Genomic DNA, 71,195 nt, shown 5'->3' with positions numbered 1-71,195 from the left:
AATTATGTAATACAATAATGATAATAATAAATATTTAGTCCGTTGGATTCGAATCGGGTGGCGTGTCGTCGGGTCTGGGTTGGGCTTTAGATATAATAATATTATTATTCCAAAAGCATTAAACATTTCACACAAAAAGGTGAGTTTTTTAAAGAATCTAAAATCCCTCTTTTCTCTCTCTCCTTTCGCTGTTGCCTTTCTCCTCTTCCAATAACCAGCTTTCTCTCTCTATAATATATATATATATATATATACACACAGTAGTTGCAGAAGGAAGAACAAGACGATGATGACGATGGAAAGGGGAAGAAGATGAAGATGAAGATGAAGATGAAGACGATGATGATGATGATGAACAATGGAATTGGTTGAAATTAATTAATCGAATCAATCACCAATTGCTTACGATTTGATTTGATTTGATTTGCTTCATTCAAAATCATGAAACCTAATAATCTACCTCCTCCACTCGTTAATCGTCGTCGCCGTCCCGATCTAACACTACCTTTACCTCTCCGTGATCCATCCTTAGCAGTTCCACTTCCATTACCGCCACCATCCGCACCTTCATTCTCAACAAACTCAAATCATCTCCATCTCATGCCGTCTTCCATGGCTATTCCCGATATGGACAGACTCAACCGGATCGGAAGTGGTAGCGGAGGAACAGTTTACAAAGTGATTCACCGTCCAACAGGAGGAATCTACGCACTCAAAGTTATCTACGGAAATCACGAGGATTCAGTCCGTCGTCAGATCTGCAGAGAAATCGAAATCCTCCGAGATGTAGATTATCAAAACGTAGTGAAATGTTACGATATGTTCGATCACGCCGGAGAGATTCAAGTTCTTTTAGAGTATATGGATGGAGGTTCTCTCGAAGGTTTACATATTCATCGTGAATCTGCCTTAGCTGATCTCGCGAAACAAGTTCTTTCCGGTTTATACTATCTACATCGAAGGAAAATCGTTCATAGAGATATCAAACCGTCTAATCTATTGATTAATTCGAAGAAACAGGTGAAGATAGCTGATTTTGGTGTTTCTAGAATACTAGCGCAGACGATGGATCCTTGCAATTCATCTGTGGGGACTATTGCTTACATGAGTCCAGAAAGAATCAACACAGATCTTAATCACGGGAGGTATGATGGTTACGCCGGCGATATCTGGAGCTTGGGGGTTAGCATTCTTGAATTCTACGTGGGTAGATATCCGTTTTCGGTTTCGAGACAGGGAGATTGGGCTAGCTTAATGTGTGCGATTTGTTTGGCGCCGCCGCCGGAGGCACCGGAGACGGCTTCACGTGAATTTAAGGATTTCATAAGCTGTTGTTTACAGAGGGAACCGACTAAGAGATGGTCGGCGGTTCAGTTGTTACGGCACCCATTTATTTCTCCACCACAACTACAGCCACAACCAAAACCGCAGACCCATCAGCTAATGCCGCCGCCGCCGCCGCCACATTTTTCATCTGCTTAGGAAATGGGTGATTTAGGTTTAGATTTTGAAGGGAGGAAGAAGAAGAAGGGGGAAGTTATTTTTGTTGATGATTATGAATTATTATTGTTGTTGTTTGACTTGATTAATGGATTAATGGGGGAGGAGAAAGGGAAAATCTTTGACTCCTAATTCTTAAATTGAATGTTTTCTTGTTAGAATGTGATATGGTTTTTGATGGGTTGATTTCCCTTTTGCCGGTTTTGATTGAAATTCCGGCCATTCGCCGTCGTGTTCGCCGGCGTTTGTGGTTGGGACAAAAAAGATTCCCTATCAATTCATACGAGGCACTGACCTGGATTACTTTTTTATATTGATCATCAATCCATCATTATCTCTTTCTCTCTCTATTTCTAAATACTCTGGTTTGGATTTGTGTGGCCCATGGTAATGACTTGTTTCATATTTACTTATTTGAACCGTAGATGTCGGGTAAGTTTGATTTAGCTTATTAACAGGTCAATTAGATAGGATTGACTTAATCGTTCTAACTTATTCATTACGTAAAATTATTCTAACTTATTTATTCCGCAGACGCTAAATTATATGCTAAATCATTCTATAGTGATTTATTGTGAGAACAAATTTATAATCAAACTCTTAAAGAATCCAATAATGTTCGGGAGAAGTAGACACATTATATTCGGGGTGAAATATTATATGAAATTTCTTGCAAGTATAATTCACTAGTTGATGTTTAATAATTGGGTAGTGGTTGGAAATTTTGATTTGAGAATGTTATTAATAAAAATTTACATAATTTAAATAACCATTTCAATTATTTTGATGGACTATTTAGTTAAAAAGAAACATAGTCATTTAATGATAATATTAATCGAATGTGTATCCTTTCCAATCTTAATATAACTTTTTTTGCGATGATACGTTTGTGAAAGTTGATTCGTAACACGCCTGATTTTCTGTTTGGGCGACGTGTTTTTTTTTTTAATATTGGTGGACTTAAAAGGAATTATGTAGTTTTTAATTATACATTAAATATATATATTTTTTAAATAATCACATAGTTATGCTAATTTTTGTTTGTGACCCCAAGAGAAAATATTGTGGAGCTTGTTTATTGTATATTAGAAAATCATATTGTTGAATTATCTCTAAACCTTTAGAATTGAATGCTTATGAATAGGTGAGGAATTTGAGTGGCGTTTGTAATGATCTTAAGGATAAATTGAAAAGGTGAGGAATTTGATTGGTGTTTGTAATGATCTTGAAAGGGAAAAGAGAGATGGCAATTTTTCTAGTTGGCCTCTGCTAGATTGGAGCCTCTTGATCTTGTGTTGAGTCCTACCGCTTTTACGAAGTTGGAAGTGTTGTTGCTGCCAACATATAGTGCACGGAATTCTGTTAATATCGGTACACCGACAAGTGAGAATTTATGAATTTTTTCTTGGGCTATAAAGATTATAGGTATTACGGGTAATAAATGAACATATTAATCGAACCGATCCACGAATATTCCTATTAAACTAAAATAGATTTAAAAAAGCGATATTGATACCCGATTTAAATAACAAATTTATATATTTAAAATTTTATCTCGTATGAGAAACTTTTCAGACTATAAATATTGAAATTTACGATACTAAGTTTGTGATCTATATTTAATTATTGGGTACTCATCCAGCTTAAGTTGATACATACCCATTTTAAATTAGTCTTGTCTAATTTCATCTTGTTGATTAACGAGATGTTATCAATATAAGAATTCGAATCGCGGGATCACTTTAAAAAATATTAAGATTAATTTAACTCCTATAAATTTTAAAACAAATTATTCTTCTTCTTTAGTACTAGATATATTTTTCTCAATAATATTATTATTGAATATTAAGCCAGCCTTACTCGTGAGTTTTCATGAAGGTGATTTGAGATATAATTTTTTTTAATTTGTGATTGTAATTAAAGAAAATACTGGTTTTAAGAAAATGGATGTGATTTTGATTTGTTAGTGTGTTTGATTTCTTATTGAATGTTCATAATTTTTTTATTTAGGTGTTTTGACAATAAATTTATAATTTTAGAAAGATATGATTAATTAATATGTTTGTTCTTTCAAATAAAATAAATAAGTAAAATATTATCATAAAAGTATATTTTTATCATTTATTACCTTATTAAAATTCAATAAACTTATCTAAGTGTCTTTGATCAATTTTGACATTTGTCTTATCTCACTTCAACTTATACAATTTTTCTATTGAAAATTGAATGAGAATATTATCTTAGAGATATTTGCATTCTTATTTTGAAAACTTTGAGGTTATTAGAAAATAATATTTCGATTATTATCACAATCAGTTTTAAAATTGGTAATAGTAAAAATTGAATGTTAGTATTTTTGTTTGGTAGTAAAGTTATAACTAAATTTGATGAAATTTTTTTAAATGAAGATTGAACAAAGAAAATGTTTTTTTTAATAATATTTTAAATTAAAATAAAATTTAATCAACTTTTTATAACAAAACTTATTGATTTTAAATTATTTTTTGATAGATACATTACACTCATTAAAGTAGTTTATGGGTAAAATATCATTCGCAATGGAAATTTATTTTATCTTCGGTTAATGTCAAAAATATTATTAAAATTACGAGTTTAATTCTCACTTAAAAACTTTAAATTAAAGTAAAATTTATATCATAATAAATAAATCAAATATATATGAAAACATTATATCATAAATGACATCCTAAGTTGTAGAGGAGACCTACACATTTACTAATATTTTTTTTAGGCTGAAGTTACTTTAATTAAGAACATTCTATCACGAATTTAATCAATTAAATTTGTCATATTTATATAGACAATCATTTTTCACCCCCAATTTTATAGTTTATGCTTTTAATAAATCCGAACTCAAACAAGTTTTTTGAATTCATTCAGGGACTTATTGCACGATTAATTTTAAAGACGATTACTTTTAGAACAATTGAGTTTTTGAAAATAATTAATTTTAGATTCTCAATAAAGTTAATGTAGTAATTAATTACCTTGGATATTTATAAAAAATAAAAAAATATTTATTTTACAAAATATATATTAACGTTTTTATAAAATTTAGTGTTATGTATATTTTATTTTCTTTAAATTAGATTAGCTGTTTTAAAATTATTAGATTAGTTGTTATACTAGTTTTGCGATTTTATTTTTGAATAAGTTAGTTAGCATTATTTTATTTTTTTTAAGAATAAAATAATACTAACTAACTTATTCAAAAATAAAATCGCAAAAACTAGTACAACAACTAATCTAATAATCTTAAAACAACTAATCTAATTTAAAAAAACAAAATATACCTAATAAAATTTTATAAAAGCGTTAATATATATTTTGTAAAATAAATAATTTTTTTTTTATAAATACTCAAGGTAATTAATTAAATAAAACATTGAATATTCTAAGTATAATAACTTCCCTAAGTGTTGCAACATAGACAAATTACTACCTTAACTTTATTAAAAATCCAAAATCAATTATTTTCAAAAACTCAATTGTTCTAAAAGTAATCGTCTTTAAAATAAATCGTGCAATAAGTCCGTGAATGAATTCAAAAAACTTGTGTGGGCTCGGATTTATTAAAAGCATAAACTATAAAATTGGGGGGGTGAAAAATGAGTATCTACAGAATACCCCTCTTGGACAAAATTTGTAGAAAACACTCGGTTTTAGAAAAATGCATGTCCAAGCTTGAAAATAGGCACATCGTTTTGAAAACACCCAACTTATAGTTTATTTCGGATCCTTTGAATGAAAAGAGAACAAACCTGACGAGTCTCTCAGGAGACCCATGTAATTTATCTTTCATTCTTCAAAGTCAGTTTATCATCCACTCATTGACGATTCACCTTTGTTTAGAATATGCATCGCTCCTAGTTTATCGATCGTGTAAATCGAGCCTGGTGGTTTCGACCATATTTCTACACACATCGGCTAGTGTTTGGATTGTACATGAGTACACATCTTGACTCAGTTTGTTGATTGTATTTTTTTATTACTCTTTTCATTGAGAAATATCATAATCATTTTAATCACAACTCTGTTTAGTGATTATGTTTATCTCGCTTTTCACATGGAGCGAAATTTTTTTTTAATGATTATTCTAACCACAACTCTACTTAGTGATTATTATATATTTAAGTATCGCTGATCAGTTTAGCGAAATACTATATAATCACAACTCTGCTTAGTGATTATTATAGATATAAGTTTCGATTGTCAGTTTAGCGAAATATTTATTTAATCACAATTCTATTTAGTGATTATATATATTTAAGTTTCGCTGGTCAGTTTAGCGAAATACTTATTTAATCACAATTCTAATTAGTGATCATATAGATTTAGGTATCACTGGTCAGTTTAGCGAAATATTTTTTAATCACAATTCCGCTTAGTGATTATTATAAATCTAAGTATCGCTGGTCAGTTTAGCGAAATACTATTTAATCACAATTCTACTTAGTGATTATATAGATTTTAAGTGTCGCTAGTCAGTTTAGAGAAATACTGTTTAATCACAATTCTGCTTAGTGATTATATAAATCTAAGTGTCGCTGGTCAGTTTAACACGTTTTTTACATTTTTTACGTTTTTAGCACGTTAATACGTTTTTGACACGTTTAACACGTTTTTCACATTTTTGACACGTTTAATAAGTTTTTCACACGTTTTTCACATTTTAACACGTTTAACATGTTTAACACGTTTAACATGTTTTTGACACGTTTAACATGTTTTTGACATGTTTAACATGTTTAACACGTTTAACACGTTTCTGGTACGTTCAACACATTTTTGGCACGTTTAACACATTTTGACACGTTTATCATGTTTTTGGCATGTTTAACACATTTTAACACGTTTTTTTCACCATTATGACATATTTAACACATTTTAACATATTTTTCATGTTTTTAGCATGTTTAACACGTTTTGACACATTTAACATGTTTTTTACGTTTTTCACATTCTTGACACGTTTAACACGTTCTTAACATATTTAACACATTTTCACACGTTTTTGGCACGTTTAAAACGTTTTCCACGTTTTTTGCACGTTTAACGTGTTTCTCATATTTTTGACATGTTTAATATGTTTTTCACACGTTTAACTTGTCAAACGTTTATGTTAAACGTGTCAAAAACATGTAAATGTGTTAAACATGTCAAAAACGTATTAAAATGCCTAAAACATGTTAAAACTTATCAAAACGTGTTAATGTGCAAAAAAAACATGTTAAACATGTGAAAAATATGTTTAATGTGCAAAAATGTGTTAAACATGTTAAAATTTCAAAAACGTGTTAAACGTGCCAAAACGTGTTAAAATATGAAAAATGTGTTTAATGTACCAAAACGTGTTAAATGTGCTAAATGAGCCAAAAACGTGTTAAAACGTGTTCAACATGTCTAAATCATGAAAACGTGTTAAATATGCCAAAAACGTGTTAACGTGCAAAAAAAACATGTTAAACATGTCAAAAATATGTTTAATGTGCAAAAAACATGTTAAACGTGTTAAAATGTCAAAAACGTGTTAAACATGCCAAAAACATAAAAAACGTGCTAAAACGTGAAAAATGTGTTAAATGTACCAAAACGTGTTAAATGTGCTAAAAATGTGTTAAATGAGCAAAAATGTGTTAAATGTGTTCAACATGTCAAAAACGTGTTAAACGTGCCAAAAATGTGAAAAACGTGTTAACATGTGAAAAACATGTCAAATATGTCAAAAACGTGTTAAGCATGCCATAAACATGAAAAACATGTTAAAGTGTGAAAAACGTGTTAAACATATAAAAAACGTGTTAAAATATCAAAAATGTGTTAAACGTGCCATAGACGTAAAAACTGTGTTAAACTTATCAAAAACGTGTTAACGTGTTAAATATATCAAAAACGTGTTAAATGTGCCAAAAACATGAAAAACGTGTTAAACTTATCAAAAACGTGTTAAACGTATTAAACATGACAAAAACGTGTTAAACGTATTAAACATGACAAAAACGTGTTAAACGTGACAAAAACGTAAAAAACGTGTTATTAATGGGAAAACGTGTTAAACATGTCAAAATCGTGTTAAACGTGTCAAAAACGTGAAAATGTGTTAAACGTGCCAAAACGTGAAAACGTGTTAAATGTGTGAAAAACGTGTTATAAGTGTGAAAACGTGTTAAAAATATTAAAAATGTGTTAAACGTGTAAAAAACATGTTAAGTGTGTGAAAAACGTGTTCGACTTAAAGTTGGAAGATGATTAGTTTATATTTAGATTAATAATAGAGAATTAAATTATATTTATATAATTTGGGTAATTTGGATAACTCTAACCTAACCCAAATTAAATTCAACCCATACTCAACCCAACCCAAATTAATATTTCAGGTTAGGGTTGGGCTTATGCTCACCCTAGTAGAGCATCAACAATTTCTGAATCATTTGGATTGTTATACCAAGCTTTGGATTGTTCCCTAAGAACTTGTTGAAGCTCCACTTGGGTTATATTAAAAATGTAATTATTTATTTTATTTTATTTTAAAATGACTGTTTTGCTCCCTTTCGTGAGAGGAAATATGAGAAACAGAGAATATGTGGGAGGAGATGATCCAATCCCTAAAGCTCTTCTTTAACATGAAAAGATGAGTAAGAAAACTAGAAAAATAACCATTGTTTAAGTAAATAAATAAATAAAAAAAAATCAATTTTGACCACATATATATTACCCTAATTGGCATGACAATCAAGTTAGTTTTTTATTTATTTGGGAAGAAAACATTGATATATTTTTTCAAGTCCCATTATCCCGATCAATATAGATGTACTCCCAAATAACTATCCGAGACATCCGACTTAAAATGCTTATATGTTGAGTTTGAATATCAAATAAATATATTTTCTTTACATAATAAATCTAATTTGTAAAAGGGTCTTATATAAAACTATTATAGTGGGATAAAAATATACTACATATATATGTACATGTTGGTATATGGGTGTACATAGTGCTTACCCTCGTGGCATCCATGATTATAATAATGATGACATATATAATATACTATAAAATTATTTGGGGGAATGATTAATAATAATATAGACAGTTAATTAAAATAATTTGATGATAATCACAATATATTCGGCCGCATACACTTATATATATCATGATGACAAATCTAAGTATAAGAAAATCATGTTAGTGGATTAATTAGGTTAGGTGAAGCACATTCACATATTTTTTTTTTTCATTTTTTAGAATATATATATAAACAAAATTCTTTCATTTTTGTTAAATTAGATGAGTTGAGTGGTTAATTTGTGGATTGACTATTCATAAAATATGAATTGTTTAAATTAAAAAATTGAGATTAAAAGTGATATATATATATACTAGTTTTGAACTTATAATCTAACCATATAATTAAAATACTTTAATTAAACTTAAATAAACTAATAGAGCTCTATATTTTAAATTAATGTAAAATTTGATAAATGCGTGATAATTATTTATATAATTAAAAAATTTGTATTAATTTCTTATAATATATATAAACAACATTTTCAAATTATTATATTATTGCACCACAATGCACAATTCATTTTGTTAGAGTAAATAATTTTGAATGTCAATTTGCAATTTGAAACGGATAAATTTATAAATAAGATGTAATTTTAAACTATATTAATATAAATATTATTATTATTTTAAATGATGCTATACTTTTTATAAATTAATTTTAAATATTTTTTTACATTTATTTTGTATTGTGAAATATAAATCACTAAAATGTGGGCAATTGACTTATAATTAGATTTTTTATTTTTATTTTTATAAAGATAACTATTTTGACATTAATAGTGTTTATTTTTTATTTTTTTTATAATATGAATATGTTGATTACGATAATTAGAGAACTAAGTCGGTGTCGGACACTCGTTGTTATTGATATAATTTTATATATTAAGACACGCAACAGATTTTTTTATATTTGTGTATGTTATATACTAGTTCTTATAATAATGATCATTATTTTAATTGAATTTTTTTTTTTTTTTTTTTTATAAGAATTGAATTTAAGGGTGGGTCAATAGGGTATATTTTATTTTTTTATCCATACCGTATACCTCATCAAAAATTTCAGTATAAAAAAATTCATACATTTATCTTACCTTAATTTCGGTATACCTTAATTTTGGTACGGTATCAGTATTATACTTTTCTTACCTAAAAAACATAATAACTTAAAAAAAAAATTAAATTAAAGATTTACTACATAAAAATCACACAAAATTAAAAATTAAATATATTTATCATAATATAAAATATTTTTTTAAAATCCAACATTTTTAAAACTAACAAATATTAAAAATTAAATTTAGTTACAAATTAAAATCATCAAGAATAAACATAAGTATAGTCTTTAAGTTAGATTAAGTGGATACAAGAGATTTAGAACGTCATTCAATATAGCATTTGTATCTACAATTCTTTTTTATAAATTGATAATACAATTAAGTGATAATAATAATAATAATAATAATAATAATAATAGTTAATTTAGACTTAATTAATAAAATATCTCACTTTTTTTAATTTGTTTATTTTTATTAAACAATTCAAGTTCATCACGATGATCTTTTTCTAAGTTGAATTCATCTTCTTTAAACGAATCATTTGTGCACACTAATGTTTTTAACATTTAAGACTCAAATTGCTCTTAAAAATATCAACTATCCTTTTATCCAAACTAAAAATAGACTCACTAATAACCGTTGAGGATGAAATTTCAAAAATATCCTTGATTGTAATTGAAATGATTGGGACTTAGTTTCACTCATTTTCACCGCTCCAAAAGATTGAAAGTTTGGTTGGATCTTTTTAAATTTTATCGTCAGATAGATGACATATATTGAATAATATTACGATATAATTATATTTTGATTTAATTTTAAAAAATTATGTTTTTATAATTAAATTAATAAAATATATTTATTTTCTTATAATATTATACATATATTAATTTATAAATACTATTTCGATATTTCGGCCTATCTCGATATACCAAAATTTTGAAAATCTCTTACTTTTACCGCACAAATAATTTTGGTATCGGTATTATACCTTACTTTTTTCGGTTTACCTTAAAAATCGATATTTTCGATATATTGTGATACAGTATTTTCGATATACATATAATATCGGTAATTTTGAATCCGATATATTTAATACGTTAGACAAAACTTTTACCCTCTTTAATCTAATGAGCAGTTTCATTTTTTTAAGGGATTAATTAGTATATACTTAGAAATCACTAAAATAATAATAAAAGAAAGTAAGATAAAACAAATGAAGAAAACTAAAGACAGTGGAAAATATATAGTGGACTTCTTCTATTAACTTTACCTAAGAAAACCCTACACTATGCATTTATAGTAAGGCATGACATTAGGCTTAGGCCCATACAACTAAGAAACTAAAAATGACATTAAAACTCATTCTAATCCTAATATTTCATCTCAAATTCACAATGCTACTAGCCAGTATGTAAAATTAAAGATCAATTAGACTTATTGCAGACGATACCAGAAACGTTTAAACTCACAACCAAGGTTGACCCTAGGGGAGGGGAGCAAGACAACCCGCCTAGGCTCCAACCTCCCCGAGCCCCTAGAAGAAAAAAAAACGGTTTATACCAGAGTTGAAATCTCGATCTTCCTAATGTTGCTATAACATTTAACCAACTATACTAGATTATTTTGATAATTTAAATACAAAATTAATATATGTTTTCAATATATTATAAAAGTTAAATAAATTAAAAAATTCCAATTAGCTCTCAAACTCGGGTCGGCCTGCTCACAACAATAGACAAAGGTTCACCAAATTAAAACCAGCAAGCCCAAAAAGGAATGTTTAGGATGAAAAAGAAACATGAAAGAGAAAATGAAGGAAACATTTAAAAAAATTAACAAACAATTAAAAATAAACCAAGTAACCAAAAAAACACCAAACAATTAAAGAGAAGCCATAAATATGTTGGTAAATCTTTTTATGCAAATAAACCCGAGTTTCTTCCTAATAGCAACATCTATTTAATAGATTTCTGAAACATTTAAGATAGTTAGAAATATTGTCTAAATTCATACTAGAATAAATCAAAATAAAGTAAAATAAAATAAATTCACTTAAGTTGAAGATTGACTATTAAAATAATATCAATATCTCTTGTTTGTACTTAAGTTTTTCGAAAATAAATATATCCCATAATAAAATAGATTTATTGGTAATTAGCCATCTAACCACAAATACAACTACAACAAACTTTTATATAATTTGAACAACAATCAATGTACTTGTTTTTTTTTTAAAACAAAGTATAAAAAAGAGAAATAAAAATAAAAATAAAATCCACAGGAGATTTGAGTGATTTCTTAGAAATAGATAACTTTTCCATTTGTGTGTTCAGTGTTGTATTAGTTGAAATTGTTGATCAATTTGGAAACACTATATATATATAAAATGTTATTTGGTGGAATTCTTACCATTATCATTCAAATGAATGAAATGTTTTTATTACATTTGAAAACCACCATCATAATTGTGAATATTTTCTTAATTCACATTCAATTTATCCAATCAACCTTAATACAAATAATCAATCAACTCCAATAAAAAAAATTGACAATTAATTTCGAATTTTTGAAACGATAACTGAATTTTTAGGAAACTAGTATTATCTGGTTTCAACATAAAATATTCTTAGTGAGAAAAACTTAAACAAGTTTTTATTATCTTTTTATCTTTTTATTTTTCATTTTAGTTAAAAAATAATTTTGCAAAAAATAAGTTACTTAACCCTAATAAAAGAGCATTTTGATTACGGGGGAGGATCAACTTTCCCATATATTGTCACCTCTTTGTCCCATTTGAAAAAGTATGCTTAAGACGATGTAGTTTTATAGTTAAATATTTATCTTTATTATATTTTTAACCTTACTTTTTCAAATGGCCCCTTAGATTACATATTTTACACCCTATATGAAGTGTAGTATATATAAGAGCTCATTTTTATGATTTTTTTTAAACAGGGATACATCTATTTTCTTTTGTCAATTTATTAAGTATGAGACAAAAATGTCACTGATTTTATTCTTTCTAAACAAATTCAATTATTTATTTATTTATTTATGAAATCAGCATAATTATTAAAATAATGTCTCAATTAAATTTAAAGCATTTTTAGTATGAATTAATTCAATACATTTTTTATACTCTATTTTCCTTTGCCAATTTATAAGTCATAAACGTCACTTTGACTTTTTTTTTTTAATTCAAATAATTTTTTTAAGTTATAAAGTTAACAAAGTTTTTTAAATTATAAAATTCTAATTCCACCCTAACGTAACATTGAATTACAATTCAATTCATATAATTCATATATATATGTTTAAAAAACTATAAAATTGTAATTTTATTTTATTTTTTATGTTTAAAAAAATATAATAAAACAATTTGAATATATATTATGATAACTAATGTACCAAAAGTTTTTGTCTAAAGGTCAATTCTCATTAAGAAAAAAAATCGACAGATTAACTTACTAAATTAAAAATAATATCGGTTCGACATGTTAACATACAAAAACAAAATTTGACATGTTAACTTTCTAAATTTTTGAAAAAATATATCAGTTCAAAATGTTAACTTACCAAAATTTAAAAAAAAATCGGTTCGACATTTTAACTTCATAAATTAAAAATTTATTGGTTTGTAAAAAATTATCAACTTAACAAGTTAACCTTACCGTAAATGATAAAACAATAAAATGTTTTTGTTTTAAAAATATGTAAAAATTAAATATTTGTAATTATATTTTCGAACTAAAAAGAGTTTGAATTTGGAATTATGAAAATATATTTTTTAAATTCGATTAAATTATAATTATAATTTCAATTCTTAATCTTAAATAATTTACTAAACCTACGAATTAAAATTAAATTCCAATTTCAATTCAAATATAATGGTTACCAAAGAATGAATTATATACTTTATATTTTTATTCATGTCAAACATAATCTATTTCTCCTATATCAAGTTTGTAATTTCATGTTCTTCAATTTTAATATGTTTGGATTATTTTATTTCATTTGCAACATTCCTTTTTATTTCATTTGTAATATTGTATAAAGTTGGTAATTAGCTAATTGTATACTTAATAAAATCCTTATTTTAACAAATAAAAATTTAATATCAAAAGTTAAAGAATAATTTGATTTATTTATTAAAATTAAAATGTATTCTCAATAATATGACTTTTATAATTATGATATTTCACTACAATTTAAGTCAAACCATATTAACATTTTTATCTTTTCTGAAAAAATATCTTTAATGTTTATATCAACTTTAAATTTATGTAAATTATATTCATAAATTCTTTAAATTGTTTTAATCGGTCAAAAAGTAATGAGGTATAGATTTCTAATTCTAAAAATATATATTATTTCCATAATAATTGATGAATTTTCATTTAACATCATTCAAGTTAATTAAGGGGTGGTTATAAAATATCAAACATGACATTAGTTGGGGAGATTTTGTGTATAAGTTTATGGCCAACTCATTTCCCAAAATAAATAAAAAGAAAAATAAGGGATAGAAAAAAATCTAAATTCCGCGTATATATAGGAAACTTGGACAAAAAGAAGATGAATTTTCTTAAATAAATTATATTATTTCGGTGAAATAATTTCAACAATCAACAATAATTTCATTAGTTTTCTTATCAATAAACTATTATCTATTTTTGTGAAGCACTCCTATAAAAAAAAATCTAATTCTTTCAAAATATAAATTAAACTTATTTAAATAATTCATATACGGAATAAGCTTGATCCAAACTTAAGTAAAAGAATTATTTAGTATTTTTTAAATTCACTTCAACTTAAAATATATTTAATAAAAATCGAATTTAAAATATCTCATCTCATAAGTCTGTTTTTATTTGAAGCTACTTTAATAAGTTAATAATTTCAAAAATATTGAAAAAAGAGTTTTCTAGACATATTATATAGTCATACTTAATTGAGATGTTGATGTCTAAAGCTAAATTCACATTAAAACACTTTTAGCTCCATATGCACATCAATATTTAATTGTCAAAGCTTAGAAAACTTTCACTTTCATCTGTCCCTAATTTAACTCAGTATATTATAAAAATATAAATAAAATAAATTTGATAAAAAAATAATAATATTTATTCAATATTTAATTTTTTAATAAATTACGAATAATATATTAAAATAAAAAATATAACGCTCTCATTCCACGTTTTATTCACTTTGGTAAAACAAATTATCTTCTCACATATCTCATCACATATTTTTTCCGAATGAATATCTCATCTCGTGACTTTACACTTTTACTTTGTTCAATCAAATATTTGATTCATATTTTTAATATTTAACTTTATAACTTTACACTTTGGTCAATCAAATATTTTATTCATATTTTTTAATATTTAATTTTGTAATTTTACACTTTGATCAATATTTTTTTAACCGTTTTTAATTGATATCGGCCTATTATCCCTCGGCAAACCATATTCCAATCCCACTTAGTTAAAGGGTTGTACTTGCTTTGTTAGATTGCAAGCTCGAAACATATATATAATATTTTTACTTTTATTTTTAACCGTTTTAAATTTATGGACGGATCAACCCACAATCTGACCCAAGTATCCATTTACTCTCACATATATATCCAAATTAACTACAGCTCTCGACCCGACAATTCGAACACTTTAAAAATTAAACATCATATTATATATATATATAAATTATAATAAATTTTTTTATTATTTAAATCAATTTTAATCATCTATGATAGTTTAAGGACATAAATCTTAAGTGATTAAATGTCTCAAATTCAAATTTTATTAAAAACTTCTTAAGGTAATTCAAGTCAAATAACACTATTTATGAGATTGAAAATCATAACTATGAAGTCGTATTAACTTTCTACTGATATAATAATGATGAGTAAGGTTGATATATAAAGAGAAAATTGCGTTTAAATGTAAGAATAAAATATTAATAATTTGGTATAATTTAATTAAGATTAGAAGAGATGAAGATATTATTATACAGTTTAATTTCAATAGATGTGGGACCCAATACCAGTTGTGGCATCTCACTCCTGCAGCACCACATATATTCTTCTCTCTAGCCTCTCTCTACTGGTATTAATTAATATTTACTAATTAAGAGTTTTATTACAACATATTTAGTTGATTTTTTCTATAATTAAAAAGAAATAAAATCAAAGGCGATACTTCCCGGTTCCTTCTTACATTTCTTCAATCTGCCGTCTCTCCTCCGTCAACCTTCTCTCTCCTCACCGTCAATTACAGTGAACACGATCTATCCTTCTCTCTCTTTGATCTTCTTCTTTGGATTCTCTTCATGGCGAAAACAGCAACACAATAGCTTTGTTTTCTTCCTCATTTGTACTTTCAAACAGTTCAACTTCTGCTGCTGCTGCTGCTGATGCACAGGATTAATCCGGCGGATCAGTTACAACAGAGTATTATCTCAGATCGAACTTCGAAACAACTAGTTTGAGGTACATCTGATCTTACTTTGTATCATAATGAGTACTATTCATGGATGCGGTGACTTAGTTTTGATATAACTTCTTCTATGATTATTTATTTCATTCGCTGAGTAAAGGAATCTTGTCTATGGCTTCGGATTGAATGAGTAACTCACAGACAATCTATTGATTCGAACTTCGTAGCAACTAGTTTTAGGTACATCAATCAGGTCTTATAATGAGTAATATTCATTGATGTGGCTTAGACTATGATTATTTAATTCATTCGCGCTGAGGTTTTACGTTTTGGATTATACTGCTCACTAGATGCTGAGTAAAGGAATCTTGTCTATTGATTCAAATATATTGCGTTTCTGGTTGGTGATGATGTGGAAAGTGAACCGTTCTATCTGGATGCTGTGCTTAAGAAGTAGTATTGCTAGATGACTACCTAGATATGTTGTTTTCTCGCTTAGATGATTCCAATGAGCACTCTGTTTCCAGACGAAGACTTCTTATGCTGGTTGAAGGCCTAATTCTTGGTTAGAAGATTAATATTTAACTGTATGATGTTTATTGAACTTTAATCAAATTCTGGTCATGGGAAGCGACTTCGCTTGACTACACTTTATGAATGTTTTGTAGCACAATTGACTAGGATTGACCTATATTATGGAAGTTTTTAAGCTCTGTAGATTACCAAAAGGAACAATGATGTATTTTTTGGGTTCTAAAGTTGTAAGACTTTTGTCGTTTTGTAAATATATACTTGCGTTAAGATGATTTTAAAGAGTTGACTGACTGCTATAAATACTTGTTTTTATTGCAGGGTGCTATACTGTGTGTCATGGAGTTGTGTAGCTCCTATAGAGAATTGTAAATATACTCTGTTTGAGCTTGTATAACTTATAACTTGGTTCAATTTTTGAGGTTGTTACCCTATGCATATGGGACATATGGACGACACAATAGACCTTGATTCTGATGAGGAGGTACCTTTTAGCTCATCACAAGCTTCAAACAAACCACGATCTTTTGATTTTGAAGCATCTCGTGTTGTGCCACATGCAAAGTTCACTTGGAAGTTTATTAAACAGATAAGGAATGGACCTCTCATGAGTATCTACATTGTCCTAATCAAAGCAAAGATTAATGTGCTACTTCCTTTTGGACCTCTGGCAATATTGATGCACTATCTTACTGGAAAACATGTAAGCATTTTTTGCATTCACCTTTGTCTTTTATTTTTTTCGTTCTTGAGACCAAGCTTTTTCCTTGGAGGATGGAGGCTAACACAACATGTCACTGTAATGAGCTCCCACTTCAATGAAGATGCATTTATGATCAAACCTGAGGCCTCAGCCTTTTAGTTCAATATTCTTACCTGTTTTTGGAATTCATTTATACTTTTTGGACATAAGATAAACAGGATAAACAAGAGTAAAACGCCTAACCAGAAGACACATTAATACAATTAGGAAGTGCATTGTCAACTGATTATTTTGAAAGTTTATACGCCACAAATAGTGTATACTCTTCATAATAAGCAAGCCACAAAGCTTTGCTCAGGGATTTAACTCTTTGTTATTCTTGATTTGTATAGCAGGGATGGGTCTTCTTCTTCAGCTTATTAGGCATCACACCTTTGGCAGAACGCCTGGGTTACGCAACTGAGTCAGTTTTTCTATCACAAACATGTTACACTTTTTGTTAGTAAATATGGCTGTTTTGTTATAATTTTTTTTTCACATTGACTATGATCTGAAAATTTTACATCTGTTTTGTTTGTGAAAAGTCACAATGTTCTAAAAATAATGATCCAAATACTAATCTGATCATGATTGTGAAAAATTCTGGCAAAAGATTATACCACAATTTGAATCATGATCTTAAAATAATTTTTATACCAAAGAAAGCAACAAAAATCACACTATAGATCATGATCCAAACAATATTTTGATAATGATCCGAAAAAATCTTATACCAAATGAAAATAATTACTTTCCATTTTAACTTTTACAATACTAGTTTCCAAATAAGATCATTATGTTCTTTTAAAACACTGATATGGTACCACTTGTTGCAGGCAACTAACGTTTTTTACAGGGCCCACTCGTAAGCTCTCTACTCTTTTGTTTTTTATTTCCTTCTATGAGAATGATTTGTATTATACATAACCTATTGGTTTAACGTGTAGTTGGAGGCCTTCTAAATGCTACATTTGGCAACGCAACGGAAATGATAATATCAATATATGCATTGAGGAAAGGGATGACCAGGGTTGTGAAACAATCTTTACTGGGATCTATCTTGTCTAATATGTTATTAGTGCTTGGATGCGCCTTCCTATCTGGTGGGCTCACAAATCGCGACAAAGTTCAGCGTTTCAATAAGGTTATCAATGGTTCTGATTCGTGTATATAGATTTTACCCTGAAACAACTAACACTAATTGGTGTCTCCTAGGGAAAAGGTTTATATTATACATCCACTAGCACATGAAACTGATGTCTTTTACAACTTTTTTAATCCAGGCAGCTGCTGCTGTGAACTCTGGGTTGTTGCTGATGGCAGTTATGTGTATATTGTTTCCAGCTGTACTTCATTTCACACACACGGAGTTGCATACAGGGGAGTCCGAGTTATATCTTTCTAGGTTTAGTAGTTGCATTATGTTGGTGGCATATGCTAGCTACCTATTCTTTCAGCTTAGGAGTCAAAACACTCATCATCTTGCTGATGAGGTCCCCACAGAAGAGGTGAGCTTGTTGAGCATTTGTTGATGTCTTGGGTATAAAAAGTCTTAGAGCTTGTTTGTTATATGGAAATAATCTCTTTTTTAGCTTGTTTGATATGGGACTATTTCCAAATATACCACCATCTCATCAACCACAATATCGAATTACCCTTACTTTATTCTCTATAACATTTTAATATTCAATATTAAAGATATTTTGGTCGTTTTACCACTTTTTACATCAAACAAGTTTTTCCCCTCAAATATACCAGTTTATTTCCAAATAATCCTACAACAAACAAGCTATTGGATTGTTTTAGTAAAATGACCAAAATATCCTCGGTATTTAATATATTAAAACGTTATAAAGAATAAAGTTGGGGGTAGTTGATGATTTGAATGATGGGATCGATGAAGTCATGTTTAATGGGATTGTGGTTTATTTGGAAATAATTCCAAATAATCATCAAACTAGCTGTCATTTACATGACATAGATTTTGTCTGCACTGTGTGTTACATTATCTTTCTAGTTTTACAAGCACAATCACTGGAATGGAAAACGCATTCCAGGTCAATGGGTCGGCATGTGAAAGATACTATTTCCTTTCAAGTTTTCCTTGATGCAACTCCAAAATATATACTCTTCCTATTTTATGGGAGTCTTATATGTGGTGAGATTTAAGGTGAGGTAGATATTTTGACCAAAATACCCTTGAAAAGATTAAAGATGTTAATTGGTATTGGGATTCATGAAAGTGTCTTTTATTTATTTAAAAGGGTAAGAAGTATATAAGACAGTTGTTTGGGGTTTGTATCTTAAAATATGATTGAACCTAAGTGATCTTACTAATTAGCACATTTATTTGAGGGTAAGGTTCTCATAAAACGGGACGGAGGAAGTGACATGGAAATTCATTAATTAACATATTTTACTCATTATTCCTTGAATTTGAATTAGCAGATGAGGATAAATGAGAATTTAATATCTGAAAGAAAAATCTATTGTCATTTAACTTTTCTGTTATATAACCCAAAAAATATACACTCCTCATTCTGTTTATGGAGCCTCTGTTATTTTAACACTATAACCTTTTTCAAGAGACATCTCATGAGTATAATAATGAAGCATCTCTTCTTTGGGTAGATTGCCTAAGGAAATCCCATATACTAATCATGAAATTACTAGAAGAATGCAACAATTCCTATTGACTTTTCTTCTTCTTTTGATTCCTATTGTAGGAAAGAAACTCTAATGTGGAAAGTTCTGAAGAGGAAGAAGTTCCTGAGATTACTCAATTAGAATCAATGGTGTGGCTTGGAATATTGACTTTGTGGATATCTTTGCTGTCCGGGTATCTAGTTGATGCTATACAGGTATGTCCTATTTATTGTAAGTTGCAACTAAAGAATACATTTTGGATTCAATGTTTCCTAGACCAATGAACACTAGTTTCCTTTTTCTTTTGAAATAAAACACCATCAGAAGAAGCGTAAAAGGATTTTTCAATGATTTGAATAATGTCTTTCAATGTATAAATGGAAAAACTGAGCATAGTGTTCACCAAAGTTAAATTTATTTGTTTATCTCATCAGATAATAATAGAATGAAATCCACACAATATACTTCGAGCCTATCACTACCTAGCATCAAATTCTCAATTGTGACGAGAAATCTTAATATAGGATGAATATGTAGTGTCTGTTTTCTTTGCTGATGAATCTTGTGAATTTTTCCAGTAGAGTCATTTTTTATGATCCTGTTGTTATAATAGTGTTAGGATAATAATAGGAGATGAGTATCTTCTAATTCAAGTCAAGAAAACACCAAAGAACTATGGAATTGGAACTAAAGAACACAAACACAATATTTATAGTGGTTCTCCCAATAATGTCTACATCCACTTTGAAGCACATGAGACTTTTAACTTTTACTTATCAAGAATGTTATAGTAGGAACCCAAATGGGATCTAGTTCTCTATTCTTTAATAAGTATCTTGAATGGGTCCGGTATTCAATGCTTTGTTGTTGTGTTTAAACGGTATCTTTTAATTTAAATAAAACTCGCGACCTATTTTAATTAAGAACTTATCATGAATGTAGGAGTATTACAATGATTCTCTCACAACTAAAGCTCACACACAACTCACAAGAAAACAATGTTTTGGCCTCCAATGTTCATCTCGGTTGCACCTTTATAGAATCCCCAACTAGGTCAATACCCTAGCAACCTTTATAGAAGCCCCAACTAAGTCAACTCCTAGGGTATCAAAAGCGGTAAGAGTCTTGAACTTTGAGGCTGAGGTCTTATGTTTGATTCTCACTGAAAGCACCTTGATTAAAGTCGGGGTCATGGCGGTGGGATGTTGTGCTTGCCTTCTCCATGAATAAAGCGTGGTCTAAAAAAATGAACAATATAAGGCATTTAAGTACATTATTAAGAGATACAATTAAAGAAGGGTAAAAGATTTATGACCTTTGGACCTTTCTGTTGCTGTTTCCTTCTCTTTTTTATCTTCACAATAGTTGTGCAGATAAATAATTCATAATTGCAGGATTCACATAGATGTATGTGTTGATTTCTTCACTTTTATGCTTTGTCTTGTTTAGGGAGCATCAGACTCATGGAACTTGCCTTTATCCTTTATAAGTGTCATCATACTTCCAATAGTAGGGAATGCCGCAGAACATGCAAGTGCCATTATGTTTGCCGTTAAGGACAAGCTTGTAAGTACCCGACATGATGTGAATTCCCCTTCTCAGTTGTTCAACTAATTTATTCATTTATTCTCAACAGGACATCACCCTAGGAGTGGCAATTGGATCATCCACACAGATATCTATGTTTGTTGTAAGTATTATTTTTCTTAAAATACAATGCTTGAGAACTTATTTTTCTAATTTTGGATCTTTTTATCTCATATCATTTCTGTTTTCTTTATTCAAATACAGAAATATGCAACATACTGTATTGGGTTATTACTTGCAAAGAAAACTTGACTAGCTGCTTAAAATTTTGGTTTAATGATGGCTTAATACTTCATTTTTATTATAATGCAGATTCCCTTTTGCGTTGTTGTTGGTTGGTGCATGGGGAAGCCAATGGACTTGAATTTTCAACTTTTTGAGACAGCCTCGCTGTTTATAACGGTGCTAGTCGTGTCGTTTTTGCTACAGGTCAGTGTTTATTCAAATTCCTAACCTTTTATGTTTTTAAAAATGGTCATTAAGGCTCGAACTCACGACCTTGTGGCCATGAGTTTTGCTCTCTACCACTGAGCTAAACAAACCTTCTAGAAGAATCTTTTATTAATTAAGGAAAAAAAATGTTATGAATAAATAAATATAAACTAGTACTAGCTAGTTACACTAAAAACTAAAGTCATGCAAAAAAGCTAGTTAAACAACATTTTTGAAATGTCGATACCAAACCTTTTGTAGAATTATCAACTTTGTGCCAAATTTCATTTGGAGTAATTGCACATTCTTGAATCTACTTCCAAACTACTTCCCCATTTTTAAGTTTTGGTTTAAAAAGAATGAGACCGTTGCATATCTTCTGAGTTCTGGTGAACTCAAAGGCATGCAGGATTTAATCTTTCTTTACTTGTTCGTATTCTTATTTTCAATAATTATATGTAACATGTTAGATATTGAATAGAGATTATAGATAGGAGATAATATCGAGAAACAGGGAGAGGATATAGACTCTTCTTCTACATCATTCTTACCTATAACCTAGGGTTCCATTCTCTTATATAGGACTAGGTGTAATATCTTAACTAAGGATATAATCCTCTACATGCTAGTCCATACATCTTTTTGTACAACCTTTCTATCTACTCATGACATTATACAAGAATTTAATTATATAATTTTCAAGTAATGCAAAATAATAAATATATAATTGTAACTCTTTACAAAACATTAAATATTGACTTAGTTTTTAATAACTCATGAAAACATACCATAAATGAGATAATCACATAACCTATGAAAATTCATATAATTTTACTTATGAATTTGGAAGGAAAAAGCAGTGTATAATTTTATGTTTTAGTCATTATAGTAACAATTTATATATTTTGTTATTTCATTAGGTTGAAATACCAAATCAGGATGTGTAGTATATACCAATTGCCACTTAAATTTTAAGTTGCACAATAAATTATCCTAAACTATAAAAATGTATTTTCATATTGATCTTTAAAGTTTGCTGATATAATCGGATTAGGTTAAAATCAATGGTGACTCCTGATCCTTAAACGCCAAACTGATATAGTGGTTAAGAAATTGTCTCAAGGCATAAAGGTTTATAGAAATATTTAAATTTGAACTTCAAGTTCACTTGTACTAGAAATAAGACAATTTCTGGAAGTACTGAAAATTCTTAAGTTTCATTAGAAAATTCTTTTTGAACTTGAGGTCTGAATTTGAATATCGATATAAATTTGAGGTCTCAATTTGAATTTAAACCTTTCATATTTTCGTAAGAAAAATTAAAGAACAGCGAAGTTAACACTTTTCTTGTCTTATTTTTTTAATGATAAATTACTTGATTTGAACACTTTTAAATTTTATCTGATTTTAAATGTATATGAACTTTAAATTCCGATTTGAATAATAGACAAATCTTGATAGGTGTTTTCACCCAATTCCTTAACTGGGGTTTCTCTAATTATGCATGTTTTTTAAGATTTTCTTGATTCTACATTGTTGGAAAAATAGTTGACAATGGTATGTTATTGGAGAATGTATTGTTGGTTGGTGGCCTTGAGCTTCTTCATAAGGGGTTTGTCATCACCCCAAAGACAACCCCTTTTGGAAACACTTGTATACAAAATAATGTATTTGGATGAGTTTATGTTTGGAAATTAAAGACATTGATACATTTATTGGTTGTTTCTCATACGGAATTGGATACAAAAACAAAAAATATTAAGTGTTACCAAATGAAACAAAAGTTTTGGAGTTGAGCGATTTTTGTTATGAATGGGGTATTTGGTTGACAAGGAAAGATTTTTTTGAGTAAAATATTAAAGACTATAGTTACTTTAGAAAGACATCCTTAATTGTTAGGATTGAATTTCCTTACCCTTATTTGCTCTCAAGCATACTTTTGATATGTTTGAACTCACCTTAAAATATCAATTTCTTTAACTCCCACTAAGAACATTCCGATTTAAGTGGGAGACCATGTTGTGATGGGTTGTGTTAAGTTAACTCCAGGACAAAAACTCTGGTCAGAAAAAAATATATTTTGGAACAGGAGATGGGTTTAGACGAAAAAACGTATACAAATATATTATATAATTAAGTTATATTAGAAAACATCTTCTCATCTAAATCAACATCCCCGAGAAAGTGTTTTCAAACAAGGCATTAAGTCTTAGTGAATGTTCATGTTTTTTGGTATTGCCAACACCTTGGACCCACAAACCATTCTCTCATGTGAGAATCCATAAGTATATTAAGCAAATTAATTCCACCACAACTTAAGTAAAAAAAACTTACCCTATTAGGTAATTATAGGCAAACAATCTCATTATTTTACTATTTTACATAGTTTATTTAATTACAAATTCATAGCTTTCCATCACCACCCTAATAGAGAGTATTACTGTTTGCTTGAACAGGATGGGACATCAAATTATTTCAAAGGGTTAATGCTTATTTTAAGCTATCTCATTGTTGCTGCAAGTTTCTTTGTACATGTTGATACTACGGATGGTAAGTTCAGAGTAAACGGGTCGGGTCATTAACTCGTTGTTTAAATTTCCCTCTAATTATGTCTTTCTTATTGCAGATGATGCTTAAAATGTTTACATATGGAGATTGCATTCAGTTTATGGCCATGAAAGTACGAGAGGAGGTAGTAGTAATAGTAAGACGAATTTCCCCTACCTGAAATTTCCGCGTTTCTTGTGATTTTCATTTTTAATACATAGATCTATATAAGAATGTGCTCATATCATGGCTTGTGTATAAGCAACTAATCAATCAATCAATCCTCTTATCCTAAAGAGAAAAAAAAGAAAAGAAAGAGGGGAAGGGTGTAATCTACATTTGTTCACATGATCGTATATTCTTTGAATTGACTGTTCTTACATAACCTTTTTGTTTTAAGGATGGTAATGAGTAATGTTAAGTGAAGGATATGTGTGTTCTTAGTTTTTATGTCATTTTTATATACTTGGAGAAGTGATTTATTTTGATTAAATCAAACAAAGTCTTTAGTGCAAGATTTAATGTACATTTATACTGTATTATTATTATTTTAAATATTAAATTTTGTATTAATAAAGTTGATATAAGCTACTAAGAGCTTGTTTGTGGAAGGTTTTTCCTTTTTAAGTATAACACCAGTTTGATAAGATATATGGCTTTCAAAGAAAATGATTTTCGGTGCATTTATTTTAATTAAAAAATAAAAAATTGTTTTTGATAATAATTTTTTTTTTTTTTTTTTTTTTTTTTATCTTTATGGGTTATTTAGCAATTTTTTGCGAATGAAAGTTGATTTCTTTCATAGAAAAAAAAGAAAAATAGGTTTATCTGTTATCGTTTTGTTGTTTTGTCCTATAAATTATAGTGAAGAGATTGTTTTTAAAGAAATTTTTAATATTTTAGAATATATATATTATTATTAATTTTGTATAATATGTTGAATTAGATAATGAAATTCAAAAGAAAAAACAAACTCTCATTAGCATCAAACAAAATTTTTTAGAGGCAAACATAAGTGCACCTAACTAATAAAAGGACCTTTTCTTGTCCTTTCTTTGAATGACGGGACCTAACTAATAAAAATGAAATAATTGAAGTTAAAAACTACCCATTAAACAATAATACTAACACGGCAGTATCTATCTTTATTTATGTGCTGAGATCAATGCACAGATCATTCGAAGCTCTTTCATTCCATTTAATAAAATGTTAAGACTGAAACGGAAAAAATGATACCTAAAATGAATATGTTTGTTTTTTCAAGCATTATTGCATTTTTGGAAAGTTTAATTGTTGATACATTATCAAAGAAAAGAACCATGCAGTCATTTTGAGAATATACAAAGTTTGCAAAATTATTTTCATACAGCTGGATTGACAGGCACACGCAACAACAAAAACAAATTTTGCTAGAGTTGTCGTTAGTGTAACTATTGGCTGCTTCTTTGAGGATAGGCTACAAAATAAGAATTTTGCTTCTGTAGTCGATAGTGTAACTCATTTTTCCCAAATAAGAAGACATAATCTGATGCGTTTCTTATAATCACTATCAGTAAAATCAGCACAACCGGGGTTTAGGGTATAGTGAATATCCTTTACATATCTAAGGATTCGTTTAACAACATTCACATGACAAACAATATGTTTTTCTATATATCGACTAACTAGACCAACACCATACATCAAATCTGGTCAGTCACAATCAAGTATTGCAGACAACCAACAATTTGTTTAAACATTGTTGAATCAACTCATCACCCCTTCATCCTTCATTAACCTTGTATCTCATATTCCGACTCCATAGCCTTTATGAATCCAAGTGGCGGAGCCACGCATGGGCTAAGGTGGGTTCCAGCCCCACCTAAATTAAAATCTTAGAATAAAACATTCTATAAATGTGTTTGACATAGGACTCTTAACCCAGTTGGTTAGGTAATTAAACTGCAAATATGAGGTTAGGCGATCAAATCCTGATACATAAATTTTAATTAATATAAATAATATTATTTATTTTAAAATTATATTAATATAAAAATTAAAATAATAATAGTGTTTTATATTTCTTAATTTTAAATTATTTCAAAATTTTATAAGAAAATATAAATTAATATATATAAACAAGTTAAAATAGTTACATTTGTTTGGTTCGGTATTTAAATAAAGAATTTGATATCCCTGCTCAAGAACCTAACAAATCTCCTAGAATTGATGTTGATGTAAGTTCTCTTAAACTTATCCAGCATTACGTATTTTGATATGGAAATATTCTTTTAATCAGAGGGATGAAATTAGACGAGCTTATATCAAGATGGAGTCATATCAACCTATTAAAGATGAGTACCCGCCGACCAAATTTGGAAATCAAAATCGACGGTTCCAAAGTCATTGGTTTAAGAAATTTACTTGGTTAGAATACTCTCATTTGAAAGATGCTGTTTTTTGTTTCCCATGTTTCTTGTTTGAACATAAGCAACCCCCAAAACCTACATTTACAATAGATGGATTCAAATATTGAAAGCGAGTTAATGATGAGAATAAATGCTCTTTTGTTATGCATATAGGATGTAATATTTCACCACATAATAGGGCAGTTGAATATCTTGATAATCTAATGAATATCATTGTCATATTGACAAAGTACTGAATGCACAGTCTTCAGATGAAAAACAAAATAACAGATTACGGCTTACAACAACTATTGAAAGCACTCGGTGACTCACTTTGCAAGCGTGTGCATTGAGAGGGCATGACAAGTCTCAATCTTCTAATAATCGTGGAAATTTTATTGAAAAAAAGCGGAGCATAGAAAGTTAAATCTGAGATGTAAGTTGGAATCAGCCCCAGGTAATTTTTCATCATGGCTCCGCCCATCCAACTACTAAACAATCATCATTACCGGTAATGATTAAATCATCAACATAGAGGGTTGGTTATTTTAAACTAAAAATACCTTTTAGGGTAGAAAAAAAGATGGAAGGAAAAACATAGTGATTTTTCATTAAGCTAAAATTATTTAAATACAAATAAATGACTAGATAATGGAGCTAAAAAAAACAAGGAAATACATGAACATGATATACTAAAAAATCTCCTAGAAGCCACTCACTACAATACAAACTAAAACAGAAATGCTAAAAATAAGGAGAAATAAAAGTAATTCCAAACAAACTCACTCCTCCTTGCTTGAGTTATTGTAGATGCCAAGTTTCTCCCTTAAGAACTCGAACTTGTTCCTCGGTAAGGCCTTGGTGAACATGTCTTCTAATTGAAGTTCAGTATACTTCATCTTAAAATACCCCCTTTTTTGCACTTCCCTAAGAAAGAACAAATTGATGTTGAAATGTTTGGTCTTCCCATGAAAATAAGATTGTTTGAGATAGAAATTGCAGTTTGGTTGTCAACAAACACCTTTGTACAATCTTCTTGTCTCAAGCTCAGATCAATTAGCACTTTTCTCATCCATAAAGCTTGATTTGCAATAACTGTAGCAGTAATGAACATTGCTTCTGCTGTGGATTATGCAATTATCTCCTACTTCTTACAACACCATGAGAACACTCCTAAACCAAAACTAAAACAATAGGCCGAAATACTTCTCATATCATCAATAAATCCAGTCCAATCACTGTCTGAATAACACTACTTGTTGTATCCCACAAAGATTTCAGCTTCAACCTTTTTGTCTAGCTTATCTCTTTTGATTTGTGGTACATAAGAAAAAGTGAAAAACACAAACATCAAAACACATTACGGTTTTTCTCATGGGGTTTGTAACCATAACCTTAATTGGTAGATTGTTGAGTAGAAAGACAATAGTGTTTGCAGCCTCTGCCCAATACTCATTTGGCAAGTCTTTCTCATTAAACTTACATCTTGCCATCTCTATGATAGTGCGATTCTTTCTCTCACTCACTCCATTCTGATGAGGTGTGTATGAGGCTGTCAGTTGGTGTTGAATCCCAACTTCTTCAAAGAATTGATTGGATTGTTCTGAGGTGTACTCTTGCCATTATCAGACCTTAAGGTCTGAATCTTACTGCCACTTTAAGCTTCTATTCACTATTTGAATCTTAAAAACACACCAGTAACTTCAAACTTGAACTTAAGAAAATAGATTAAACACATCCTTGTACAATCATCAATAAAAACTATGTAATACTTACTCCCATTCAGTGAAGGAGTTCTGTGAGGCCCATCAAAATCTGTGTGAATAAATTTAAGCCTCTCAGTTGCTCTCCAGGTTGCTGTCTTGAAAGGAAGTCTTGATTGCTTCCCTAATTGACAAGCCTTGCATTCAGCAAGTTAGCTTCTAATTGAGGCAAACCCTTTACAAACTCTTTCTTCTACAAATTCAGCACTGGATTATAAAGGAAATGGCCTAGCCTTTTATGCTAAATCTTAGTTTGAGATATTATAGCTGAATAGGCTGATTACTCCTCCTTTAGTGGATCTAGTTTAAAGCTTTTCTCCATCTGCATTTTTGATTAGACACTCCTTGTCCTCAAAGATTACTTTTAAACCTCTTTTGAGTAGCTGACCAATACTTAATAAATTTGATTGATGTTGGGCACAAATAACACATCTTTAATCAACTTAGTATTTGGGGAACTGTCTACCGCCACAGTCCATTTTCCCTTGATTACAATGTACTCTCCATTGCCAATTTTGACTTTGGAGTTGAATGATGTGTCTAGTTTCTTGAAGAGACCTCGATCAAATGTCATGTGGTTGGTGCAGCCACTGTCCAAAAATCAATTATTACTTGAGTTATTTGCTGCAAAACAAGTTGCCACAAAGAGTTGCTTTTCCTGATTTGCAACTTGAGCCACATTTCTTTGCTGAAGGTTCACTTGAGTCACATCCTTCTGCTGCAAATTATTTTTACAAATCTTCTTGTGATACCCCATCATATGATACTTCTCACATTACACATCTAGCCTTCTCCAGCATCTAAAATATGCATGACCTTTCTTCTCATAGTACTTACAATGAGAAAAATCTGGTTTAAAACCTTTATTTGTGTTTGGAGAATCTGAACCTGCATTTTCCTTCTTGCTTTTCTAGTCCTTCTTCTATTTTTCACTTTGGCTTGATTGCATTTTTTATGACAATGCTCCTTCTATAAACCTTTCATTTCTCGTCAATCTTCTCTGTTCTTGTGCCTGAAGGCACTCAAGATTTCTGCAAACTGACTTTTGACATGTCTTTAGTGTTCTTTAATGAGGAAATTGTAGCCTAAAACCTTTCAAGAATAGTTACCAACACCTTTTGAACCAATCTGGAATCAGGAAATTTAGTGCCAAACAATATTACCTTGTTGATAATTGTGAGTAATATGTTAGAGTACTCTTTGATGGTCTATGAATCCTTCATCTTCACCATCTCAAATTTCTTAATTAAATTAAGAACTTGCATTCCCTTAATCTTTTCATTTCCTTCATACTCTTCTTTAAGAAAATTCTAGACCTTAAATGTTGACTTTATGGTCATTATCCTGATGAAAATCTCAGATGATACAACAGTAAACAGAGTAGCCATTGCCTTCGACTTCCTTGTCTTTTATTTTTGATTCTTTATTTGTGCCAGTTTTGAGTTAACTTGTAATTCTGGCACTACATACTCCTCCTCAACAATTTCCAAAAAATCATTTGCCTCCATATGAGTCTCCATCCGGGCAGCCCAACATGGTAATTATTATCATTGAACACAAGTAGTGCTAATGATGTAAAGGGTATATCTGAATCCATGGAAAAAATAGATGTCGTGATAGGTTTCTCTCACTCACAGGTCCCTCAAGAAATAACCCTGATACCAATTTGTTGGTTATTTTGAACTAAGAATACTTTTTTGTGTAGAAGAATAGATGGAAGGGAAAACATAGTGTTTTTTCATTAAGCTGAAATAATTTAAATACAACTAAATGACTAGATAGTGGAGCTAAAAAAATAAGGAAATACATAGACAGGTCTACTAAAAACTCTCCTAAAAATCACCCATTACACCACAAACTAAAATTGAAACGCTAAAAATAAGGAGAAATAAAAGCAACTTCAAGCAAACTTCAACATATAGGTTAAAGATAAGTAAGTTACCTATGACCGTCTTGGTAAAGAGTGTTGCTTCAGAATGACATTTTATGTAATTTTTACAAGAGAAATACGAATCTATGCGGCTATACCAAACTCATGAAGCTTGTTTCAGTCCATATAAAATTTTACTCAATTTGTACACTTTGTGTTCCTCTCATTTCTTTATAATGCCTGGAGGTTGATCCACAAAATATCCTCCTTCAAATTTCCATGTAAAAATATATTTTTATCATCCAATTGATGAATGTTCCAACCTTTTTTTAGTAGTCAAAGATATAATTAATCTGATGGTATCCCACATAGTAACATGAGCAAATACTTCATTATAATAAATTCCATACTTTTGAGCATATCCTTTCACAACAATTCTGGCTTTGTGTTTAGTAACTTCTCCAAGTTCATTTGTCTTGGTCTTGAAAACTCATTTGACTCCAATCTTGTTAGAACATTTTGACAACTCAACCAAATTCCAAGTTTCATTCTTTTCTAGTCACTCATTGCTTCCTATTGTTTACGAGATCGGATTAACACTAGTATATAATGTCAAATAACTTTAATCTTTTTTTTAAAAAATGGTTTGGTTCATTTCATTAAAAATACCAAAGGGGAGTGAGTTTCAAGAATCAAAATTTGATAAGCCATTACTTTGATGAAAACAACAAATGAATTACAAACACAAACAACACAAACAAACAAGTTCTATAACTTTTTTAATCTGAATTTACTTGTGACGATTTTGAAAGGAATATTCCACATTTGGCTTAGTCTTCAGTTGTCTTTATTTTTCGGAATTCCTCTCTAAGTGTATATGAGTGCATTGCCATCTGCAATAATATCTTCCCAAACTTTTTCCTCCATTCTATGAACTGTGCTATAGATTCTTGTATTTCGCTCCCTCCAAATATTGTAAATTATGGCTCCAAAGAAGTATTTGAAAACATTTGCATATAAGTTGGCGCCCTATACCTTCATCATTCTTATGTCTCTAATCATTTGAAAACATTTTATTCTCAAGTGATTCACTCTCATTTCTCCCAAAGTGAATTCGACCCACCAAATCGTTGAACTTTTAGGGTTCTAATATCAATTATTGAATCAGATAACTAAATCCAAAAAAAAACACACTTTCATTAGCATCAATCAAAACTTTCTAAATACAAATAAAACTAAAACTGAACTCTAAAAAATAGATCACTAACATATAAGTGCCCCTCCTAATATTTAGGACTTAACCAAGTAATAAAAATGTAATAACCGAAGTTAAAAAACTACCCACTAAACAATAACATTTAATATATAGGGTGTTTTAAACATAGATTAAATTGTGATATTTATTCTTTTCGGAATTATGCTTGATTCAATAATCATTACAGGTAAGAGATGACAATGGGGCGGATTAGGATGAAGGAATGTGTTTACCATCTCGTCTTTTTACTTAGGAGTTTTTTATTACCGTCCTTTTCCATTCGGTTGTGAGAAATTTTGCGGGACACCGTTATACCATATTCCTTAAAAAAACAAAAAACAATTGATAAAAAGTTATATAAAGAATTTTTTTAATATTATATATATATTGTAACACATGAAAAATTATGTTATTATAAAATGAATAAACTTAAAACTCTTATTAAATATGAAAAAATAAATAAATTAGTGATGTTATTGTAACCCCGAAAAAATCCATGGCTCCGTAGTTTAGCACGTGTCAGATGACACGTGGCAATACGAGGATCCGGGGTAACTCAAAGTTCGATGCGTTTCAATCTTTGTTTAAAGTTTAAATGCCAGACATCTATTTTTTAAATAAAATATTATTTTCTTTAGATTTTGATAGTACATGACTGATTTTGAAATTAATTATGTAAAAATAATTAATTTTATTCAAATTCTAATAATCTGGGTATTTACCATAAATAAATAATAACTTGACTTGAAATCCGATTTTAAATTAATTAAATATAATTAATTTAAGAAAATATTGTTTATTTGAAAAAAAAATAGAGTCGTCAAATGATTTTTAGAAAAATCAATAAAATGTACGTATATAAATGTACTTTATACCAGAGTTTCCATAAGAGGTTCGTTATTTGGTTACGATCTTAAAATGGCTTTCGCTTAATGTCATTCGCACCCGTTAAAAACAATTTTATTTTTAAAGTAAAAGTTTGGCTATCAAAAATTTTATTTATAATATTTTTCCTGCTATTGCGATTAACAAAGATTAAATACAATACCTGAAAAATATTAAAAAAGTATTAGAATTTAAGCATAAATTTTAAATGGGACCTTAGTCAAAATATTTATTTGGGAAATATCTCAAAAATATTTTAAAATCATTTTCTAATATCTCGGGATTGTTTGAAAATGGATTGGGGGTTTCAAAAGTACAAAAATAATTTTAGATTTTAAAAAGTGGAACCAAACAGGCCTTAGGACCGAAGTCATAGGCATTGGGTCTGATTTTACCGGTCTGAGATCAGATGGGCTCGGTCTAGACCAAGGATGCTCTAGATCGGGGCTCGGGACACTCAGTTAGAGGACTAAAGGGTTCGACCATAGGGTTTGGGAGACTCGGTCCTAAACTCGGATTGTTCGGTCATAGGTTTGGGAGTCTCAGTCCAAGATCTAGATTTCTCAGTCGTGGGTCTTGGGAGCCTCGGTCCCAAGTCAGACCTCTCAGTCATAGGTGAAAACTCTCGGTCGGATTTTTCAGTTCTTGTTCAAGAACATCGGTCATAGTGCTTGGTCCTAACTCAAGAACATCGGTCTTTGGTCTCGGTCCTAGGTCAATTTTCTCGGTCCTTGGTATCGGTCAGGACCGAGAACTCTCAGTCCTATAGGACTTGATCCAAGAGGACCGAGTATTTTTTATTTGGTTCAAAAGTTGCAGGTTTGTAACTTCTGATACAGATCATAAAAACATGATATGTAAATTACTAACAAATCATATGGATATAGGGATCAAAGGCCCCAATCCTAGAATCGATCAATCTAACCCTAAGACGATTGATTTTTCAAAACGATTTATAGGGGAAATTTTGGGAACTTTTGAATTAGGCCATCTCTTGGCCTAATTCTTGTTCCAACAACTTCGAAATGATGTTTACAATCGAACAAGACCATAACAAGAACATTACACAAGCTCTGTAACAACTTTATAAACTGAAATTTAAACTTTATTTTTCTAAAATTTCAGATCGATCAAACATGGTCGGGATGTATGTAATATCATTTTAAAATCATTCTAACTTGTTTACAAACATGTTAGGCAACTATTTGAATCAAAATTCAAGCTAAAAAACTCAAGAACATGAAATTCAAAATTTCTAGATTTTCAAATCAAATTTGGATTTTTTTGATTGGGGTTGAATTGATAAAATTGCTTTCGATAGAAAGCTTAGAAATCATATATGGATTAATTTCAACTATAGAAAGTACGGAATTGAACCCTAAATAAGATTAATCCGATCGAACTTGAAAAAATTCAATTTGAATCATAACTTGAATTACAACCGATTTGGAAGCTAGAAGCTTAGAGGAGAGTGCTAGCGTGCACACTTCCGTTGATGTGCCGATGGAATCTTTTTTACAATACTATTGATTGGAGAACACTCTAATAGTCTTTAGAAAGCTTTTCAGAACTCTAGATCAAAGCTTGGAACGCCGGAAAGATTTCTTAAAATTCCAGTCGCCGGAGCTTCAATGGAAGTCTTCAAGCAGGCTGTCATTGTTGGTGTTTGTTCGATGGATTGGAAAAAGAACACCTAGAGAGTATTTACACTCAATCTACGTCAGTTTCAAATTCATATCAAATTTGGCTTCTGAAACCTTATCATTTGATTTTTCTTTTGTCCTCGCAATCCTAGTTCTCGGGTAGATTTTGACTTCTGATCCTAGGGGAATTGAAGGTGAGTGAGAGACGTGCACGCTGGTGAAATTTGGAGGGATAAGGATGGAAGATGGCGAAGATAGGGCTTCTATAAGGATCACCAGCATCTAGCGCGAGCCTCTAGCGTTCGCGATTTCTCAACGGAGAAGGAGAAAAAAACGACCGCGTTTTGTTTAAATGAATGCGTCGTTGGCGTTCCGTCCATCGCCAGGCGTTCCGTCCATCGCTAGGCATTCCGTCTAGCGTCCGGGCATCTAGGCTAACGGGGTTAGCGTCCCGTTAACTGATTTAGTGTGGACCCGGGCGTGCACTTCCTTGGTTATAACCAGATGCGTGACTTCTTCCTAGGCACTAGATGAAAATTCAGCGTTGATCTGATGGATACAAATCATGTTGTAGCCGATTCTCTTATTTTCAGCCACACTGAATTATCAGTTTTTATTTTTAATAAAAGAGTATTTAAAATCGAATTTAACACTTTTCATTAATTTTTCTTCACCAAATTAATAAACAAAAATATTTTTGATAACATAATAAAAATTATGTTTATTTATTTTATATTTGAGTATTTATTTAATTATTTTAAGCCATAATAATTATACATAATTTATGTTTAGAATCACAATTAAATTATTTCAACCCACTTTTTGATTAATGTAGGTAAAATAAATACAATATTTTAACCTCAAATTATTTTTGGTTTTTATTTAATTTTTCTAATTAGGATTTAATTATTACAAAAATTAATCCTAATTTAGTTTTAACCTCTCTTTTTGGTTATTTTGAATTAAAAAAATTAAAAATATTATTTTAAAATAATAAATATTATTATAAATTGGGGTATGTCAAATTTCCATGCTTATAGTTATATATTTATTTATATTTATTAATGGTCGAGATAAAATTAACATGAGATCGGGACGATAAAATACAAATATCATCACTACCCCATCTTAAGTCAATTACTAATTAAACCGGGAAATCCGTTCCTCTTGAAATAATTTGAATAAAAAAATTGTGGGACGGTTTATAATTGTCATGCCACTAGTAAAAATATGTTCATTACTGAGAGTAAAAACTATCAGTATTGACTCTATATCTTTCAGTATAACTCAATACTGAAAGATTTGAAAAATCTCGACATTCGTCGATATAACGACTTTTGGTAAATCTTTTTAGGTGTTTACCGATAGATTTACGAATCTCTCTGTAAAAAAATACCAAAAATTATTAGTAAATCTTTCGGTATTGTCCCCAATAGAAAATACTGAAAGATAATCAATTATCTTTCGGTATTTTTTCTCGGGATAATACCGAAAGATAATAGTATAACTTTTGGTATTTCTCTCATGTGAAATACCAAAAATTATTCAATTATCTTTCGGAATTATCCTGGAAGAAAATACCGAGAGATGATCTATTATCTCTCGGTAATGTCCCGATAGACAATACCGAAAGGTAATTGAATAACTTTCGGTATTTCACACGAGAGAAATAACGAAAGTTATTATATTATCTTTCAGTATTATCTCTAAATATGCCTCAAATAGGTCATCCATTTTTTACACAACCAAACTCTAAAAAGAGTTTTTCAAAATATTTAATGTAATTACATCTGGATATTTGTCACTAACTAAATTTATTAATTAAAATATATTTTTTTTATTTTGAATAATTCAAGCTTTATAATAAAATAAATCTGATATAGTCAAGAAATAGATTATATTGAGATTGCGTTTTATTTGATTCATTCTTCATTCTTCATTATTGTCTTTGAATAGACTTTTTCATTAGGCCTAGAAAGTAAAAAGTATTTTGAATTGGGTCAAAATTGGTAAAAAAAAAAATGACATGATTTAAGAGCTTGTTTAATATTGGGTTATTTAGGATTTTATTAGAATTACTTTTTAAAAAATTCTTCAATAAAAAAATAAGTTATTTAAGTTTGATTGTATTTAAAATTGAGTGTAAAAGAAATAGGATTTAATAAATAGATTTTTGTTAAAATATTTCAAAAAAAAATAAAATAAAATCAAACAAGCTCTTAGAGACCTGACAACACTGTTTACTTTATTTATTCAATTTATTTATATAATATATTTGGCTGAATAACTAAACTGCTTACCTACTTTCATTTGTTTTTTTCCTAGATCTGTTTACCAAAAACTAACTGGAGATGGATTCATTGCTGGTCAAACACATTTCTTTATTTGGCAGCTAACTGGTCAATTAAATAAATATATAAATTTCAGCCCTTCAACTTTTTTGAAAAATATCAATTTTGCCTATCAACTTTTATTAAACCACTATCCTTTTATTTATTTATTTATTATATTCTATTCTACCTGTGGGTCAACGAGGAAAATATTAATACTTAAATAAATAAATAAATAAATAAATATATAGAGTAGTTTGTTTGGTGGAGACTACTACTAGTAATACTATTTTTCTCTTTATTTGTCCCTGGAGAAATGATTTGGTCGCTTGGCCAATTTGCAAATATAGAATAAAATGATTAATAATACCACTCATACACAGCTGACGTTATATTACACAAACCTCAACAACAGTCAAAATGCCCCCTCCAAAAAAAATTAAAAATATTTTGATTATTGTAAATGATAAAAGAGATTGATGATGTTATATTTGAATTATTTGAGATAAAATTCAAATAATCCATGTTGAACAAAGTTTAAAGACATAAATACTTTTTTTTTTTTAGAAATTTAATTTAGTCTTTACAAGAGATTAATGTAATATTTTATTGGTTATTTAAATAAGATTATTTTTAGTGTGAGCATGTTCTTATTGACTATCAATTATAAATATTAAGAAAAGAAAATTATACTTGTTCATTACCTCATCTGAAATATGACAATTAATCTATTATGTATTATTTTTACTCATTTAGAGATGAGATGCTTTTTTTAAATAAAATTATGTTCTTAACTCTTATTTTTTATTATTATTTAACTCATTAATTAAAATATTAAAAAAATCATAAATTAATTATAAACTAAAATTACTTTTTTTTTTATCAAATAATATTTTTATTCTAAACATTCAATCAAAAAATTCAAATAACATAATCCTGTAAAATTAAATTTAAATTATACTCCACCAAAAAGTGATAATGGAGTAAATAATCAACTTAAGAGATTAAAATGTCACATGTTTGATTCAAAACGCTTTAAATAAAAACAGAGAGTTATAGTTGCAGGATGTCATTTTAGCTCTTCATAATTAAAAATAAAATAAAATTTAAATTATTAATTCATTCAATTAAAACCCAATATGAAACTAGTGGTAAATATATTTATAGTAAGGTAAACACAATAATACAGAAAGGTAAGTCTTCTCCATCTTATATAATAAAATTCTAATTCAAGTCTTTCTTAATTTATATTTCAAACTTTTAATCAAACCTAAAGAGCACACCTCCAACATTTTCCACCCATTTCCTTACTTTATATCCTACCAATTTAGGTTCCATTTGATTTCACAAACAACTTAAATTAACAAATATCATCCACATAAAGGTAGTTTTTCTCATTTCTATAGGCCATTTAAATTTTAGAATCTTTATTTCAAGTGGTGAAGTAAGAAGACTGAAAAAGAAAAGAAAAGAAAGAGAAACACTTAAAACCAACCCTCCTTAATATTCCTGCCTGCTTTATTCCCCTTTATATATATATGAATAGATGATCATATCATTCAACAATAAACATCTTTCTTCCCTCCAAATAGAGATAGTTAAATTATTATTAATCATCACGTATATTGCACGCATTCTTCTCATTCATTAATTATAAATTACCCACTATCTAAATTAGAAAACTTATAAATTACCCACTAATCAAATAGAGAAAGTCCACCGGACTGCCGCCCCCATCCCCATCTCCCTTCTTCTTCTTATTCTTAAAAGTAAACGCTTTTATTTATTTATATATATATATATATATAAATAAAAGAAGAGAGAACATATTCATTCTCTCTCTCATCCTTTTATAATGCTCCATGTCAACATCAACTAATTTCTCTCAAACATACAAACAAGGCCTACTCAAATATAATATTTTTTATTGAATAATTCAATTTGTAATAAAATAATTAAAAAAAAAATAAGGTCATATAATGGGTAAATTAGAAAAAGGAAAGTTCTGCAAGCACGAACTTGAATGGGGGAAGAAAGTGGAAAACCCCACATGATTGATTGTGAGTATCTCCACACCCTCCACTGTCTTTCTCTCTTTTTTTTTTCCTTTTTCTTTTCTTTCTTCTCTCTATAATCTATCTATCTATGTTTCTAATTAATGTTAATCATTTCTTCACTATTATCTTCTTAACTTAACCACTACTATTAAACACCATATATCGCCGGCCATTTCATCTCCCCACCCCCGACCCATCGCCATCATTCCCTCTCTTCTCCCCTCCCCTTCAACAGCCATGCCCTTGTGGCTCCGCTTCTTCTCCTTCCATGGCTGTTACTACTTACTATTATTATTATTATTCATTCTATTCCTCTTCCCATCTCCTTCCCAATCCATCTGCAATCAAATCGATCGTGATTCTCTATCAACCCTAATCATATCTCGATCTTCCTTAAACTGGTCATCGGAAACAGACTGTTGCAATTGGGAAGGAATTTCCTGCGACGGAAACAATCGAGTCTCCCGTCTATGGCTACCATCCAAATCCATCCAAGGACAGATCTCACCTCTCTTCCTCAATCTCACCAATCTTATTCAACTCAACCTCTCCCACAACTCACTCACCGGTCCTCTCCCAGATGGGTTCTTCACATCATTAAACCGTCTCCAGATCCTTGACTTCTCCGATAACCGCTTCGTCGGTCAGTTGCCGGAAACATTGTCGGACTCAATCCTCACATTTAATCTCTCCGGTAATCACTTCAACGGGACGATTACATCTTCCATTTTTCAGTCATCTCCCAATTTATTGGTGTTTGATATCAGCAACAATAGTTTCAACGATCCTTTACCTAATTCAACATGTTTATACTCACCTTCACTCGACACTTTGGATTTCTCCAATAATAATTTCAGCGATCAGATTCCTACAGGACTAGGTTCTTGCTCCAAATTGCGAGTTTTACGAGCAGGTTTCAACTCACTATGGGGAATCCTCCCGCCCGAGATTTTCAACTGTCAGTTTCTACAGGTAATCTCCTTCCCGGGTAACAATCTCACGGGAGAAATTGATAATCGAGTCGTGAACCTAACCAATCTCAGGGTACTCGAATTAGACGGTAACAAATTGACTGGTGAAATTCCATTGGATATTGGTAAGTTATCCAAATTGGAAACCCTACTTCTTCACATCAATCAGATGAAAGGTCATTTGCCTCCTTCACTCATGGACTGCGTTAATCTAGTGACACTTAATTTAAGAGTGAATTCGTTTGAAGGACAACTTTCATCGCTGAATTTCTCCAGACTATCACGGCTTGTCACGGTTGATCTCGGGAACAATAACTTCACCGGAGTACTCCCCGTGAGCCTATTCTCGTGTCCCTCTTTGAACGCAGTTCGATTTGCGAGCAATCAGTTAGTAGGCGAGTTAGTCCCCGAAATACAGCAATTGAAATCGCTATCCTACCTATCAGTTTCTCAGAACAATCTAACCAATGTTAAATCAGCGATCAAGATATTAACAAACTGCAGGAATCTCAGCACTCTAATCCTATCAGCCAATTTCTATGGGGAAGAGTTACCTTCAGATGAAACAATGGCAGCAAACTCTACAGTTTTTTTTCAGAATATACATATTCTCAGCTTCGGGGGTTGCTTATTCAACGGGGAGATACCAAATTGGTTAGGGAATTTGAAGCAGCTCGAAGTTCTTGATCTCTCGTTCAACAGATTCTCGGGCTTGATCCCAGCATGGTTCGGTGATCTCCCGAATCTCTTCTACCTAGACTTATCTTCCAACAATCTAACAGGAGAATTCCCTATTGAATTCACCCGTATGTTAAGATTAACATCGGAAGGAGTCGATAACCAAATAGACCGAAGCTATCTAGAATTGCCGGTCTTTGTTAATCCGAGCAACACATCGACATTACAGTATTATCATCAGCTCGCTAACTTACCTCCGGCGATATACCTTGGAAGCAATGCCATCACCGGCAGCATCCCGATTCAAATTGGACTGCTGAAATTCATTCACGTATTGGATCTCAGTTACAACAACTTCTCAGGAACAATCCCCGACCAAATATCGAATCTTGTCAACTTAGAAAAACTAAACCTCTCAGGAAACCATCTCACGGGTCAGATCCCATCCTCACTCAGAAGCCTCCATTTCTTATCGTCTTTCAGCGTCGCCAACAATAACCTCCAAGGACCGGTACCTTCAGGCGGTCAGTTCGATACGTTTCCTTCGTCAAGTTACGATAACAACCCCGGTTTGTGCGGTCTGGTAGTACACCGCAGCTGCTCGTCTGGTTCCGACACCAGGAAATCAAACACGTACAAAAATGCGAAGAAGAATATCATCGTCGGCGTAACGCTCGGCGTATGTTTTATCATCGCTTTCGCGGTTGTATTGACTGCCGTCTGTTTATCCAAGCGGAGAATTATCCCGCGGGGAGAAGGCGACAATGTAAACTTCGAAACAATATCGTTCACATCAAACTCCGGAATGTCCACCGATATTTGTAAGGAGAACAGCATGCTAATGATCTTCCAAAACAATAACAACATCGAGATCAAGGATATAACTATACACGACATCCTGAAAGCGACTGACAATTTCAACCAAGCGAACATCGTCGGTTGCGGAGGATTCGGTCTGGTTTACAAAGCAACACTAGCAAACGGCACAAAACTAGCCGTCAAGAAACTCTCAGGCGACATGGGACTAATGGAACGCGAATTCAAAGCTGAAGTTGAAGTTTTATCAACAGCCCGTCACAAGAATTTAGTCTCCCTCCAAGGGTACTGCGTTCACGACGGAATCCGTCTACTTATATATTCATTCATGGAGAACGGAAGTCTGGATTATTGGCTCCACGAGAAAACCGACGGGGCAGCGCAGCTCGACTGGCCGACGCGTCTCAGGATCGCGAGAGGTGCGAGTACGGGTCTAGCGTACATGCACCAAATATGCGATCCTCATATAGTCCACCGCGATATAAAATCGAGCAACATTCTACTCAACGAGAAGTTCGAAGCCCACGTCGCAGATTTCGGTTTGTCGAGATTGATCCTCCCTTACCGCACCCATGTCACCACCGAATTGGTCGGTACGCTCGGGTACATACCTCCCGAATACGGGCAGGCTTGGATCGCGACTCTGAGAGGAGATATGTATAGTTTCGGGGTGGTTATGCTTGAGCTGTTAACGGGGAAGAGACCGGTTGAGGTATTCAAACCGAAAACGTCGAGAGAATTGGTTTCTTGGGTGCTGCAAATGAAGAAGGCGGGAAAATCAGAAGAAATTTTTGATTCTCTTCTGAGAGGGAAAGGTTTTGAAGAAGAGATGATTCAGGTACTTGAAATGGCATGTATGTGCATTAATCAGAATCCTTTAAAGAGGCCCACGATTACTGAAGTAGTCGATTGGCTCCACAATGTAGGAGCTAAGAAATAATAAATAACACACTTTTTTCTTGTCCAGATTTTTACTTATATAAACTTCACATATATATATAGTAACAAATCTCCATGTATATATATATATTACGATCAAGCTGAGGACTAAGAAATAAAAATGCTACAGATTCATAAAGTTTTCAACTGTTCTTCAATTTGTCATGGAATTGCATGCTGCTAATTAAACTCTCAATGAAAAACAGAAAACTGATTCAAGATCCTACGAATTTCTATCGAGAATGCATAACTTATTACTACTACTATAGATGATGATAATGTTGTTCTTCAACTACTTAGAATATGGAATTTGTCAATTCTCGAGCTATGTTTACAATAGGTTCTAAGATAATCTCAACTACTCAAGCTAAATGAAAATTTCATAGAACAGACAGTTAGAGTGCAATGCAATGTAGTTAACTTGATAATGCTAAGAAAAATACGAAGTCATGAAAATGGATCAGAATTCGGAAGGTAATCTAGATTATATTGCATTTCCTGCCTAATCGTAAGCTGAGGACTAATAAATAAAAATGCTACAGATTCATAAAGTTTTCAACACATTGGTTGAAGATGATAATGCTTGATGTTCTTCAATTTGTCATGGAATTGCATCATGCTGCTAATTAAACTCTCTCAATGAAAAACAGAGAACTGATTCAAGATCCTCTACTAGAACAATATCAATAATCGGTACTTAACACGATAATGCTGAGAAGAATTTTATATAGCCATGAGAATGGATCTAGCTTTGAACAAATTGATCGATCAAACAACCATGAGAATTTCTATCCAGAATGCATAACTTATTACTACTACTACTATTACCATAGACATGGAGATTCACTTGATGATAACGTTGTTCTTAATCTACTTAGAATATAGAGTTTTGTCAATTATCAAGGATTCTAAGATAAACTCAATTACTCAAGTTAAGTGAGCATTTCATCGAACATAGCGATAATATTGAAAAGAATACAAAGTCATGAAAATGGATCAGAATTCATGAAGGTAATCTAGATCGGATCGCATTTGCTGCATAATCATAAGCTAAAGCCAAATAAGCATTTCATCGAACAGTTAGTTAGAGTGCAATGCAATGTAGTTAACTTAATAATGCTAAGAAGTATACAAAGTCAAGAAAAAGGATCAGAATTCAGGAAGGTAATCTAGTTTGGATTGCATTTGCTGCCTAATTATAAGCTAGAAAAAGAGAAGAAAGCTGTGGATTAAATAGGTTGATGACTAGAGGAAAACCTAAATGTGTACACATGAGCTAGGATTCGTAAGTTTTGAACTGAATGATTGATAACTTCATGATAATGTGTTGTTATTCAATTACTTAGAATATACTAAAGTTCAAGTGAGCATTTCATCAAGCAGTTGGAGTGCAAGTATGATAAAACAGAAAACAGAAGAGCAATTCAACTCCTCCAATCTCAAAAAGTATGTAGATAACTTGATAATGCTTAATGCTAATAAGAATACATAGATAGCTTGGATTGCATTTGATACCTAATCATGAACTAGAGAATAGAGAAGAAAGCTGTGGAAATTAAGTTGATGATTAGATGAAAAACTTTTGAACTAATCGATCGTCAATATATCATGAGAATTTCTATACGGAATGCATAACTTACCGTAAATGTGTACCTGTAACTCCTTCGCGGTTTCTCGCAAGCTTGATGTTCTTGCTTCCTTGAAGGATCTCTTCTTCTGCGTCATCTACTTTTCGTTAATGGAGCAGCGTCTCTCGATTGATCATGATCGCGATCAATAATAAGTTAACTGTAAGATGATTCGATGAATATATAGGTTTCAAAATAATCTCTCTCTTTTGAGAAGATCAGAGATCAATTGATGAAGGCTTGACGATTTGATCTCTACGTCGTCGTCGTCGTCATAGCATGTATTAATATGGATGCTGAATTTATATTTATTAATTAGTCTTCATTCAAGATCTTCAGCTTTCTCACCAGTCACCATTAATGACAAATATATATTGATGTGATATGTCTTTTATTTTAATTTCAAATAATTGTTTTTTTTTTCTTTCAAGAAGAAAATATAAAAACAAAATTATTATATAATTTTATTGATTCATAAATGTGATTTGATGGATAAATATGATTTTATAATTCAAGAAGAAAATATAAAAAATAATATTTAATTTTTTAATGCATGATTTAAAATATAAATAATAATATGCCTAACTTATATAATAATGGTTTGAATTTCAATTGTTTTCATTATATGAGTTTTGAATTTTGAATGGTAATATACACAATTTTAAAAATTTAAGGTTTCTCTTGACAAAACTTCTGTATTAATAGTATTATTTTTCTGTTTTTTCTTTAACTAGTTTACCATGTTTTATTTAACATTTTGAAAGTATTTTTATAAATTGAACATTTTTTTTATATTTACACATTCTATTTTATTTTTAAATATTTATTTAGATTCGTACATTTTTTTCCAAAATAAATATGCGATCTAAGTAAAGATTTGAAAAAGTTCGAAGACCGATAAATTTAGTATTTATTTTTCATAATACTTCGAAACGACATAATTTTATGTACGATCTATCAATTAAACATATTTGTTTGAGATTTACAATTTCCAAACACGTAATAGAGTTTAGATACTTTAAAATTGTGTAATGTGTAATATTGCGTTAAAATAAGAAAACAAACATTCGTTTGGTTGGGAGAAAGTCTCAAATGACTAATTATGATAGTTCGAGACTCCTATGATACAATTCAAAGTTTAAGTCATTTTTAGTGAAATCATCACAAGTACAAGCCTCAAATAACAATTTGGCAAATATAAAATAAAAAACCGGGAATGAAATAACATTTTGAGGGGAATTCCAGAAGGTACGAGGATCCTCAATACTACGTCTTCTTGTCACTTTAATAATTGTGTGAATTCTCGAGTTTGGAGTGTTGAAAATGAAAGTAGGTTAACTCGGGATCAACATGGAATATTGTTCGCAATAGAGGGGAGGTGGTTTCATGGTCCCATTTAGTGTGGTCCATGAAATTTATTCCTAGACACCAATTCATTTTGTGGTTGGTGTTTCGTGAAAGACTTAATATGCGCGATCGAATTAAGAAGTATATGAATATTCCGGATCTCAGCTGTCTTCTTTGTATGGGAAATGAGAAGACCATTGACTATCTCTTAGGGGACTGCACATTTGCTTCCTTGCATTGGGGTAAGTTCTCCACATCAATGAGTCTCCTTAATTTCTTAAAAGAATTGATTGATATCAAGAAAATGACAATCATCAAGACAAATGGTAATGATTTTAGTTCAAATGTCTTTAAGTGCTTCTTTGCAAACATTGTTTATCATATTTGGATGGAGAGGAATGCAAAAGAATTTTCAAGGATTCGAAATGATGTGGAGTTTGTTTGGAATGAAGTTATCTTTGATGGAAACTCGCTCATTCGAATGTGGTTGTGAAATAAATTGGTTGATTTGTCAAAAATTGAGGAATGCGTATGAGAAAGTCATACCATTAATTCTGATTTTAATGCGCACTAAGCTTCGTTGTTTAAGTCCTTCACTTTTGTTCTCATTCTGATTATTTTTTATATTTTCATCTCGTTGGTTCATTCATTTTTGTTAAAGGCTTGTTCTGCCTGAATTCCGAACTCTTATAATTCTTTACCCTTTTCAGGTCTTTTATTTAATAACATTATGTCATTTTCTTAGAAATAAAATTACATTTATTGTAGGCCCAATTACTATTTGTGTTCAAATTTGGGTCATTTTTATTAAATGAGATTTGAACTTTGAATTGTGTAGTATGAAGCTTTAACTATTACCATTTTAGTTATTTAAAGTTTTTCATAAATAAATAAAAGGAATGTATTCTTATTTTAACATAATATATTCATTTTCTTAACTAACTTATCATATTTGTAAAAGCAAAATAGTAATTCTCTATTTTTTTATTTTATCAATTATTCTCACACATTACACATTTATAAGACAATGAAACCATATTCGTCAGTTTTGAACGTATATGTCTCAAAAAAAAATATAATTTAAAATACAAATACTCTAAATTGGTAAACCGTACACAAATTTACACTGGTGAAAAAGGGGTCAAAACCGAGAGTAAAAACTCTCGGTTTTGACCCTATAACTTTCGGTATAGACATATTACCGAAGGTTTTGGTAACTCTCGTCATCCCTCGGTATTGACTCTTTCGTTAAAAACAATTGGGCATTTACCGAGAGATATCGTAGAGTTTTCGGTTTAGATACCCTAGAGTAAAACCGAAAGGTAATTGAAAAACTTTCGGTTTTTCCATAAAGAGGAAAACCGAGAGTTTTACAAATAACTCTCGGTTTTACACCTTAGGGAAGAACCGAAAGTCTTCTATTAACTTTCGGTTTTTCTTCAAATGGAAAAACCGAGAGTTATTAGAAAACTTTCAGTTTTTCCACAAAGAGGAAAACCGAAAGTTTTCATATAACTTTCGGTTTTTCCACAAAAAGAAAAACCGAAAGTTTTCATATAACTCTTGGTTTTTCCATTTGAAGAAAAACCGAAAGTTTTTCAATTACCTTTCGATTTTTCTTCAAATGGAAAAACCGAGAGTTATATGAAAACTCTCGGTTATACTCCTATGGTGAAAACTGAGAGTTTTCTAATTAACTCTCGGTTTTCTTCAAATGGAAAAACCGAAAGTTTTACATAACTCTCGGTTTTTCCATTTGAAAAAAAACGAGAGATTTCAATATTACTTTCGGTTTTTTCCCGTAAAATTTTAAAAATGTGCTAATTATTTTGCTCGCAACCAAAACCTGTTCAGTCAAACCAATATATCAATAATAAAAGAAATGACACATACATTAAACGATCACATTAAATGATCATTATCATTACAAAATTCGCAACCAAACTAATAATCCGAACAATCTGTTATAAATTCAAATTGACACAACTACTAATGAAAACATGTTTTGAATCGAAACAATCTTAGCTTGTGGGGGGAGGAGGTGGTTGTTGCCTCATAAACAATTCGATTTTCTCCATTCTTGCGTTCATCTCAAACTTCTCTCTCTCCATTCTCGCATTTGTTTCTTCTTTTTCCGCTTGCATTTGTTGAATTGTGCGCATTCTTTCTTCGTCCCTCTTCTACAGTTCCTCCAGGTTGAGCTTCATTATTTGATTCTCTTCTAACAATCGCTCATTGTTTCGTTGTGAACTATTTCCACTTCGACGATTCTCACGAAAGTGTGTGGGTCGGACGCCTGATCCCATTCCGAACACTACCCCGTGTTTTTGTTGTCCGAACACCCTTTCCATCAATTCAAAATCAGATATTCTAGGTTCGTTACTAACAACCTCCTCCATATCAACCTGCACAATTGAAATAAAGTATCATTTCTATAATAAAAAACTAGGCATATGCAATTCACTTACAATTTTCTCTTGCACGTGTTCGTCCGGGACGGGTGTTGGGTTTTCTTTTGTCGGTTTTGGGGTACGGGTCCTCTTGAATACTTCAATGACAGACGGTGCCCGTCCCATTTCAATCGTCTATTGAAATAAATGATTTATATAATTAATAACAATCTTTAGATTAAGTTATTACAAATAATGTACTTACCAACTCTTCTTCAATTTGTGCAAACGGTTTACTTCTCGTACGATGTGGAAATTTCAGCTTCTTCCTGTTAATAATATTTGTACGACTGTTTTTCTGTATTTGAAATAAAAAATGAAGTTAGATTAATTAATATCAACTTTTATTTGAATTATGAAACCGTATCTTAAATTTTTCTGTGAAGAAATGGTTGCGACACACAAACTCCCAATCATCTCGATCGTAGTCTGGTGGAGGATTAGCCAGTACCGTCGCCTTGTCTCCTTTGTGGACGCGAATATATGCCTTGTTCAAATCTGACCGCCATCTATCCCATATCTGATTGGCGTATCCCAATCCGGTCTTTCGAAAAGACTCAATATCACCATTAGTAGCTTCGAATGGATCCTGAAAAAAATAACATCCAAATGTTAAAAATAATTATTTAATGACGTAATGTATAATCAAGTAATAAGTATTACCTTGATAGCAGTCCAAAGTAAATCTAATTGGTCTGCACTTAATGCCTTCAACTTTAGAAGACGGTGTGAGACGGTTGCGGGGTCCTGGATAATCGACCCACATGTCTAGACCATCGTGTTCTTCCCACGTCTGTACCGCTTGGCTTCCCATCCTTCTCTCTAAACGTAAGAGGAATCCTTGTCCCCGCTACCCTCTTAGACAACGCAATATTCTTGTTCTTCCCCCGTCTCTTGCGGGTAGAAAATTCATCAAAATTATCAAAATCATAATTAGATATGTGAATCAATTGAAACAATAACTAATTTATAAACGAGTTACCTGTCGATGATGGGTCGGGAGTACTGGAACCGTGCTCCTCCTCGTCATCCTCCTCGATAGGCTCCTCGAGACCCTCGTCTTCAGCCTCATCGTCATCCACCATATCAGCAAACGTTCTCTCTATAAACTCTTTGAGCTCCGTAGCCTCAACATCCTCATCTGTTGGGGGAGCAGTAGCTATCGGGACCACAACAATAGGTGGTTGGTCTCTAGAAGACGATCCTCAGAGCCTTAAAGTCTCTAATTGGGCAAGTAGGTTTTGGTAGCTTTTATACAATTTCTTGGGTGTTTTCATCATACTCTTCCAAGTTGTTTTAGGACCTTCAGACATTCTTAATGCACAACATTAATAAAAATGAGTGAATAATTGAAATAAAGTAGTAATAAGAATGAATATAAAGTAAAAAACATAAATCTACCTAATTAATTAATCTGAACTATATGTTTGTAAACCGCGGTTTTATTTTTGTCACAATTTTCCAACCGGGTTGGGCTGACATATCAGGGGCGTAGAATACTTGTTTCGCTTGACTCGCCAATATATACGGGTCTTGACTTTGGGTTTTCAAAATTCGGTTTACATTTATACTTACAAAGCCATATTTATCCACTTTCACTCCTAGTTCCCCCGAGTGTGTATCAAACCACTTACACTTGAATAAAACAACTCGTTTGTGAGAAAAGTATTGTACTTCGATTATATCCGTTAAAACTCCGTAGTATGACATAGTTTCAGACCCGTTGTACCCTCAACAACCACCCCACTATTTTGAGTGGTCAAACCTTCGTCGTGTTTTTCTATACAGAATTTGTATCCGTTTACTTTACACCAAACATACATAGACGAGTACATACTTGGACCTTCTCCTAAGATCTTGAGGTCTCTTGATATGTCGTTAAATTCTGCTAAATGGGCGACCTATGTATGTATCCGAAATGAAGTTATTAAAATGAATAAAAAGAGTTAGGATATATGGTTTATAATTTACTCACTCGATGCTTGAAATAGGCGGCAAACGTTTCTCCACTGAACTCGTTGTTTTTGCAATACTGCATATAATCTCTGCAAATAGATCGAATATTAAATAGCACACTCTTTAATGCTAATTAGTAACAGCAACATAGAATCTTACATGTAAAAAGGTTCTGCTTCGGGATAATTTTTCAAAATGTAAGAATGAGTTGTCACTCGATCGATATAATCCAAGTTGTATATTTTTCCGTTAGATAGGTCTTCCAACGATGCAAATATTGAAATGCCCGAGATTTCAGGTTGTGCATTTTCTTGCTCTTCTTCCTCCATATACCTAGCACATAAACTAATACTCTCATTAACAAGATAGCTCTCGCTTATAGAGGCTTCGGGGTGGTTATTATTCCACAAATATCTTTTCATTGTACCCATGTAATGTTCAAACGGATACATCAATCGATACTGAACAGGTCCTCCAAGCAAAGCCTCAAATGACAAGTGAACCGGGAGATGCATCATGATGTCGAAGATTGACGGCGGAAAAATCATTTAAGCAGACGCAACAACATATCGAACGAAGAATTTGTCCATTGACATACATTTTTTATGTGAAATAGTTTCAGTAGTGCTGATGATTTCATTATTCGAGCACCTTCATACAATGGCCGTTTACAATCATCAAGCAATTTATAAAATCTATGCGCATCTTCGACTGGTTCATCGTTGTTCAGGACATCATTAACGTTGGAGAACATGTCGTTTATAAATTCGTGCATATAACGTTCTTCATTGACCTCTTCATTAACTGTATTATTCATCTCCGGTCTCACATCGTTGAATTCCGGCACGGCATCCTCCGACTGATCATCGTCGTCATCATCATCATCATCGAAGTCATCGACATCGTCATTAACCACCTGAGTAGTACGTCTCTTTTCTCCATGAAAATACCAATACTCATAATGAACATTTATTCCATAAATAATGAGGTGAGTCTTCACTTCGTCTATTTCCATAAACGGCGTGTTCAAGCATTTTACGCAAGGACATTTCACGGTTTGTCGGGATGTACTCCTAACAGCATACTCGAGGAATTTGTCAACACCTTCCTCGTAATTTGGATGATCTCGACGTAAGGTCATCCATCTTTTATCGGGTATTTCCATATTTCTAATAAAATGGAAAAGCACTCGCATTATTATTTACTTAAATTTGTCTAAATTAATTAGGCTTACATAATTGTAACATAATCGCTACCTAATCTATCATTATTCAAACGAAATTCAACATAAATCTAACATTTTCTAACTAAAATTCAACCTAAACAAACTATAATAAAACCTAACATAAATCAAACTTAAATATAGCATACATATAATCTAACATTATTTCATTAATACACATTTCAAATCAATCAATTTTAATCCAACATAATTTTATTCATACACATTTCAAACCTAATCTAACCTAAAATCAAATCTAATTCAAAACAAATCTAATTCAACATTATTTCATTCATACACATTTCAAACATAAATCAAACCTAATCTAACATAAATCAAACATCTTCTAACATAAATCAACCCAAACATAAATCAAACTTAAATCTAACATTAAAATCTAACATAAATCTAACATGAAATTACTAACCTAACCATATAATAAAACAACAATAACTAACCTTGCACAAAAAGAGCGACGAAGAAGAGCGGCTGTAGGTAGATTGAACAATAATAAACCCTATTAATCAAACAATAAAGTATGAATCAAAAACCAAATCCAACAATTCATACAAAATTCAGTCCAATTCATACAAATTACAAACAAATCCAATTCAATTCTAACATAAATCAATACTAACCTAAAATCCAATTCATACAGATTCCAAAAAAAAATCCAATTCATACAAATTTCAAAAAAATCCAATTCAATTCTAACCTAAATCAATACTAACCTAAAATCCAATTCAATCCAATTCATACTAATTCCAATAAAATCCAATTCAATTCTAATTTCAATCCAATTCAATTCTAATTTCAATCCAATTCATACAAATTCCAAAAAAATCCAATTCAATTATAAATTCAATCCAATTCATACAAATTCCAAAAAAATCAAATTCATACAAATTCCAAAAAAATCGAATTCAATTCTAACCTAAATCAATACTAACCTAAAATCCAATTCAATTCTAAATTCAATCAAATTCATACAAATTCCAAAAAAATCCAAATCAATTCTAATTTTAATCAAATTCATACAAATTCCAAAAAAATCCAATTCTAAATTCAATCCAATTCATACAAATTCCTAAAATCAAATACAATTCAATTCTAAATCAAATCTCTAACATAAATCAAATTCAATTCATACCTAAATCACTTCTAACATAAATCAATTCATACAAAATCCTAAAATCTAACTAATCTAACCTAAAATCAATCTGACCTAAAAAATGAAACTAATATATATAACTTAAAATAAAAAACTAACCTTCAAATGTCGCCGGTGGCAGTCTTCAAACAGCGGCGGAGGAGGTTTCTTCAATCGGCGGCGCGGCGGAGGAGGTTGCTTCAATCGGGCGGTCTTCAATCTGCGGGATGCTCGTCGTCTTCGGCTGGAAAGTGGGCGGTCTTCAATCGGGAGGCTCGTCTTCGGATGGAGAGCGGACGATCTTCAATCGGGAGGCTCCTCTTCGGATGGAGAGCGGACGATCTTCAATCGGAAGGCTTCATCGGCTGGAAAGGGCTGCGCGAAAGAGGCGGCGCGGAAGAAGAAGCGGAGAGAGAGAGCGATGAGAGAAAAGAAACGGGGAAGAAAGAAAGAAGGGTTTTTTTAATTAAATAGGTGATTCCCGAGAGTTATATCAAAACTCTCGGTTTTTATTTAATTAATTACGAGAGTTATATCAAAACTCTCGGTTTTTATTTAATTTAAATTCCGAGAGTTATATGAAAACTCTCGGTTTTTATTTAATTTAAATTCCGAGAGTTATATGAAAACTCTCGGTTTTTGATTGTTTAAATTCCGAGAGTTTTCAAATAACTATCGGTTTTGATTATTTTTTGACATTTATACAATTATATTTAAATAAACAAAACCGAGAGGTTTTGGTGTATCTGTCGGTTTTTATGCATATTTCCGAAAGTTATATATTTAACTTTCGGTTTTAGAACATGCCAAATTGTTGAATTATGTGGTTTCTCACCTTCTAATAACGTTAAACAACATTAATTTAACACATTTGATATCCTTAAAACATTTCCCAATCCATATGATCAAACATTACACAAATACATAGGATAATACTACATAAACATTCATATACACTTCTCTATATGATCAAACACATTCATGAACATTTTAACATTAAACACAATATAAAATTTTAAAATAAAACACACACTTGATAATATTAGTTAGGAGTCTATATTGGAAGGTAGAAAACCAATTAATTTAACAATTTGTGAAATAGTAATTCCGAGAGTATATAGTAAAACTTTTGGTTTTTATGGGTATTTCCGAAAGTTTTACTCTAAACTTTCGGTATTACCATTTCACAAATTGTTAAATTAATTGATTTTTAATCTTCTAATGACCTTGAACCAAATTAATTTAACACATTTGATAATCTTAAAACATTACATAATCCATATGATCAAACTTTATACACATTCATGTGATCATCAAACACAAACATATATATACACTTCTTTATAAAATCAAACACAATCATAAACATTTTAACATTAAACACAATCTTAATTTTTAAAAAACAACACACACTTGATTAGATTAGTTAAGAATCTAGATTGGAATGTATCAAACCAATTAATTTTCCAAATTATGATTTGGTAACACCGAAAGTTAATAGTATAACTTTCGGGTTTTATGGGTTTCACCGAAAGTTTTAAGAAAACCTCTCGGTCCTGACCTTAAACAGAATGTTTTTAGGAAGGGTCAAAACCGAAGGTTTTCAAATAAACCTTCGGTTTTTACCCCTTCCCAACACTTAGAATTTTTTTGGGTTTTTTAACCAAGGGTCAAAACCGAAGGTTTATTTGAAAACCTTCGGTTTTTACCCTTCCTCATACTTAGAAAATTTTCAGATTTTTTTAACCAAGGTTCAAAACCGAAGGTTTTCAAATAAACCTTCGGTTTTTACCCATTCCCAACACTTAGAATTTTTTGGGTTTTTTAACCAAGGGTCAAAACCGAAGGTTTATTTGAAAACCTTCGGTTTTTACCCTTCCCCATACTTAGAAAATTTTTAGATTTTTTTAACCAAGGGTCAAAACCGAAGGTTTATTTGAAAACCTTTGGTTTTTACCCTTCCCCATACTTAGAAAATTTGCAGATTTTTTTAACCAAGGGTCAAAACCGAAGGTTTATTTGAAAACCTTCGGTTTTTACCCTTCCCCATACTTAGAAAATTTTCAGATTTTTTTAACCAATGGTCAAAATCGAAGGTTTATTTGAAAACCTTCGGTTTTTACCCTTCCCCATATTTAGAAAATTTTCAGATTTTTTTAACCAAGGGTCAAAACCGAAGGTTTATTTGAAAACCTTCGGTTTTTACCCTTCCCCATACTTAGAAAATTTTCAGATTTTTTTAACCAAGGGTCAAAACCGAAGGTTTATTTGAAAACCTTCGGTTTTACCCTTCCCCATACTTAGAAAATTTTCAGATTTTTTTAACCAAGGGTCAAAACCGAAGGTTTATTTAAAAACCTTCGGTTTTGGCTATGCTGTTTTTTTTAAAAAAAAGTGAAAAGCAAACAAAAATAAAATAATTCATGAACAACCTATTAAAACCAAACCAAAGATAATAATAATAATTCATAATTATTAAAACAAAACACATAAAAATGTCATCGTTCGTACGGAAAACAAAACACATAATTAATCAGACAATATAATCTAGAAATTATTAGATGGGGGAGGGGGTGGTTGATTCAGTCGACTCCTCAACAATACAAGTTCCTGTTCGAGATTCTCTAATTTCTGGGTCATTTCAGCCATGTTCGCTTTAATTTCACTCAGCAATCGGCCTCTTTCTGCATCTCTCAATCGGATCATTTGCTCCATTTCCAGCGTCATCTGTCTCACCTCTTCCTCATGTGCCGCAATTTATGTTTGTGCTAGCAAATTCTGGTAACACCGAGACAGTTTCTCCGGTGTACGCCGAAGACTATTCCATGAATCACCCATCTTAAATGCATTTCAGATATATGTATATATATATATTAATCAAACAAAATAACCGTAACCTAAATCTAATATAACTTCAATCAAACAAAATAACAAATCTAACAAAATCATATATATTTAACAAACTAACCTAAATCTAATCTAAACAATAACGTATAGGCAAATCTAAATCAATGAAACAAACAAATAATTTAAATTAGCCTAAATCTAGATAATATATATAAACTACATTATAAGAAATCTAAATCTAATAATAAACAACAAAAAAAACAAATGAAACAAACCTGAACGCGAGAAGAGAAGAAGAGAAGCGGCGGTGGAGGAGACGTCAGCTGCAGCGCGGAAAAGAGAAAAAGGAGATAGTGGAATGAAAAAGAGAAGGGTTAGGGTTTGTATTTATAGAGGTAGATATCGAAGGTTTTCATATTACTTTCGGTTTTCATATTAGTCAAAACCGAAGGTTTATTAAAAACCCTTCGGAAATAAACATTACCAAACTTAGAATTATTTTTAATTGAGTCAAAACCAAAGGTTTTTTGGAAAACCTTCGCAAAAGAGAATTTTAAAAAAGGTAAAACCGAAGGTTATTCAAAGAACCTTCACAATTAAAAATCTTCGAGATTGCAAAATCGAAGGTTTTTGGAAAAACCTTCGCAATTAACCCACATCCAACACTTAGAATTATTTTTGGTTTTTTGGGAAGGTAAAAACCGAAAGTTCTACAAAGAACTTTCGGTAATAATTAGTAAAACCGAAGGTTTTACACCCCTCTCGGAATCTATTTTTAATACCGAAAGATTTATTCCTCTCGGGAGTATTTAGGAGAGTTTTATAAAACCTTCAGAAAAAACCGTCGGTAAAGGTCGATTTTTTACTAGTGTTATGTAATTATGAAGTTTTTTGAAAAATGAAAATGAAATATATATTTATTCAAATTTTCTCAATTTACGTATTTTTTTAATCAACCAAATCAACTTCAACAAACTAAAATGCGTAAATCTCAAAAATATTACTCAATTTAAAAATAATACGTGCAAAACATTTGTAAATATAATTTTATTTAAAAACGTGACAAATTAATTAGAAAAACGAAAATATTACGTTAAAATAAGATGACGGACGTTTTGTTCATGACACAATTCAAAGTACGAATCTCATATGATGAAAACGACCTAAGTCACGCCTCAAATAGTAATTCGACAATTTATCACATGTTTAAATTAATAAAAAAAAAATAAATTTTAGTTTACAACTTATGTAGTTTGCTTCAATTTAAATACTTTTAGAATAAAATAAGAACTTTATTCTCTCATAAAATACTATCATTTTGTTACAATTTTTTTATATTTGTAATTAAGAAAATAAATATCAAATTTATTGATTTTTTTTTCATTTTCTTATGTTGATCACTCATTCACTTGGAAACTCCACAATCTTCAAACTTTACTTATCTATTTAATAATTCAATTTAAAACTTGCATTTTAATCCTTAAAACTACTCATTTCAAAACCTAAATAATATATCTCACGTAAAATGAGAGGTATGAGTACATTTAAGAAGAGAATAAACAACTTTGTTATTTAAAAGACTAACATCTTAAATAGTTTTCATCTTTAATAAGCTACAAGAAACATAATACATTCAATGATTAATTTGTAGAACATGTCAATACTGTCTTTGTTCCAACTAGGTTAGTTTATTTTTGTTGAAGGATGGAATTGATTTATTATTAATATTTTATGCCATCTATTTTATGCCTTAGGCCAGGTCAATCATGTAAAATTATACTGTCATATTTCATAATTGAGTTGAACTAAATATATGTGAATCCGTTATTTGGGGAATTATTTTGGGTCCCTAACCCAAGACATCCATTGCTTGAACTAAATCTGGACGATAGACAATCTTAGACAAGACAATTAAAAAAATATTGATTAAATTTTTATGTGATTCACCTTCTTGGCCTTTCTTTGTTTGTTTTAACAAATAACTTCAATTGAATAGGGATGAATCTTAGTAACCCCATCTTCATGTCTTTAATGTTACTATCAAAATCTCGAGTTTAATTTTAAAATATTATGATTTTACGATTTCAAATGAGGTTATGGAGTCTGATTTTAAATAAACTCTTAAATTAGTAAATTCTTACGATTTTAAATTTACGATAATAAGATTTTACAATTTTACGAGTTTATAAATAATTTCGATTTTACGATTTTATAAGATTTTATGTTTAAAAAACAAATTTATATTTCAAAAATAAAAAATAAAGTTATTATTTTCTATTTTTTAAATTAATTAATTAATATAATTAATTTTGTAAGTATAATTTTTTTATAGTGTTATTTACTTATTATTATTATTTTTTAATTAATTTTATATTCAAATATATAAATTTTAAAATTGGTTAGGTATAAAATATTTAATTATATATATATATAAATAATAATAATAATAATATATATAAATATTATTTTTTCGAATTAAACTTTTACGATTTCAAGTAAAATCTAGATTTTACGAGTTTATCACTGACCAGCAATTTTACATAAACTCTCGATTTTGACAGTCTTGTTCCAATCTTGGGGACACTAATGGGTATATATAGGACTGCGTATGTAGGATGCTCCTAGCATGCAAGGTCCTCCTCAAAGCAATTCAAGTTGATTTAAGTTGATTTATTAACTTTTAATAGATATCATGAATTAGTTATATAATTTTTCATACCTACCTTAAACTTGTTGAACATTTATTTGTTATTAACGTTAACTTTTTTATAGTTAAATTTTAGGGGCAACTAATGGGTATGTATAGGATCTCGTGTGTATGATGCTCTTAGCATGCAAGGTCCTCCTTGTTGCAATTCAACTCCATTTATTAACTTTTAATAGACATCATTAATTAGTAATAACTTGTCATGTGTTAAACTCGTTGAACATTTATTTGTTATTAACGTTAACAATTTTTATACTTAAATATTTTCCATGTGTTTGATATAATTTTGTTTACTTTGGATGTTTATTAACATGGTACTTTTGTTCAAGCTTTAGAACAAATTTATAATCAGACCTACTCAAACAAATAACTTGACAAATGAATAGAGATAACTTAATAACAATAATACAGATTCTTATTATCATATGATTAATCATTTATTTATGTAGACTTGCAATATTTTACATTAACCTTAACATCATAAGGGATCGATGTTGTTATTTAAAATAAAAATACCATTAATAGTATTATACAATAATATTCTTATTATCCAATAAGTAGTTATAATATATATATATAGCTAATTGCAAGGTAAGGTTTCTCTTCTTCTATCAGGTTAAATAAGCCTTCAAAGTCTGCATCTTTTCTAATTGCTTGTCACTATCTCTCTATTTCTTTCTCTTCAAATGATGATACCCAACGGATGTGAAATTGGACCCATATAATAGCCTTCAAAAATGGATCCAAAACAATGGAAACCCAACTGGTTTTATGATCATTGATCACCAATTGGGTAAAAAAAGAGTGAAATGAACAGTTACCAAGTGTCTAATGGAAGAGGAAGAGGATGAAACAGAGAGAGGGAGATCAATGTTAGATCGATGCAAGCCAATAATGGCATGAAATTAGCTGTAGAAGGTAAGAAAAAAAAAGGGTTTTTGAAAAGAAAAAAAGGGGATGGATGGATGGATGGAATGGAGTTTTTAATCATCATGACCTTGAATATACCAGCAGATAAGAACAGAAGCACATCTTCGAAGGATATAAATTCTGGCTCTTTGTTGTTTCACCAATGCAGCACACTTTCTAGTGAACCCATTTCCCTTTGTCTTGTTAAAGCTCTTAACTTTGCTGTATTTTTCCATTGCCATGTAGAGAAATTTTTGTTGTCTTTTTTAAGAGAGTTTATATAGAGAGTCTTGGTTTAGATGGAAGGGGAAAAAAGCTCAGAAGGAGGAGCTATACCCTGAAATGATGATTAAGGGATGAAGAAGATTATGATGTATTTATAGGAGAGAAGAGGAGGAGGGGAGTTTTGAAAAATGGAATTTGGAGATTTGAAAGAATAGTCAACTTGGATTTAGAAGTTAACCAAAGGGTGTTTCATGTTTGGTTTTGATTAATTGATTAATTAAAATGGTGAATTAGGGGAAGAGTGAGACATTGAACATGGCCAGCTTCGAGAAATGTGGGATTTGCATGGATTGGTGTGTCTTCCTAAAACTATGGGGAGAGATGAATGGTGAATTAGGTGAAGTGAACCAACGTGGGCATGGATTTTTGTTGCTTTTAATAACCCCCATTAGGACCACTATTACCAAAAGTTGTTTGTGCTCCCAAACTTCTTTAGAAATTTGATTTGTTCATCGAAGTCTCGTATATATAGTTTAATGACTAAACATTGGACACCAAGTCTTTTTTCATTAAACCCGTTTTAGGTGTTTCCTCTAAAAAGTTCACATATAGGGGTTTAGGTTAGGTGACTTTAGTAATTTTATAATGGGCGTCACACGAGAAAATATATTTTTTTAGGAATGGTTTAGTTATTGCTTAACGAAAAATAAATGATATATTGGTACGTACGATGACAATGATTTGAATTTCAACAAGTTAGTATCTTTGCATTAATGTAGCTCATTCATTCATTCATTGAAGCGATAAGGATGGTGTTTGCATTCAACATTCAAAGGATAATATCGACACGGATTCACACCATGTGAGACATGCCAAGGTTTGGCCTACCTATCCAACATGGGGGAAGAATCATGGAGATCATGTATAAGGCACAAAGAATGGGTAATTTGAATCATCCTTACTCAATATAAGCCTATTTTTGTGACCCTAAAGAATGCATGGCATGCATCTATCCCACGGCGGAAATAGAGGAGGACGTTGACATGACTCATCCCATCTAGGAGGACCCAAAAAGTTATGTCAACATGTGACCAAACAAGCGATAGGGAGCAAGGTTCGGAATCACTTTACATCATGCCCTTTATCGAGGCTTAAGGTAAAGATATAGAGAATTGTCGGACCCAAAAGCATGTTCATGTCAAAGAGACCTCATATAAATAGTATCTGACCGTAGGTTATGAGTTCGAGTCTTCACATCCTCCATTTAAAAAGAATAGTACCAAAACCGTAAAAACAAAAAGCCTAAAGATTAAATGGACAGAATTGAGAAAGATGAGGGGTGTATATGATAATAGGAGAAGGCAAGAGATCAAAGATTGATGAGGGAACAAGATGTCGGCTACCCATATCTCCATATGCATATTTCTTTGTGGGTTGCTTCGGCGGCAGGGCAGGTCATGTAATTTCTTCTCTCAATGTATGTTCATGATTTAGTTAGCTGTAATATTTGTACAAATCTTCACACTCACAAGACCCACCAAAGAAAAATAAGAGAAAAAAATATTCACAAAATCTCATATATGTTGTTGTTCAAGATATTAAGTGACTTCCAACAGCTCTGAATTCTGATAATAAGATCTTGTATAGATATATTATATATAGAGAGAATCTTCCCATTATATAGGGTTTATTTGAATATAGAAGGTTGATTTATACATGATAACGTTATTCTACGCATAATTTAGTTAGACATATATTTATAAAGATATTCTTATTTCAAATTTAAACTTGGGTCGATTTTATTAAATGGAGTTCGACTTTTGAATTGTGTTATATAGCTCTTCCTATCAGAATTTTAACAATTTGAGGTTTTTCCAAATGGACAAAACGTCGGTCTTATTTTAATGTATTGTATTATTTTTCCTAATTAATTTATCATGTTTTTAAACTATATTTAGAGATGTTGGATGTATTTTTTAAAAATTAAGTATTATTTTTGTGATTTACGTATTTTATTTGTTAAAATTTGTTTGGATGACTAAAAAATGTAATACGAGAAAAGATTTTAAAATTTTAGAATATAGTTAGATTCAGTATTTATTTTTTAAAAGAATTTATAACGACATAATTTTATGTACAATTTATCAAATTTGTACGTATTTGTATTTTAATTTAAATATTTTTTTAGATATACACGTTCAAAACTGTTTAATAAAGTTTGAATGTCTTCAAAAAAAAAACTGTAATGTGTATGAAATAATTGAAAAAAATATAAATTATTTTGTTTTTACAAATTTGATAAATTAATTAAGAAAAAAAATATTAAAAGTAAATAGACGTGCTTAGTTGTTGGTTTAAGATAAAATTTTAAATGACTAAAATTGTGATAGTTGAGACTCCATATTACACCATTCAAGGTCGTTTGAGCCTCAAATAGCAATTGGATAATATTTATAATTTTATTAATTTTTTGAAAATAAATATTTTCAAACTAATCCTATGTATATGTAGATTTTCCATTGGCAGGATCCACTAATGTTACTATATATCTTAATTACCATTAAAGTATTCAATCAAATCTTATCTTGGACTAACCAACAAAAAAACAAAAAATCTCATGTGAGATATGTTGTGTTATTTCTTTTCTTTTTCAATAAGAAGTCAAACATTATATGAGAAACCTATCACCCATTTAATGACCATTCATAGATATCTATGCATTAATTAAGAACACAACAATTATGCTTCCAAGTTACATAATTGTGGGTCTTAATCTTTGCAAAATATCTAATGCTTACTTTCGTTTGATGTTCATTTCATTCTTGGGTTATTTGGGTATCTGTAAAATATTATATATATATATTTCTTTATCTTGAATGTATTATACCAAATGGTATTTGTATTTGCTTGTTTTTTTTCAAATTACAGTTTCTATTCTTAAAATGATTTTTTTTTTGTTGATTCTATTGTAACATGCATGAAAAAAACAAAAATCATAAAATTTGTTATACATTAAATTAGTAAAATAACTTGAATGTCAAGAATACCTCAGTTTGAAGTGAGGTTATTACTGAAGAGATCGTGCTAATTTCATAAATAAATAAAAAAGAATAGTGAAATCCAACCAAAAATAAAATTGCTATAAGTTATATCAAAAAAATACACTAACTTCAAAACAAAACCAAAAATATATCATCAAAATATTTTGTGAAATATACCCCATGAGAATATACAAGTGAAAAAAAATCGACCTAAAATACTAAAAAATTATGGTTCGATTCCTACCATAAACGCTTTGAATGGAAGTAAAGTTTTATGACTTGGGGTGTCATGCTAGTTATATATATCTCCTCTTCTAGCCTAGCGTCAACAAAAAGTGGATATATATATTTTAAAATGTGAATATTTTTTTTAAGACATTTTACAACATTATTTACAATTGTGAGTTTTATGAAATATAAATTATTTTTATTATATAAAAAAATGTTAGAAACTATTATAATAATATTTTACTCGTTTTAGATATTTTTAATATAAAAAAAAAACTTAAAACCTCTTCATATACGATCAAACTTTTTCATTTAACTTATATTGAGTGAGTGAGAAAAAAGAGATTGTATATCATATTTTTGTCATATTAAACTTATAAATTCAAATTGAGTTTATCTTGACCATATTTCAAATACTTTTTTTGTTGACTAATTGGATGTATTTTCTTTTATGGATTTTGAAAGTTTTAAAGTTTTTTATTCCATAATTATTTATTTCAAGAAAATATTGGATTCATTCCATTAATCAGTAAAGTTCGACCTAAAATCATCAAACATTTGGAGAGGATAGTCCTTTTAAGTTGGTCAAGTTGTATTCATTTTAAATCCCATAAAAATTTTCATTTTAAAATCTCAAATTCATTTTCAACATCAAAAGTTAAAATATTAAATTAACTCTTACAATTTTACGATTTTAGATAAATTTAACGAGTTTGATTTTAAGTAACTTTTAAATAAATAAATTTTTACGATTTTAAATTTTCGAGAATAGAATCTTACAATTTTATAAATAATTTCGATTTTACGATTTTATATTATTTTTTATTAAAAAAAATGTTATTATTTATTTAAATTAATTAATTAATATAATTAATTATAAATATAATATTTTATGGTGTTATTTACTTATTATTATTTTTTAATTAATTTATATATAAATTTTAAATTGGTTAGTTATAAGATATTTAATTATATATATATATATATATAAAAATAATAATAATAATAATATAACTAATATATTTTCAAATTAAACTCTTATGATTTTAAGTAAATTTTAAATTTTACGAGTTTACATTTAATTAACGATTTTACGTAAATTCTTAATTTTGACCAACTTGAACACCTATTCAATTTATCTTTGTAAAAGAATTTTCTCCAAATTGATTTTCAATCCAAATGCTTCAAATTAATTTGATCAACATTTATTCAAGTCAATTCAATCTTAATCTTTTTAAAATAAAAATATCAATTAACAATTCAAATCTTAATTCTTCTTAACATTTTAACCACAATATCTAATTAAAATATTGCTATTACACCATTCATTCAACAATAGCATCACTTAAATGAAAATCAACTCATTTATGACCATTCTTTTTAGGCTTTTGCTGAAAGCCATTTTAACAAAGAAAGGGTGTTTGATTGTTGGGTTATCCACAGGCTTGGCTTCATTTTGTGATCCGGCCCATTTTCAAGCAATTTAGTCTAGAATCTAGATGTCCAATTATTTTATTAAAAATATATGTGTTTAAAAAATATTAACTTTATTTTATCATCTGATATTTTAAATAATTTATTTGATAGTTTATTAATAAGAGATAACAAATAACTGTTATTTAGTAATTTTGTGCCAATGAGATGGTATATGATCAAAATTATAAAATGAGAATTAATAAATATTTAATAATCCAAAAATTCATCTAAATCGACAAGACTTGAAATAATATAAATAAATTTAAGAGAAAACCTAAATCACAGGAGGAAGAAACCCTTAAATCATAGCACAAAATGGTCTGATAGGTTGCTTTGTAACGATTCTCTATTTTCCTAATAATATTTTAGAATAATTTTATAAAAAAAATAAAACATGTAGATTAAAATGCTACAAATTAATACTACAATTCATTATGTGCACTACTTTAGAAGTATGAATATGTTATTGCAATCTTTGTATTTTGAATGAATTTCACCGAAATAAAATAAATTAGTGAATTATATTTTAGAGTAACGATAAGATAAAAAGCAAAAAATTTGGTGTCATAAATGTTTTTAGGGATGATTTGTCAACACGTGATTTGAACTTTGAAAAATAAAATTTCATTCTACTATTAAATTTAAGTTAAATAACGTATTAACACATCATTAATGACATTAAATTCACGTTCTCTATTATTCCCCTGTATTTTATCTTTAAAAAAAATTGAAATTGTTTTAAGATATTTTTTTATTATATGCATAATAAATGGTTGCAATAATTTTTAGTATTTTTGTATTTTTATATATGGTCTTGACTATAGGACCCATAAGTTTGAAAAAAGAAATGTGACTTTTAACTCAAGAGAAAGTCAAGATCACACTTGACAGTAGTCAGAAGTAATCATAAAATAACTGCAATGATAGAAAATAGAGTTGGAAATTGGTTTAATACGAAATTAAACATATCATGATAAAAAATAATATTAGAATTCAATAAATTAAAAGATTAACTAGCCCAACAATGAGATTAAACAAAATTAAGTAATTTTATTTTTAATTTAGAATATTAGTTTGTATTAACATTGAAGAGCCATGGATTAATTATTACTTTGAAATTTATGATTTAATGTGATTGTATTGAAGGTGAAGTTAATGAAGGTGTATATACAAATTGATAATGACATTTTAAGAGCTTTCGATATCTTATTATTGAGTTGGCTTATATTTTTTTCTTTCTACTTTTGGTGTATTGGGTCAGTTTTTATTGATGATTTTAAGTCCTATTTTAGAAGCTAATTAATATATAAACAGTTTTGTTATATTTTGTTTAAAAAGAAAAAAGGTTAAATTAAGTTTAAGTTTAATTCGAGCTCGGTTTGGTTGAACTTACAAATTTATTATTATAAGACATATTCGAGACAAACCTCCCTTTAAGACTCGGTCGTTATGAACTTTTGTATTATCGTGAAAATATATATCCAATTCAACAAATATTTTAGTGTAGTATTTTATCATTTATATATATTCGAGTTTTTTTTGTTTCAACGATGGTGTATGTTCAAACATTTGTTAGTTGAATCTATTACTTTTTAGCATCTATATTTGGGATAAATCAAGTCACTTAATGATCTAATTTTTAATATCAATTTTGTAATATTTTAGACTAGTCAATTAAAACAAATATCATGTTTCTTCATTTTAGTGTAGGTATTCCAAAAGTAATATGTTGCTTAAGGTATAGTTAAAATTGTCCAATTAGAGTTTTATTTATTTATAGTACACTTGTAACATGGTATTTTTCAGCTAATTAATTACAAATTTATGGTTTAGCAACAAAAATAAATAAATAAATAATAATAATAATAATAATAATAATAATAATGTTTCAAGCCCTTGACCCACCAAGGGAGGCAGGCTGGCAGTAGCCGTATATTTAATTATTTTGTTCGTTTAACATGCTAACCATAAACACTATAATTCATTTTTTTTTTCTAATATTATAAATATAATAATAATATTGAATTTATTTTTATTTGTTACAAACAAAATTTATATAAATAATACCTTTGGTTATTTAAATAGATATGTGTAAAGCATAACTTAAACTTATACAATTATTTTTAAAAATATATTTGTTTAAATAAGGCCTAATAAACTAGGAACAACATGCATATAAAATACTTTCTTTTTAAATTTTACTCCAACCTTAAGACCTTGTTTGGTTGATGTTAATTAAATAATATTCAAATAACTTAGCATTTTTTAATTTATTCTTTCATTAATTATAGTATTTAATTTATCTATTTAAATATCATATATATATTTTTCTAAAAATAATTATATATTAAACACTATTTTAATTTTTTTTATTTATATAACACAATTTTTAATAAATATACTATAATAAGTTAAGAACTCTATATATTTTTAGTAGCAAAAATAACTTAAAGTATAACATCGATAAATAAATGTTCGATAAATGAATAACCTCGTCTAATGAATAAATTTATTCGGTCCCAAATTGTTCAATGGGCTTAACGAATAACATCACTTAATGCATTAACGAATAAATACAAATGAAGTCTTTATAAGCTCTATGAATAATCACTATATTTCAAATAATATATTTTTATTTATATAATATATCATTAATACAACTAATCTAGAATTTTAAAAATATAAATTTAATTAAAATTTGTACAAAAGTTATAATTATAGTGAAACTCACTGCTGAACATTTAAAATTAATATTAAAAAATAATATATCATTTAAATGAATTATTATTCATTTATCGATAAATAAATATTATATTCATTAATCGATAAATAAATAAATAATCTCACCAAACGAATATTTTTTTTCCCAAAGTATTCATTTATCAAAGTTTTATTTTATTTTATTTAGTTTCGGTTTTTAAATAATGTATTAATTTTCACATATATTTTTATTAATCACCTGAGTTAAACTAACCATTAATATATAATGTTTGAAAAAAAAAAAGTAAAAGTGAAAGTGAAAGAGGTTTATAGTAATGTGAGTCTAATCTGGGTCCCGTTGGTTGACATATCCAAACGGATCCTAGATGTCAATGTCCTACAACAAATATCTATAGAAATATACTCCAACCTAACCTGAATCATGCAGTGAAATAGAATATATATATTTTTAATTTCTCTACCAAATTCTTTCATTTCACTTATCATAAAATAAAATTATTAAATCATTCAAATTATTAATAAAACTATTAAATTATTTAAAATTTGTTACTTAGAAATTTTAAATGTGTATTAATTACAAAAGTATATTTCATTAATTTAAATTTCCAAAAAAAATTATAATTTTTCTTTTCAAATAACCGAAGATGAAACAGTTCTTATATTACATTAAAATTTTTTTTATCTTATCTTATTTTTAAGAGAAAAAAGATAGAAAATTCCTTATATTGTTTGATGAAAAAATAGTTATTTGAGATTATTTTGGTAAAATTATTAAAGTATTTTTTGAATTTTAAATTTTATAAATATAAACAAATATATATATATATATATTTTAATATTTTAGTGAATAAATTAAATGATTTAACTATTTAAAAAATAGATGAAGAATTGTTATTTATTTTATAAATAATCAAAATCATTTAATATGAAACGAGCTCCTAGCAAAGCTAATGTATGTTCGAGCATTTAGATTTTTTTAAATACATGTTAGGTTTAGATAATACTACCATATATTGTGATAAAAGAATTTCTCAATTTTGCTTTGAGCCAAGTTATGTGTTAAAAATGTTTCATTCAAAATTGTATTTTTGAGTGGAATGTTATTTATAGAAGAATTCCATAAATAATTAAGGAGTTTTTTCATAATGAAAAATCATTTAATTAGCTAAAGTTAACCCAAATATTAGCTAATTTTATTGTTCTCTCTTCAATGAAAGGCTACAAATTATACATAAAGAAAACAATCTCTTTTCTCCTTGTATAGAGAGGAGGAAACCATTGATCAATTTATATATATACATACTCTTATACTAAATGGAGGGAAATAATCAAATGTATAATGCTCACATGATGTAAATTGAATCAATAATTGGATTAGAGAGAAAACATGTGGACTGTACATGTTTTGTTTTGTTTTTCATAATTGTTGTGTATATCTATAAAATATAAATTAAAGGAATGTTCCAGTTATAAGACTTGTGAGAATGATTAACATTTTATAAATTGGAAGTCACCTCCCTTTTATATCAGGGTAATCAAATCGATTTATATATTAAAATGTATAGTTAAACTATTGAAGTCTGTTTAAAAATCTTAAACTATCAGAAGTATTAATTATGTATTAAAAAACTTAATTATTAAGAGACATATTTAATTATTAATTAGACTTTGTAACCAAATTAACCCAAACCCCTGTCATTGCTTCCACTTTTAGAGTCCTTAAAAGAGTAGTGTCTTTTGAAAAGAAGTATATTTCTCGACTATGAGTGAAAGTCTAATTAATAGAGATTGAGCTTCATTCTGTGAGTCGGAAATGACATCATTTATTAAAAACGATTAGCTTTTCGACCTTAGTTCCGTAATAGCAAGTCAGAAACTAAGCTCTCACACTTTTACGTGAAGAGTGGAATAAAGTAACTCTCATTATAGGACTATTCGACTCGTCGCTACTACACCGACTGACCTAGGTTAATGTTTAAAGAAAGAGGAAATTGAAGGGAAACCCTATAGTCAAGCTCATTTATAATGATTGTTTTTTAACATGTGTCAAAGAAACTAAAAAAGTATACCCAGATTAAAGGTTCAAGGTTCGATTTCGATGCTTGATTACACATTAGAAAAAGACTATAACAACTATGTCATATGCGTCTATCTTGATGGATAATCTCTACTCGAATGCAGTTGACGAGTAATTGAACCATTGAATTTGGTTTAACCATTTTATAAAGAGTTATAAAGAGTTGGTTATTCTATTTAATATGTTAATTTAGATTTAAAGTTCAATTTAGAACCGTGATTCGGTTAAGGCATCATTGCCGTCTCCTGATGCCATTCTAAGCTGTTGCTGGCGTCACATGGCAGCTGGGTGGCATGTGCTTCACCTAAATTATTTTTAAATATTTATTAAATTAATAGAAAAAAAAAAATTATATAAAAGCTTTGGGACAAAATGTACTATGTTCAGATGAATGTGAACGGATCAGAGCCGTCGAATTTTCCCTGGAGGCACATGGCAACATGTGCTTGCAAGTGGGTACCAAAAGAGAGTTAAAATTATTTTATTTCCCACTTAAATAATTAATTAGTCTCATATATATATTTTTTAAAATATTATCTATAAAAATATTTACACACACTCATATATATATATATATATATATATATATATATATATATATATATATATATATATATATATATATATATATATATATATATATATATATATATATATATATATTATTAAAAAGTAATATAAATATAGAAAACATGATAATGAAAAATAATATTTACCATTTAATAACACAAATAAAAAAATAGTTTTGAGTTAAAATGAAAAATATAACTTGTGTGATTGTGCTAGTTTATTTTAGAGAATAATCTTAAATTTGAAAATATAAGTATAATCTTATTGATATGTATATGTATGAACTATTTGAATGATTTAGATGAAATACATAAATTGATAATAAATTTGAAAAGTAATTAATACAAATACATTTATATAAAGTTGATATCAGAATTAATTAAAAAGTGTGTAAATAGATAAGATAGATTTTACCTAAAAATAATAGATTTGATCAATATTAATTTTCCAGTCATCTCATAATTGAGAAATATTGTTATTTTTACTTTAAATTATAAAAAGTTAAGTTATTTGTTTTTTAAAATATTAATATTTAAAAATAAAATAAAATATATTTTAATTGATGAAGATATATGTGAAAAGATGATGGGTTATTTTTATAAATTATTAAAAATAATTCATTTCCATTCATGCCTTAATTGTTGATATTTTTATAACATACTATATTGTGAGACAAATATTATCTAATGAATTTATCAGAAAATATATATTTTGGTCATAGTTACAATTAAAAAAAAAATTGAAAGTGATTTTATTGTTATATAAGTGAAAAACAAATGAAAAAAGTAATTTTTATTTTTTATGAACATTTTGTTAACAAACATAATTAGTTTTGATTTTTTATAAAATAAAATATTTTTTTGGTAGTAAATAAGCTCATATATTATTATAATTCAAACTAATCGAATAACTTACAAATAATAAATTAGATTTAACCTGTATATTTACACCCTTAAATATATTGTTTATTGAGAAGTCAAAGGAAAGACAATCTTGACTAGTGTCTTCAACTTAATTGGACTTTTTATTTGTTACAAGCAGCAAACTAATTATTTATAATTAAGTTATTTTCATATGTATAATTAAAATATTTAATATTTACCATCACAATCATTTTTAAAAGCTATTAAAACTAAAATAATTTTAATTGCATTTGATACAAAAAAAAATATAATTGAATAAAATAAAACTGTATGTAATAAGAAAGTGTAGGATAAATTTTTATTTAAAAAAATGTTGTTGTTCATCTTAACCATCTCTTATATTTATAATTTTAAGTCAATAAAATCAATTTTATAATTTATATACCAAATTATTGAACAATATTGTCATTTAACTGGTTACTGATTTTCTATCAATATAATATAAAGTTAATTAAATAAATAGTATATTATAATATCTATAAAATACCTATTTCATAAAAGTATAGGTTCTTTAGTAGGATAATTAAAATTCCATATATATATTTTTTAATTTTATTATTGTTAAAATAAATATTATTGTTAAATAATTTTATTATTGTTAAAATAAATATTATTGTTAAAGTTATTTAATGGTTTCTACCTAGTTAATTTACTATTTATGTGATATTTATAAATAAATAAAATATCTATGATTTATAATTTAAATTTTAACTAATATCTATGCAAATAATAATGGTTTTTAAACCATAGTTTTGAAACCGGGTTTGGTCCGCTGGACAGACTGAAAAACTCTGTGAATCAGTCGTTAAACTGGTTGAGTTGATGAAAAAATTGAAAATGCAATCAACCCAGTTAAACTCAACCAACCCGCCGGTTAGACCGGAAATCCGACAGCCCATGTTTACACAACGTGTTTATCCGAAAATCACTTATTTTCTTTCTCACTTGTTACTCTCTCAGTTCCTCTCTTTCCGTTTTTTGGTTCATTTAGGTTTACTTATTTTTAGTTTCATTTAGGTAGATTACCGATTTCTAGTTTAGACATTTAGAATGGAAAACTCTTTCATTCACCTCAAGCTCTACTTCCTACCTGAACTAGATGATTATGTTTTTACCAAACTAAGAAAACGATTTCATGTAGCATTGTAAGTCATAACTTAAACATATTTTTTTCTCTAGATAAAAACATAGTTATCAAAAAATCGGATGTTATAGTTTGATTTGAAACCTTGTCCCTCGCATAATTCAATTAAAGTTTCTTTTATTTCTACTTCTTTTAAGTTATTGTTATAATTTTATTGTCAAAATTTGGCTTATTTTAAGGTTCATATTTCATATAATTAATGATAATAGTTTGATATTATTTTGAGGTTCATATTTTATAGTTCATATAGTGATTATTAGGTCTCTAGATTATCTTTTTATTTTTTATGTGTAATTTGATCATAAATTCTATTGGAGAAACACCAGCAAATGCAACACTAAAATTTTCAAGTGTATAATCTCAAACTTTTATAAGAGGAAAATTTGATCATGCATGGGATCATTGTAGAGAAGACTC

General features: G+C 29.4%; 3 protein-coding genes across 4 annotated transcripts; all 3 read left to right on the top strand.

The window, feature by feature from the left end:
- The first annotated feature begins 254 nt into the window (after window positions 1–254).
- LOC124944620 (mitogen-activated protein kinase kinase 5-like) lies at window positions 255–1,841 on the top strand. The gene has a single exon (XM_047484919.1). It carries the CDS (start codon window positions 442–444, stop codon window positions 1,480–1,482), a length of 1,041 nt encoding a protein of 346 aa, XP_047340875.1. The 5' UTR covers window positions 255–441; the 3' UTR covers window positions 1,483–1,841.
- Window positions 1,842–15,831: 13,990 nt separating this feature from the next.
- Window positions 15,832–25,008, top strand: LOC124944873 (vacuolar cation/proton exchanger 3-like). Of its 2 annotated transcripts, none has more exons than XM_047485221.1 (12): window positions 15,832–16,131; window positions 16,931–17,312; window positions 17,708–17,775; window positions 18,188–18,216; window positions 18,299–18,495; window positions 18,635–18,859; window positions 20,078–20,212; window positions 21,447–21,563; window positions 21,634–21,687; window positions 21,897–22,013; window positions 24,473–24,566; window positions 24,643–25,008. In XM_047485221.1, exons 2-12 carry the CDS (start codon window positions 17,043–17,045, stop codon window positions 24,651–24,653), a joined length of 1,317 nt encoding a protein of 438 aa, XP_047341177.1. In that variant the 5' UTR covers window positions 15,832–16,131; window positions 16,931–17,042; the 3' UTR covers window positions 24,654–25,008. The 2 variants fall into 2 exon arrangements, with proteins under 2 accessions (XP_047341177.1, XP_047341176.1); XM_047485220.1 differs by having other exon boundaries at window positions 17,705–17,775.
- Window positions 25,009–38,678: 13,670 nt separating this feature from the next.
- On the top strand, window positions 38,679–42,184 carry LOC124944753 (tyrosine-sulfated glycopeptide receptor 1-like). The gene has a single exon (XM_047485091.1). The coding sequence runs from the start codon at window positions 38,991–38,993 to the stop codon at window positions 42,156–42,158; it is 3,168 nt and encodes a 1,055-aa protein (XP_047341047.1). The 5' UTR covers window positions 38,679–38,990; the 3' UTR covers window positions 42,159–42,184.
- Window positions 42,185–71,195: the final 29,011 nt, after the last annotated feature.

This window comes from Impatiens glandulifera, chromosome 7, assembly GCF_907164915.1.
Source record: "Impatiens glandulifera chromosome 7, dImpGla2.1, whole genome shotgun sequence".
Taxonomy (NCBI): Eukaryota; Viridiplantae; Streptophyta; class Magnoliopsida; order Ericales; family Balsaminaceae; genus Impatiens; species Impatiens glandulifera.
This window is presented reverse-complemented; position numbering and strand designations above follow the sequence as displayed.

What these genes read in the sequence shown, in the direction of transcription:
- LOC124944620 (XM_047484919.1), top strand. Translation starts at nt 442, where the DNA reads ATGAAACCTAATAATCTACCTCCTCCACTCGTTAATCGTCGTCGCCGT.
- LOC124944873 (XM_047485220.1), top strand. Translation starts at nt 17,043, where the DNA reads ATGCATATGGGACATATGGACGACACAATAGACCTTGATTCTGATGAG. An exon ending in CGCCTGGGTTACGCAACTGA is followed by an intron (nt 17,776 to 18,187) that starts GTCAGTTTTTCT and finishes CACTTGTTGCAG; the next exon opens with GCAACTAACGTTTTTTACAG. An exon ending in GTTTTTTACAGGGCCCACTC is followed by an intron (nt 18,217 to 18,298) that starts GTAAGCTCTCTA and finishes TTTAACGTGTAG; the next exon opens with TTGGAGGCCTTCTAAATGCT.
- LOC124944753 (XM_047485091.1), top strand. Translation starts at nt 38,991, where the DNA reads ATGCCCTTGTGGCTCCGCTTCTTCTCCTTCCATGGCTGTTACTACTTA.